Genomic DNA, 71,068 nt, shown 5'->3' with positions numbered 1-71,068 from the left:
TTAAGGTTTCTAACGACAAGCTCCTTATCCATATTCATTACTGACTTATCTTCCAGAATTCTTACTCGCTATCCATTCCCTATCAACCATCTTCCATTTCTCAAAAGAAAATCCCTACCATGAACAATATTTTTCCACATCCATGATGCTGCACTTCCTGTCTTAGCATCTTTAAAATCATCGTTTGGAAAGTAAATAGCTTTTAGTACCTGAACCTAAATTGCATTAGGATTTTCCAAAATTTTCCACGCTTGTTTTGCCAAATGTGCTATATTCTGACTAAATCCTTGAACCCAATACATCCATCCTTTTTACTGGCACATATCTTATCCCAACTCTTCCAATGAATATCTCTTTCCTTTCCTGAAGACGCCCACCAAAATTTGGCAATTTTCTTACTAACACGTTCACAAAAACCTTTAGGAAAAAGAACCACATTCATAGTATAGGAAGGTAACGCTTGAACTATTGATTTGAATTTTGATGAGAACCTCTTTTCCATATTGATTAAGGAGTTTTTGTTTCCAACCCCCTAGCTTATTCACCATTCTGTCTTCAATCCAACTGAGAGCACTATTCTTTGATCTTCTCCAGTGAGCCAGAAGCCCAAGATACTTACCTGGTTTATCCCAAGCTGACAAACCCAAAATCTTTTCTATCTCTACTCTATTCCTAATTGGAATCAGGTTTCCAAACTTGATCCCAGATTTGTCCAAGTTGATTCACTGTCCTGAGGCTTTAGTGTACATGTTCAAAATGGTAATGAACTGATAGATTTTCTCCTCACTATCTTTTGAGAAAATTATATAATCATAAGCAAAAAGGAGGTGTGAAATAGCTAGTGCAGTAGGGGCGATTATAACTCCCGAAATTCTGTCGTCTTCTTTAGCCTTATCCATAACAATGGTGAAAATCTCAGCCGCTATGATAAATAGGTACGGCGATAGGGGATCCCCCTGCCTAAGACCCCTCTGCGGCTCAATGGTCGTCGACAAAATTCCATCAATCTTAATCTTATAACTTACTTGGCTCACACATTTCATCAACATATTTATCCAGTGCATGTTAAACCCAAAGGCCCTTAGAGTTGCTTCTAAGAATGACCACTCCATCCTATCATAAACTTTATTCATATCAATCTTAATAGCTAAGTTCCTGCAGGCATACTATTCAAACCATGGAACATTTCCTGCACTATAACCAAGTTATCTTGAATCAGGTGTCCTCCCACAAAAGCACTCTGGATGGGGGATATGATTTTATCAATTATTTTCCTAAGCCTAATAACCAACACTCTATAAATAATCTTATAAATAAACTTGCAGCAGGTGATCGGCCTAAGCTGATTAAGGGTTTCCGGATGATTAGTCTTAGGAACCAAAACTATAAAGGTTTCTCCAACACTACTTGGTAAATTCCCATCGTGAAAAAAACTCTTAACAACATCACAAACCTCTTTACCAACAATTATCCAATACTTTTGATAGAAGAGACCATTTAAAATGTCTGGTCCTGATGCCTTAAGACTTCCCAGACTGAAAGTAGCCTCTTTGATTTCCTGATCTGTAATCTCCTTCATGAGCTCCTCATTCATATCCTCAGTCACTCTAACAGGAATATGGCGAATGCAAGCAGTCATATCTAAATGCTCCGATGCCTTAAAAAGATCCCGAAAGTGACCTGCTGTTAGGTTGAGAATTTTCCTTTTCCCACACACCCAATTTCCTGTAGAGTCCTTTAATCTCTCTATCCTATTTCTATCTCTTCTTTGGATGGTAGAGGCATGGAAGAAGGATGTATTCTTGTCCCCAAATTTTAACCACTTTACCCTCGATCTCTGACCCCAATATTTCTCCTCTTGTCTCCATAATCTGGTGATTTCCAATTTAAGTCTGTTAATCTCCTCCTGCTGAGTCTCTGTATAATCAGCTTCCTAGAATTATTTGAGGCAGAGCTTTAAATTTCCTATTTTAACATATGCCCTCTTAAAACTGACTCTACTCTATTTGACCAATTCCTTCTTATAATTTTGTATCCTTCAATTCAGATTAGTCCAGTGATCAGCCCCAGAGTTGCCAGAACTGCTCCATCCTCTCCTAAGAACAGTGTCGCATTCAGCATGGTCCACCCAAAATGCCTCAAATTTAAAATTTTTACTCCTTCTACCTCTAGGATTAACATTGAGAACTAGAGGAGTATGATCTGAACTAATAGGTGGTAAGGCTGAGAGTGTGGCATGTTGGAACGCTTTTCTCCATTCCCAGTTGACAAGAACCCTATCTAGCCTTTCCTTAGTGACACAACCATTCCTTGGATTACTAAACCACGTGTATTTCATCCCTTGAAGGTCCAAATCCAAGAGAGCATTCTCATGTACAAAATTCCTGAAAGCTACAATCTGATTACTCGGTTTAGGATGCAGACCTACCTTCTCATCTTGTGAAATTACGTCATTAAAGTCCCCGATCAACACTCTTGGCTGTGCCAAATTACTATTCACAACAGTTAATTCCTTCCATAACTCCTTCCTTTTCTTGTAATCTGGATGACCATAAACAAAAGTAGCCTCCCAATCCATATCACTGCCACTGCTAACTTTAGTTTTAATAAAATTATCACACCAAGCATAAACATGAATATTTACATTACTCTTCCAAAAGATACAAAGTCCCCCGGATAGCCTCCGGGACTTTACACAAAACATGTTATCAAAACATAACTTACTCCTAATTCTATCACAACTTGGTTTACTAGTTTTGGTCTCCATAAGGAACAAAATGGACAGCCTGTGATATTTTTAGATACTTTTCAATTCATGTACTGTCGAAGGGGCCGCCATTCCTTGACAGTTCCAGCTGACAACAATCATGGATGATGGTGGGGCATGTCAAGGCCCGCCTCCTCAGCCATGTTTGTTTCAGCATCATTTTTGTACTTCTTACCTGGTTGTTGCATACTAATTTCGTTAGATTCCTTCCTTTCCTCTACATAATCTACATTGATGCTCAAGTCTCTCTTCCTTTTGAGGTTCAGATGCATTCCTAAATTGTAAGCCAGCTCCAAAGCCCACTTGAAATCATTCCTCTGCTGAGACTTTGCAATGCTATCCGCTTCCATTTCTTGCTGATCCTCTGCTAGTTCTACAAAATACCTTTCCCCATTTTCCATCCTCTGAATCATGGTTCTGGTACCTGCAGTGACAATTCTTTTCATTTTTGGTTTTTTCCTGTAGCTCCACAGCTGATCTGCATTCTTACTTATACATTCTGCCCCCTTACTGTTGGTTCCAGCATTTCGTCGTTAAGTTGATGGTTTTGCTGAGTCCCCTTCTTGCCAAAAAGCATGTTCAACTCTTCTCTGATTGTTAAACGCCTGTTATTATCATTGCCTCCTTCCTTTACCTGTAGGTGTCGTGGCTCTTCCTCAGTAACCATCAGCCCAGCTAGGTTGACCTCATTCTTTGTTGTTCTCATGAGAGAAGGTAGAGCCTCATTATTTTCATTGGCTTGTGCAAGGTCTAGACGCCCCGCATCATTGTGCCCGACTTCCGAATTCACTTATCCTGCCACTTGGAGCTTATCCTTCCCTTTCCTCATCCTGTTGATAAGGTTAGCTGGCATCTCACCCAAACTTGAATGTTTCTCTTCAGAAATATCATGCCTGGTTGACAAACTAACTGATTCATCGTTGAGCTGCTTCCTAGAACCCTGGATCTCTCTAAGTAGGATATTTTGTTGCTCCAGGTTACACTAAAAAATTCTCTAAAACCCTCTCCCTGCTCTGTTACCCGTACAGCTTTCATCTACCCAATTCTCCTCCGAAGTCTCCATTTTTCCATGCTCACCTTCACACGCTAGTTTATCATCCACAGATCCCTGTTTTCCTTATCTTGTCGCTGCTCTGCACCTATAACTGAAATGGCCTTAGCTCTATTGACCCCCAATCCCAGAGCATACCTTGGTTTCAATGGGTCCCAACAAGCAGTTGCCATTGGATTTTTGCACTCCTTCTTATTTTGACCAAGGATTCCACAGTTTAGGCAATAGCTATCCTAAATCCTTTCATATTTCAGGTCAACCCACAGATCATGAAGATTTTCTCTTGCTAGCCAAAAACCAGTAGGTAAAGGCTTAGTGACATTCAAAGTTACCTTAACCCTCAAAAAGGTTCTCTGAAGGATGTTGTTCCATCGTAGGTTTTCTGTTTCCATCACAACACCTAGTCTTCTACCAATAATTTTAGCAGTTCTGGTCATTATGTAATGAAGCGGAAGCCCATGTATTTGTACCCATAATTTGATATATTTGTGATCGACATCGTATTCTGACTGTCTGCCATTCCAAAACTGCAGGTTGAGAAGATTTTCTCTGATGCTCCAAGGTCCAGCTTTGCATATCTAAACACCCTTGCTAGCATCCCTGAAATTGATGAGAACTTTGTTTCTGCCGACATTTGAAATCGCTACTCCTTTCGGATTCTCCCAAATTCCCAGAAGTGCTGCTTTGCACGTCCTGAAGCTAACTTTTTTGTCAGGGATAATCTTGCCCACCATATGCAAATTTCCTTCAATGAAGCTATCTTCATATTCTGGATTGAGACGAACCACTTCACCATTGAACGACTGATCTTCTTCTTGAGCCATGTCTAGAGATACAAGGGTAGAAAAAACAAAATTGTCGTACTGAATGAGAGATGAACTAAAGACTCTCATTAACAGAGGAAGATTCTCCTTGAGAGAATTAAGGCGGTCGGAACTGTTTTTGGAGTTGGCGACTTTTTATCAGGGAGTTAGCGGGTTTCGTTTTCTGCTGAGAAAGTTATGGGTTAAGGCTACGGATTAGGTAGCAATGGATCATCACATTACAAAGCCCATCCTAAAAGAGATTCTTATTTTTGTTAATCAATTATTTACTGATGATCCTTAAACATTCCTTGCTAAATGAGAAGTGTTGTATTTCTTGTTAATTAAATAAATTTTAATTTTTTTATTTATTATATTTTATATTAATGACTCAAATTTAAAATTTAGCATTTAGAATTTTGCGTTCATAGTTTAGGATTTAGAGTTTAAAATTTCGATTTTAGGGTTCAAAATTTAAGGTTTAAGATTTAGAATTTAAGTTTTATTTAAAATTCAAAAAATACTACACTCGTTAATTTTTTTTAAAAAGCATTAACATTTGTTACAATTCAAAATATTTACAATCTACACTAGGGCTGGAAGTGAGTCAAGCCAGTTTGAACTCGACTCGTTAATAGCTTGATAAACTGAACTTGTGAGTTGGTGAGCCGAGCTTGAGCTTGGATAAGCTCAGCTCATTAGCTCATGAACTGGCTCGATTATATATAATATTAAAAGTATAGATTAAATGCATATAGGATATGCGTATTAATATATATATATATATATATAATAGTAATATATAATTTTACATATATATTAATATTCTTAATTATTTAAAATTTTATATATAATTTTGATGTAGGACATAAATAAAAAATGTATAATTAATAGATAGACAATATATAAAATTTATCTTTTTTTAATATTTTTTAATATATATAAGTTATAATTTATTGATAGAGAATTATAGATTATATTCCTATTATTTGAGCCAACTCATGAGCTTTCGTTGAGCTTACAAAATAAGCTCGATTGTTAATGAGTCGAATTGTGAGCCAAGCTTAATTTTCATGAGTCGAACTTGAGCTTGGTCTAGCTCAGCTCAACTCGACCCACTTTCAGCCTTAGTCTACACAAAAAACAAAAGAATCACAATATCTCGTGTCTATAAAAAAAAAGGCAAAGATCAAGACCAACAACAAAAAGCTCAAACAAAAATAATATACACACATGGAGAGGAAAAAAAGTGTTTTCCCTTCATATATATCTAAAATTAGGGGTGTACAAAAATTAACCAAAATATGGTTAACCGGTTAAAAAACCATAACCACATTTTGGTTAATCAATTTAATAAAATAATTTTAAAATCATATCCATATTTTTTAAAATTGGTTAACCAAAATCAAATTAAAAAAACCGGTTTTTAACCGGTTAACCAAAACCAAAGCCAAATTAAAAGAAAACCTAATTTCAAAGCCTAATTTCAAAAATCACTTCGCCTCTTCGAACTCACTCTTCGCCGCTTCTCCTATGTACGCCGCCGACTACCGTCAACAATTCTTCACCTCTGCTTCTCGCCGGTGGTTCGTCGGACCTCTGCCTCTTCGAGACTTCACTTTGATTCGCGACTCTGTCTCTCTGCCTCGACCTCCCATTCTTGCCACCGTAGTATCTCTCTTTTTCGGTTCTCTTCTTCTTTCGTCAGTGGCTTGCCGGAACTCAACATTTCAGGTCAGCCTCCTCCTTGCCCTTGGTTCTGAGTTCTGAGTTTTCTCCTGAGTTTGTTATCTGGGTTTTTTCTATTTTGTGGATTCGTTCTGTTTTTACCTTCATTAGTATACTTCTGACTTCTTCATTTCAATGGATTGAAAATGTGCAGATTTTAAAGTCTCTCAATATTGAACTCTTCATCTCAATGGATCCTGCTGTAAGTTTTTTCTTCACTGTGGTTTACTTTTTGATTAATTAGGACTTAATTTATTTATATTATTTGAATTGAGAATTATTGTTCTAATTATCTGTTCTTCTTCACTGTGGTTCACTTTCTAATGAATGAATATAATCTATGATATCTGAACTACATTGTCAATGTCGTGGATCATACACCTAGTGCATTGAATATGTTGAGCTTTGATTGGTTTACCAAAAGAAATAATATGGATTTTTGTTCATCTCCTTTGATTTTGGTCCTGCATTCTTGTTTTACATTGTTCAATTTAATCTATTTGTATTAGTACATTACACCTCAAGTAAACTAATCACTACATGTATAATGCTAACCACTACATGTATAATGCTAACCATTAATTTCTACAAAGAGTTAAGAGGGTTATGGTACTTTTTGCTTTTTCTTTTTTGCTGTAATGTGGGAATATTGTTGTTTCTTGGAGGAATGGGTTGGAGGTGGTAGCCACTTCTTCTTTTGGGTTTAATAGTTTTCACTTTTCACATTTCTGTGTGGTGCTACCATGGCTGATTTGGGTGGAAAGTTGGTTGTGGTGTGGGAGTGTGGTGGTGGGAATGGGAAAGACATGAACATTTGGTGTGCTGAGATTCAAGTTAGCAAGAAGAAAAATCATAATTAGATATATGACTTATAAAAAAGAAAAGGAAATACGGCAAGAAAAAAAATTTTCCGAAACAAATTAAACTTCAGACTTTTCTTACCCCGTGATCGTCCATCCTCATTTTCTTTACTAGATGAATGCATCCTTGACTCTTTTTTTTAATTGTTCACTAAAACAGGCACATCGCCTAGCCCAGAAGCACAAGTGGGTAGGTTTGATGCAGAATATGCCCGGGAAAAAATGATATCAATGTTTGTTTGTGAGGAGCTTCCTTTTTTATTGTAGAAAGTCAAGGTTTTAAATAATATTCAGTGGCTCTACAACCAGGATTCAACACTCTTTCACGTATTACATTGGCACGTGACATCTTGATGCTCTATGAAACAAAGAAGGTTCAACTTCAAAGATACTTTTCCAAATACGGAGGAAGAGTTTATCTTACAACTGATAACTGGAGTTCGTGTCAGAATGTGGCGTATATATGTTTGACTGTTCATTTTATTGATGTGGACTGAAAATTGCAAAAGAAAATACTAAATTTTTGCCAAGTCACCGGCCACACGAGAGAGATTATGGCTCAAAATGTTGAAGCTTGCTTGAATAGCTGGAAGTTGAACAAGATCTTAAGTTTGACAGTTGATAATGCATCGTCTAACAATGTAGGAGTTATGTATTTATAAAGAAGGCTGATTTTTTGAAAGAGTTCAGTTTTGAATGGAGAGTATCTCTATATGCGGTGTTGTGCGCATATTTTAAACCCGATTGTGAAGGATGGATTGAAGAAGATTGATGATTCAGTCACCAAAATTTGGGACGCTATGAAGTATGTTAGATCCTCAAATTCAAGATTAACTAGGTTCAAGGCATGTATTGCACAAGAGAATATTCCACATAAGAGTCTTGTTTGCATAGATGTTGAAACGCGATGGAACTCTACATACTTAATGTTAGTAGCAGCCTTAAAACATCAGAAGGCATTTGAGCTATTAGAGATGCAAGACAAAAAATTTGTTGAAGAATTATACAAGGGACGAGGGGTACCTTCAATTCAAGATTGGGATTATGCTAAGTCTGTCTTACCGTTTTTAGAGATGTTTTACGATGCTACACTTCGCATCTCTTGATCCTCTTATGTCACTAGTAATTTATACATGAAAGAAGTGTTTGCTCTTGGAAGGAGGATTCAACAATATCGTGATGATGATGATTTGAGCATAAGTCTTATGGCAAGTAAGATGAAAGCAAAATACAACAGGTATTGGAAAAATGCAAAAACTATTAACATGTTGTTAATTGCCGTAGTTCTAGATCCTTGCCATAAGTTAGATTATGTTGAGTGGTGCCTAGTTAATTCTTTTGGTGTGAAAGTGGGCGGTGAATTGAAGACAAAGTTGTCTTCTTGTCTTCATTCACTTTATAATTTATATCAAGGTGCAGATGAAGAAAACCAAGATGATACCCTCTCCCAACCGAGTGCAAGTGATAAAGCCAAAGACATTTATGATATGGGGTTATATCGTCGATCAACCGGTTGCAAATCCAATCTTAAATCTGAGCTTGATCGTTATTTGAATGAAGATTGTGAGCCAGATGATAAGCCTTTGGATATTCTAGGATGGTGGAAGGTTAACTCGAATCGGTTTTCCGTCCTAGCAAATATGACACGGGACATATTGGCTATACCAGTTTCAACAGTAGTTTCCGAATCTGCTTTTAGTATGGGGGAAGAATCATCGATCAATATCATAGCTCATTGACTCCTAAGATGGTAGAAGCTAGCCCTTGTATGTACCGAAGATTGGCTTAAAGGAGACTTTTTCTCTTCTCTTGCACCTGAGAATTTCGAAGAGCTTGAAAAGGTCAAGCAAGGTAAATTGAATAAAATTAATTATGTAGATTCAAATGATGAATAAAATTAATTAAATTATTCCGTTAGTCTTTATAATTTTTTTAAATTTATAATTATTTTTTTGTGCAGATTTGATTTTATCAGAGGACATTACTTGTTCAGTGGATCCAGGTTCAATTGCGCTTGAAGATGACTAGAAAGTCTTAATTGTTTATGTTTTTTTTAGTTATGTTCTAAACACTTAGGTGGTAAAGATATTAGAATTGTTTTTCCATATATGATTAGACTTGCTTATGTTTATGTTTATGTTTATGCTTATGTTTATGTTGGTTTGTTTGAAGCACACCTTATAGCAGTTGCAATGTCATTTTTGGATGGGGATATTGGTGTCAACAATTATAGCAGTTGGAATGTCATTTTTTAGCCTCAATGGGATTATATCCACAGTGAATTTCTTGTATAGTTTGGGGATGCTGTTGGAATTTTGCATCGTTTCTTTGGCTCAGGAGAAAATTTCCATCATTGAATAGGTCTTTTGAAGTGCCATTGGAAATGAAGGGTTTGATCCTAATGTGCCTTATACATTCTTTGTTTTTGGTGTATATGATAAATGTTGCCACCTAAAGTTTAGAAAAGTAATTACTATTTATAATAGAAGGGATTTCATTATTTACAAATGTTACCTGTATTATTTAAAAAGAAAAAAATTTATTTTTAGATTAAAAAAATTAATTTAAAAAAAAGTAAAAATTTGGATTTTTGTATGTGAAAAAATTAATTTTTGTGTAAAAAATAATTTTTAAGTTTAAAAATCAATTTTTTGGTATAAAAACCAGTTTTTTGGTGTAAAAACTGATTATTTTTTAAAACCGATTAAAAACTGATTTAAATTTTACTAACCGGTTAATAACCAGTTTTATAATGTAAAATCAATTTGGTTAATAATCAAGACTATATTTTTGATTAATCAAAAAACTGGTTTGATTTTTAGATTAACCAAACCATAAACACCCCTATTTAAAATATAGATAAAATATGCTTTTTATTCTTAACATTTGTGAATTTTTTTTCAAAAATACTTCTAATGTTTAGTTTCATTTATTTTATTTTCTAACATTTTTTATTTATTTATTTAATTTTGTTCTTAATATTTTTAATTTGTGTTAAAAATATTTCTGAATGTTTTTAAATTTTGTTTCTAACCTTTTAGATAGAGTTAACATCCAAAAGTAATTTTGACACAATCAAAAATATCATAGACAAAATTGAATGAAATTAAAAATATTAAAAATATTTTTAAAAAAATACATAAACACTAAATATAAAAAAATATACGTTATCCTTAAAATATGTGTACAATGTCCTTTAAAATTGATGCACCGATAAATAAGATAGAAAATAAAAAGAAAAGTATAGGTAACCAACAACATTATTAAACAATATAAATAATATGATTAAAAGAGTAAATTAATCTTAAATTTAATTAGTGACATTAAATTAGGGACTGTAGTGTCTTTTAGTTAAAATGGGCCAATTTTAAAATCTGTTATTCATGTTGTTCAAATAAATTATTAGTTATCTAGCATTATTCAAATAAAAATTATCCCTCAAAATCATCCTCAAAATTTATCTGTTAGATTTACCCATAATAAACGTTTTTGTAAAATTTAGTAAATATAATTTATATAAACAAATAAACATAGATCTAGAGAAAAAAATTTCTTCATGACTTTTTAAAATGTGAATTTGATGTCTGCTATCATTCAAAATGCAACACAACTCAATATTTCTTATCACAAAATTTTAGAATTTTCTATGATTAAAATTAAAAAAATTTATGTATTATAATTTGATTCCGTTTAACGAGGTGTATCCGTATCAAAAATAAAAAAAAATTAGTTATTATTTATAAAAATATTATTTTATTAGCGAATGGTAAAATAATTTTTTTAGATCACATATTTATCCGGTCTAAATTCAATCGGTACAAATTTTTATTAATATTCATTGCTCAAATAAATTGTACCAAAATATTTTAGAAATATTTTATCGTTGAGATCGTTTATTATACCAAGATCATTAACACTGGTATATAAAAGAACTAATTAAATAAAGTAAAAAGTAAAAACTGATGTTCGAATAATTATCGCTTTTGATAATTATCTCTTAAGAGATATTTTAAGAGCTTAAATCTTAACTCTTTTTAAGAATGGGTCCTGAAGTAAAAGAATGAGAGAAAGATTAAAAATCACAAAAAAAAAAAGTGTTTAAAAGTCTTTATTAAAATATTATCTAAGAGTCAAATTGTAATTTAAGAAAGTTAAAAGAAGTTAAAAGAAAATTTAGCTAACGTGTCCTAAAACTTTATTAGTAAAAGTAAAGAAAAAGAAGGTATAAGAATTAACTAGGCAACAAATGAATATATTAATAGCAAAGAGGACAAAAGTGTAATAAATTACTAAGATAAAAATTGTAAATATAAGGAGTTAAAGGGATAAAAACGTAAATAATTGGAGGTTAGGAGTTAAATATAATTTCATAAAAGTTTCGAGACAAAATATAAATTAAAGAAAATATAGGAATAAATTAGTAACTTAGGGCAAAATAGTTTTATGATAAATTCAAAGATAAAATAGTAATTATGTTAAAAAGATCAGAGATAAAATAGTAATTATGAGAAAGTTTAAAGATAAAAAAATTATATTAAAATTTGAGGACATGAAGACCATTAAGATAAAGATAAACAGTAAAAATGTAATTATGAGATTAAGGAGCAGCAAAATGGTTTTTAAGAAAAAATTTAAGAATAATAAGGTAAATTTCAAGCTTAATGGGTATAAAAGTCATTTAATAAAAGATCAAAGACAAAATGACAATTTTGATGTCCAAAGAATACAAAGGTTATTTTATAAAGGGTAAAGTACTAAATTGGTTCCTAAGTTTGGATGTAATTCTGTTTTTATCCTTAAGGTTTAAAGTGTTCTATTTGAATTCAAAAAAGTTTCATTTAGCATCAATTTAATCCTACATTGAGGTCAAAGTTAAATAATTAACGGAATGTCCTACATAACAACAGTACAAGAATAAAATCGATAATCTGGAGAATAAGTACAAGCTCTAGATCAACCGTTAATGCATCAATACATTTATTTATCATTTTCTTTAGTTCTATAGAAAATTTTTTATTTATATTATAAAAAAAATAATAAATAAATGTATTGATGCATCAACGGTTAATTTTGTGCCTCTGGAGCTTGTACTTGTTCTCCAAATTATCGATTTTGTTCTTGTACTGTTGTTATGTAGGACATTCCGTTAATTATTTAAGTTTGGCCTCACTGTGGGACTAAATTGATGCTAATTAAAACTTTTTTAGATTCAAATAGGACACTTTAAACCTTAAGGACTAAAACAGAATTACGCCCAAACTTAGGGAACCAATTTAGTACTTCCTTTTTATAAAAGGTTGAGAACAAAATGGTAATTGCAAACTCTAAAGAACAGAAGAGTCATTTTTATAAAAGACTAAAGACAAAATGATAATTTAAGATAAAAAATAACTAAATGATTTTTTTTGCCAAGATAAAGATAAAAGGATTCCTTACAAAAAAACAAAAAAACCTAAAGAACTTAAATAAGATATAAACCTTACCAACTTAACGCTCAAATTATAAGGGTAAAATTTTTAAAACTGTTAAATTTTATTTGAGTACACATTGTTTTTCATTGTAAGCATATTATGACATCAAATTCTGTGATAATTGTCAAATATCAGGCTAGAGTTATAATTTTATCCATCTTATTACGCATGCTTAACGGATACAAATGAAAAGTTATATTTAGGCTTGGTCTTAGGTAATGTTGGATTGTAAGTAGTCATTGACACGTGAGTTTATGGTCTGCCTAGGAGGCTAGGACAAACATACATTATATTATTTGTTGCATAATCTTTGTTATTGTGTTGGGTGATTGTATTTTGTTATTTATCTGTGTTTGGCTATTGTGGCTATTTGAATGCTATAGAACTAAGGTTCTAGTCATAGGAGGATTGAGATTGTAGGCCTAGAGTCAAACTAGTATACGCGTGACTGTCCTAACACAAAGGATTATCCTAAAATTGATAGATAAATTAGCCTATTTTTGTTAGTACTTTGCTGAAAACTGTAGATTCTCACATTTTTTCTTTACTTTTCTTAGAGATGATGTCAACGATACGATAATGTACGTTGAGATACTGTAATCGTTTTATTAGTATGACTCGGACTATTGAAATACATTCATCTTAAATAAGATTTGAGTTCGTATATATACATTGAAAACAGGGTCAAACTGATGTACAAATAAGAGGGGTATTTGTCCTCACAAAAATTTTGAAAAAAATACTAAATTATATATAAATCAGATGTATATATTTGTCCATTTATTATATTATGTTTGCTCCTAAAATAAAATTTAAATTATTTTTTTGTATTTTATGTTAAAATTTTTTTTGTTAAATTTAAGATACAATAATAATTATCTTGTTAAATTTAATTTCGTATAAAATTTTAAAATAAATAAATAAATCAACTTATAAAAATAATGATAATTAACTTTATAATACCAGCTACTCAGTAATTAGTTGTGTTGGAATAAATAATTTTATTAACCTAGATCATTCATATTGAATCACCAAAAATATATCATAATGCAGAAGCGTACCTTTATTCATAGAAATCAGAAATTGATGGAAGAATTTGGATCTTGTGGTTCTTTCGATCTTCCTCAACCAAAACCTTCTGTATCCCTAGGCAGCTGAATTGTGACTCTTTTGATGGGGAAAGAGCGACAAATGTGGCTTTGGTATGTTGAGGACCGAAACCCTGAAGACGTTATTTATATTTGAGTATGGCACCCATTAAACCCTAAAGCCCAAATAAAATAGTATCTAGAGTCCAAAAGATAATATATCTAAAATCCAAAAGATAATTATCTAAAGGACAAAAGATAATATTTGGTTTTATACTCATTTAGTTCCAAATTAAAAGTAATTATGACTTATTCAATTTAGCATTTATAATAATAAATGAGATCACCATTATATAAGTCATTTAATTTAAAATAGCATAATTTGTGATTACAATTAATATATGTATTGCCCACAAATAAATTAGGAAATTAAAATAATTTCCTAACAATCTCCCACTTGGGCTATACATATATTCTTTCTTGACATAATCACATCTTATAAACCTTTTGCGCACATCTGAATGTTATTTCTCTCATTACTTTAACAATCTGGTCCGTCTCATATATTAGATATGGAATCACCGCAACTTTTATCACATTAATGTCATGACTAAATCACGACAATCACCATCCTAATATACTTAACGACATAGATCAAATTTGGATGAGTAATATGAAAATTACATGCCAAGTGATCTCATGCATGTCTATTTCTAGCTGGTCCAACTTTAAAACTTTATTGTGATCAAACACAAAACAAATATTGCAAAATGAACATTTCACATAACATGAAATAAACCATCAACTTAATTCTATAGAAAAAATAATTCAATATCTGTCATAGAACATATAGCATAAAATAAATTTTCACTAAACCAAGGCATCACAAATATTGACACCCATTCGAATAGTCTACTCATGAAAGACTTTAGGAATCAATCCCTTGGTTAATGGGTCTGCTAGCATATAATCTGTTCTTATATGTTCTATGAAAATCTGTTTTTCTTAAACATTCTCCTTGACAACTAAGAACTTGATGTCTATATGCTTCGATTTTGTCAAGCTCTTATTATTGTTGGAGTATAGTACTGCTGACTTATTGTCACAAAATATCTTTAATGGCCTTTCAATGTCATCTACTATATGAAGCTCAGTGATAAAGTTTCGTAACCATATGCCATGAAATCGGAATCAGAGTGCCAAATGATCTCTAAATTTTCTGATATCCGATAAGTATGTAATCTTTTATTCTCTTTAGATAATGCATTACGCATTTAACAGCTATCCAATGATCCGTGCCTGGATTGCTCAAGTATCTACCCAACACTCCCACTATAAATGATATATCGGGACGTGTGTAGACTTGAGCATACATTAAGCTCCCTGGTGCTGATGCATAAAGTTTATTATGCATTGCTATCTTCTCAAGATCATTTTAGGGCATTGCTTGAGACTGAACTTGTCTCCTTTAGCTACGGGTGTGTCCATTGGTCTACAACTTTCCATGCCATATCTACTTAAAATCTTTTCGATATAGTTCTTTTGTGATAATCCAAGAATACCTTGATAGCGATCTCTTAGTATCTCAATTCCTAATACAAAAGAGGCATCACCAAAATCTTTCATTTCGAATTTGTTCAATAGAAATTTCTTAGTTTCATGCAACAAGCCTATATCGTTACTGGCAAGTAGAATGTCATCAACATATAAGACCAAAAGGATGTATTTACTCCCACTAAACTTGCGGTATACACACTCATCTATGATATTTACCTCAAAATCATGAGGTAATGACTTGATGAACTTGTGATACCATTGACGGGAAGCTTGTTTGAGACCATAGATAGATTTTCTCCTTTCTTTATTGGGTCTCCTTAATGACATTTCTTGAGGTTGTTGAGCTTGATGACTTGATGTATGGATTGGAATTGAGGAGGATTCTCATTATTTTTCTGTGCTGTAGTAGTATCATGAGCAACAACGATATTCTCATTATTCTCTTGTATTGTAACTGAATCTACAATAGGATTCTCATTGTGCTCTTGTACTATAACTGTGTCTTGAACAATAATAGGTACAAAGACCTGATCATTGTCAGTTACAGAATCCTCATCAAAAGCAACATTTCTAATATTTCCTTCTCCCCCCCAAACTCAACACCCTCAAGAAATCTCGCATTTTCCATTTCAAAAATAGACATTGATGCAGGATTGTAAAACTTGTACCCCCGTGAACGCTCAGCGTAACCAACAAAGTAGCAACTAATTGTCCTTGAGTCCAATTTTCTTTCATGCGGCCTATAAGGTCACTCCTCATCTGGACATCCCCAAACATGCAAATGCTTTATACTGGGCCTTTTCTCAGTCCAAATTTCATATGGGTTTTGTTAACTGCTTTGCTTGACACCCTATTAAGGATGTACACTATGGTTTTTAAGGCTTCTCCCCAAAGTGATTCAGGCAAGGAAGAATGACTAATCATACTTCTCACCATGTCTTTAATAGTTCGGTTCCTTTGCTTTGCAACACCATTTATGCTAGGTTTGCCTAGCATGGTGTATTGCGGAACAATACCACACTCCTCTAGAAAAAGAGCAAAAGGCCCGGACGTTGTTCACCTGAACTGTCAAATCTTCCGTAGTATTTACCATCACGATCAGATTTGACAGCTTTAATTTTCTTTCCAAGTTGAAGTTCAACTTCAGCTTTGAAAGACTTGAAAACATCCAAGGCTTGGAACTTTTCATGAATTAAATATAGATACCCGTAACGAGAGTAATCATCTATGAACGTAATAAAGTACCGTTGTCCATTCCAAGAGACAGTAGGGAATAGGCCACATATATCGGTATGTATTAGTTCTAAGATATTTTTAGGTCTTTCGGCACCTAATTTCCTTTCGTTTGTCCTTTTCCCCTTTATGCACTCAATGCAGATTTCAAAGTCCGCCAAATTTAGGGGTCCAAGTATTCCATCTGACACGAGCCTCTGAATTCTCTGTTTAGAGATGTGACCTAGGCATTTGTGCCATAATGATGCCGAATTCTCATTTAGTTTTTATTTTATACCTGTTTGCAGTATTTCATTATTATATGAATTTAAGTCAAGTCTATATAGATTATCCACCAAATGACCAGAGCAAATATTATTCGAATTATAAAAGAAACTGACTTTATTGTCTCCAAACCAACAAAAATAACCTGATTTGTCCAAATGAGAAACAAAAACCAAATTTCGTCTAAATGACGGTACATAAAATGTCTCTAATAAATCCAAGTAAAATCCACTCGTGGAACATAATCTAAAGGTTCTTATAACTTCGACTGCAACTATATTTCCGTCTGCTACATAGATGTATCTTTCAGCATCATTTGGCGGTCGGCTCCACAGGCAACCCTGCATAGTAACACTTACATGAGTAGTAGCAGTAGAATCTACCCACCAAGTATCAACAGGTGTATAACTTAAACTAGTCTCAGAACAAACAAAAGTAAGAATTATATCCTTCTTTATACGCCAAGTGGCATATTTGGTACAATCCTTCTTCATGTGTCCCACCTTCTTACAGAAGAAACAGGTTGAAACTTGATCCTGTTTCTTAGCCTTTTTTCTGTTGAGAAGGCATATCCGCAGTAGTATCACGCTTTCTTTTATACTGAGAAGATGAAGCCATGTGAGCACTTTCAGTCTTATCTTGATGTAGCCTCTCTTCTTCTTGCACACAGTGAGATATAAGCTCATTTAATGACCAAGTGTCCTTCAGAGTGTTATAACTCACTTTGAATTGCCCAAAGTGTGTAGGAAAGGAGATCAAAATGAAATGCACGAGTAAGTCTTCAGACAACTCTAACTTTAGTGCTTTCGATTTTGAAGCAAGATGAGATATTTCCATAATGTACTCCCTTATGTTCCCTTTACCTTTATACCTTATGGAGACAAGTTTTCTCAAAAGGCTACTTGCCTCCGCTTTTTCATTCTTAGCAAAAAAATTTTCAACATCTTTCAGGAACTATTTGGCATCTTTATCCTCAGTAATTGAGCCCCGAAACGCCTCAGGAATTGAGCGTTTCATGATTATAATGCTCATTCGATTGGATCTCTTCCACTTCTTTATTTTAACCTCATTGAGATTTTCCGGAGTAGAAGTGGGTTTCTCCTCTCGAAGAGCTATATCCAGATCCATACAATCAAGGACAATCTCCACGGTATCCTTCCAAACTTTAAAGTTTGAACCATTCAGCATAGGAATACTGCTTATTTGTGCAGAAATATTGGTAGCTGAAGCCATAGTTTCTAGATTAGAACAAAAGAACATCCAGTATTTAAACATCGGATCGTCTTCTCAAGGAACTGCAGGGAGGTGTTCTTATTATTGGTTATGAGTTTTGTAAATTGGGGGTTTGGGAAGTAATGAATAAGTAATTTAAATGGCAAGTAAAATAAATAAATAACTATAAAATAAACTCTTGGCAAGACATGAGAGTTTGGAAGTCCTATCCTAGTTATCCTGATCAATGGTGATGAGAATTGAGTTTTAATCCCACTTAGTTAGCCTTTACTAAAGCAAAGGAAGGTCAAGTGGACCAATTAGTTTGATCTCAGGTCTTAGTCAATTCCTAAGAAAGGACTGGAGTTATTGAAGTTCAATTCAATTAGCAAAGACAACAATTATCAATCACGTTGAGTTTGATAACTCATGAGTTACCAATTACTTAACCAAGGCCAAAAGGGGAAAGGTAAACTTACTCGCATAAAAATGTCTTCAGATTGGAAGCAACAGTAATATAAATGAAAGAAAGCAATCATAAACTGAAATACCTCAAATAACATTAATTAAGAGAATCATATGTAACATGGAAGAGTTCATAAATTAAATTGAGAAAATAATTAAAAAGGAACATTGAACTTGATAAAGAGTTGGAATACTAAACTGAAATAATAAGAAATCCTAATCCTAAAACCTAAGAGAGATGAGAGAACCTCTCTCTCTCTCTAAAAACTACATCTAAACTAAGAAAAGTGAATAATTCGAGAGCTCTCTTTGAATGGATGCATTCCCCCACTTTATAACCTCTAATCTGTGCCTTCTGGACTTGGATCTGGGCCAAAAAGGGTTTCAGAAATCGCTGGGAGCGTTTTCTGTAATTTCTGGTGCGTGGCGTCTGTCACGCGTCCGCGTGGGTCACGCGGTCGCGTCATCTGGAGTTTTCCTTGTCACGCGTTCACTTCGGTCATGCGTACGCGTCATCTGTGTTCTGCTCATGGCGCGCGTCCGCGTCAGTCACGCGTTCGCGTTGCTGCCTTTTCGCACTGGGCATGCGACCGCGTCGTCCATGCGTTCGCGTCGATGCCAGTTTCTTCAAAAACTCCATTTTGTGCTTTCCTTCCACTTTTGTATGTTTCCTTACCATCCTTTAAGTCATTCCTGCCTTAGAAGATCTGAAACTTCTCAACACACAAATCACGGCATCGAATGGTAATAAAGGGTGATTAAAATAAATAATTTCAAAGTATAGGAAGCATGTATTTCACATATATCACATAATAATGAAGGGAAAGTAAAACCATGCAATTTACATGAATAAGTGGGTGAAGGATTGAATAAATCTCTTGAATTGAGCACAATATATATCATAAAATATGGGTTTATCAGAGACTCAATAATTTGGTTATGAAATACATGATCGTGTTTTGGCTGGAAATGGAAATACTCTGTGTATTACTCTTAGGTGGACGTGTCAGATGAAAGTCAGATGAAAGCTCAACACGCAACGTGTTACTGAAGCACGTGGGGGCGTGCTTAGTCAGCACGCAGGGGGCGTGCTGACGTGGCAAAGCTTGATTGGCTCGTTGAGACAGCATGTGGGGGGCGTGCTAACATGGCAAAGCGTGATTGGTTCACTGAGGCAGCACCGGGGGTGGGGGGCGTGCTGACATGTGTCAAAGCGTGATTGGCTGAGGCAGGCAGCACGTGAGGGGCGTGTTAAATGCTCCCCTCTATATAAGGCAAAGCTCGATATTATTTTTCATTTTGAATAAGATTTGAGTGTGTTTTGAGTGTTCTTTGAGTGTGTTGTTAGTGTAATGGAGGGCACTTGGTGGTGTATCGCAACAGTGAGATAATACGTAATACTCATGAGGGAGTGAGGTTTGTGTACCAGAATCCGTTTTTATTTGTGGTTCCATGCACCAGGACGTTAATAGAGCTGCAGAACGGCCTTTGTTAAAGCATGGAGAATAGTACGTTAACGAGAGTGAGCAGAATTCTGTACCGGAATTCAGTTGTAGTTTTTGGTGGATACAGTTTGATACCATGTCGATCACTGATGAAGCGAGTATGCAGAATATGTTTCAAATTCACCGGCAGGTTCAGATGCGGCACCCACAGATTGAGCTGTACATTGAGTTTGAAACCCTAGAGGCAGTAGTGATTCAAAATGATTTAGATATAGATGATGATAGAGTTGCAGTGTACGAAGGAATGAATAGTGACAGCGAAGAGGACTTCGAAGCCACTTATGAAGTCGGCGACGAAGACGAGGATGGTGATGTGGACGTTGAGGTAGCAGCGGAGAATGTAGTGGTTCATCCCTCGAGCAGTCAACTGATGTACGTTCCACCTTTTATGCGTGAGTTGGATCTCGACGCCATGCATGCTCCCGAGTTTCTGGAATATGCAAACATAGGTACGTGTTGACTAAATAATAAGTTTTTGTTAATTTATACTATGGATTGATCAATAAACGATGATTTCAGCTTTCTGTAGGTGTTGCTGATTCTGAGGACGGAGAGTTCCGGATTGGAATGGAATATAGTTCTAGAAAGTCGGTCGTCGCAGCAATTAGAAGTTACACTATATCTAGAGGAGTTTACTATGATGTGTATGAGCCTGAGTCACAGACGTTCTATGCAAAATGCAAGATGTACGGGCGGGGGTGCGACTGGTTTATCCGCGCCAGCTTGATACAGAAAAAAGGTTCTTGGGAGATACGCAGATACAACGATAGGTACACGTGCACAATCGAAACGATTTCACAAGATCATTCCAAGTTGAACTCGGATACAGTTGCTGAGGCTATAAGACCATTGGTTGAGACGGACTCGTCCATCAAGGTGAAATCTATAATAGCGGAAGTCCAGTCAAGGTTCAACTATACCATCAGTTACCGAAAGGCTTGGTTGGCAAAGCAGAAGTCCATAGCCAAGGTTTTCGGTGGTTGGGAGGATTCTTACCAAACTTTGCCACGGTGGCTCTCGGTCATGGTACAGAAGATGCCTGGTTCAGTTGTCGAAATAGAAACACGACCACTGTACAACGGGAATGAGGAGGCGCAAGGTGTAAAAATACTTCATTGCGTATTTTGGAGTTTCAATCCATGCATTAGGGCATTCAGGCATTGTAATCCCCTAGTCAGGTTGACGGCACACACCTATACGGAAAATACAAAGGTACACTTCTAGTCGCTGTTGCACAAGATGGGAACCAGAACATTGTGCCTATCGCTTTGTATCATATCGTGATGCACGGCATAGTGCTCTGTAAAGATGTGCGAGACATGCTGACCCCCAACTATAAGTATGGATCCGCTCGAAATCGCGAAGCAATGGTAGATATTTTGCATGGGCGTATGCGGTCGACTTATCCGTGAATAGGGTCGACCCTAACAAACAGAAGATCTGACATCTGACGTATCTCCTAATGTACTCCTCAGTGTCCAATGGCTCTGCATCTCTGATACGTCGAACCCAACCCAGCTTTATATAGGATTTCGAAGACTGACTGACTACTGGTTCACGATCGAATATCGCTATGCTCTGACTCTGAAGGAAGTCGCCACTACTATCTGTCCATCCACTCACAGGCTCTCCATCAATGGGTAGGCCAAATATATGAGCGGCATCTTTCAATGTCACTGTAACCTCACCGACCGGCAATACAAAGGTGTGAGTTTTTGGCCTCCACCTTTCAACCAGAGCAGCTAATAAGGGATGCAATCCTCTTATCACCCAAATCCTAGAGACATGGTAGAATCCCGTGGCATGTAAGTAATTTTCGACCATCGAGTTCTACGTCTGTGGCGGATCCAGTTTACGCACCAACAAATTCCTGTTAGGCTGCATCAACAAAGATATATGTTACATTAATTAAATAATAATCCTTATAATATTTTAATAAATATTCATAACATAGCTTATTTATTTATTTATTAAAATATTTTTTTATTTATCGAATAAAATATTTAATTCTTACAAAAAATATTTAAACGATAACAATATTTAATAATATTTAATAACATTTATCACTTTAAATAAAGTATCTAATAATCTTTATTTATCAAATTATTTAATTTATTATAATATTTATTTATTCATATACGCAACCACATATTTATTTTTAAAAAATCAAAATATTTATTTTTTTATTCATTAGTACATTAAAAATTATAAAAAATTACATATTAACGTTTATATATAATTTACAAATTATAGTTATATTTTTAAAATATTCATAAAATACATAGAATAATATTCCCATGACATATATATTTATACATAAAAAAATTAAAAAAAATTAAATACATAAAAAAATAAACTTTAAATACATAAAAAAAAATTTGCCAACTTATATAAATTGGATGATCAAAACAGTTGATAATATGTTCTTCGGGCGCGGTATAATTACGTACCATTTTTTTTAAATCCCTTTAAACTAAATTTTTTTTCTTTTATACACTACTACTACTCTCTTCACGAAACCCTACACGCTCATACACTCCTTTGTATCTCTCTCAATTCTTTGCTTCAGCAGTTGTATATGCACAATAGAAGGGAAGAAGAGTACATTTATACAGGTTGAAGGGAAGCTCGCTGGTTACCGGAGTGGGGGGATGTCCCCTGCGTGCAAGCAGGCCTGCAACACGCCCCCCGTGTGGTGCTGCTGCAACTTTGGAACTCCGCGAAACTCTGCACCGCGTCAGGGGTGTCAAGGTACCACGCCCCGGTGTGTTGGCAGTGCGTTCCTGGTCGCCACATCAGGACGCCCCTGGCGTGTTGAATGGGTGCCGACACGTCGTTCACCGACTCAGGCACCACGCCCCCGACGTGTTGACTACTGTGACCTCCACACTTCGACAATACCCCTCCTCCACCAATATCCAGCCAATACACCACCCCTCCTTCCATGAGAAAAATAATTTCTGCCAAAAGGAGAGCAACTACGCAAATATATATTGATCCAATGAGATTAAAATTTAATATTTTCAATGATTCAATTATGAATGACTCTAATACCACTTGTTGGAATAAATAATTTTATTAACCCAGATCATTCATATTGAATCACCAAAAATATATCATAATGCGGAAGCGTACCTTTACTCATAGAAATCAGAAATTGATGGAAGAATTTGGATCTTGTGGTTCTTTCGATCTTTCTCAACCAAAGCCTTCTGTATCCCTAGGCGGCTGAATTGTGACTCTTCTGATGGAGAAAGAGCGACAAAGATGGCTTTGGTATGTTGGGGACCGAAACCCTAAATGCACTATTTATATTTGAGTAAGGCACCCATTAAACCCTAAAGTCCAAATAAAATAGTATCTAGAATCCAAAAGATAATATATCTAAAATCCAAAAGATAATTATCTAAAGGACAAAAAATAATATTTGGTTTTATTCTCATTTAATTCCAAATCAAAAGTAATTATGACTTACTCAATTTAGCATTTATAACAATAAATGAGATCACCATTATATAAATTATTTAATTTAAAATAGCATAATTTGTGATTACAATTAATATATATATTACCCACAAACAAATTAGAAAATTAAAATAATTTCCTAACAAGTTGTAGTTGATAATAAATTAAAACTTAATCTTCTAATTAAACACAACTTAAATTATTATTGATTTTTTTTAAAAATATTTAAGATAAAAAATATATTATCTATATATTAATATACTTATATACTGTATTAATATTCTTTTTTAAAATGGTCTTCATTATAGTAATTATTTTAGTTAAAAAAATTATTTATACCATAAATACTATAATAAATGAACTTCACAATTGAATAAGAGATAATAAATAGTTAAATAATTGTTTAAAAATATATAGAAAATAAATTATCTTTTTATTATTTTAAATATTATAATATGTGTGTGAAATTATTTTTTCATTGTTTTAAATACTATAATAAGTAAGTATGTGTGCAGACATCTACATGTGTAATTCTATTTTTTTAAACATATAGACCGTTTTAATTTAAAATTTTTAATATATCTAAACCAATTTGAATTGGCCAAATAATTTGCTCAGTTATCTACTAAAGCAAGTGTTGAGAGTTCGAATTCTGTCTCTTGTATGTAGCAATTTATTGGTTAGTGACAAGCTCTTAGATAGAGTTTAGATCTACGATAAATTAGTTATTGATTTTTTGGGTGCGATGAAAAACAAAAAAAAAAATCTATACCTAAATTTTACTTTACATATTTTTGCCCAATTAATAAGTTTTTATAGGTTCGTCATTGCTCACACGAAAGACTTTTCTCCTTTCTACCCCTTATCCTTTTTTTTTTTTGCCTTGGATTTACAGTATGCGCTTTCTCATGCTGAGTTGCACTCTAAGGTTTTTCAACATCTAATCCCGCCTCAACCAGGGTTTCCACCATGACTTCGACCAAAGTTCTAGTCAATCCCAACCCTATGTTAAAGTTGGTGGACCAGTTCAAGTCTTTGAGAGACAGATCCAATCATATTTGATTAGAGTGACGTAGTAAAAGCAGAAGACGGAAAAAATACTAAACAATCACCTAAAAATAAAGACAAATTAAAGAAGATACATTGAAAACTTGATAGCACCCAATACGATACAGAGTCTTTTCTCCTCTCTCCATTAGTCTTTTATTGAGGGATAAAATTTTACTATCATAATTAGCCTGGATACTAGACTAAGAACTTCTTCATAGATCAGGATTCAAGGTGTCATACGTTCGCACGTGCGCGTGTATCAGGACTCAAGGTGTCATACGTTCGTGTGTGTACGTGCGCATGTGTATGTCATAGACCAGGACTCAATGTGTCATACGTTCATTTGTGTGTGTAACTTTTTTATAGATCAAAACTCAAGGTGTTATACGTTCGTGTGTGTGATTTCTTAGTTTTTCTATCTGTCTTGTGACGCACAACGGTAATCCTTCTCGACTTCTTAAATGTTTTCGTATAGTACGACAAGCTCATATTATATATATCAAACCAAAAATCTAAAACTTATTCACCATATTTGTTCATGATTAGAGGTGAAAATAGGCCAAATGATCTGTCAGAGGCCTACAACGTAATATGTATTTGACCTGATCTTGGCTAATTTATTACAAAATAGTTCAGACTTACTAATTAGTTTTATTGGCCTGCCAGACCTAATTAGACTTGTTAAAACATAAATAAATATATAAATAATTTTTTAAATTTATTATATTTTATTATATATACTTTAAAAATTTAAAATTTTTATAAATATTAAATTTGACATATTATATATAAATTACTTTAATTAAAAAATAGTTTTTAAATTTTTTATTTTTGTTGAAAATTTTTTTGTCAGATCTAATAGGTTTTAGGCCAGATCAAATTTAATGATAGGCCAAATTTAGTATTTAAAAAAAACTTATAACAGGTTGCAAGCCAAACTCAAAGCAATTAACAACATAATATACTTAAATTTGGTTTTGGTAAAACTTTTTAAAAAGATGCTTGTGCTTTTCAAAAGCTCAAGTTTTTCATTTTGTGTTTGCAGCCTTTAAAAGATCGGGATGTTTTTGAAAGCACCTAAAGTGGAGTTTTTCAAATTCGCTAGTACTTTTCAAAATTTAAAAGTCTAGTTAACTAATTTTCAAGTTTGACGCTTATATTTATGTCTATTATAGGGCAACGGATTCCTTGCTCCATATTTTATGTGGGAGTATCATTAACCCACTTAAAAATAATTATAAATTGAACCCCATTTTTTTTTTTGAAAAAACTAAAAATTAGAAATTGACCTCTGTATTTATTAACTTTTACACTTTTCCCTTTTTAATTTTGATCACAGATTCAACGTTGTAAACCATTGCTCTGATAGGTTTTGCCCTCTTTCAATATTGATTGTCATGGTCTCTTCCTCTTCCTCTGCCGTCTCTCTCATCCGCTCATCTTCGCCGTGCAACCCGCTTCTGCAGCCGCTCGCAACCCGCTTCCGCTTCCACGGCCGCCGCGCCACCCGCTTCTCCACGCCGCGCAACCCACTTCCCCGCCGTCGTGCAACCCGCTTCCCGCTGCCGCACAACCCGCTTCCCCCGCTTTCTATCAGGTAACATTTTCACCCTATCTCTTGTATATATATATTTTCCTGCTTCTTTCCGAACTCAGATTCTATTTAGTTTATTTTGTTTTATTGCTTTTTCTATGGTAAGGTTTTTGTGAATTTGAATGAAGTTTAATTTCAATTTGTGTTTGATATATGTTAAAGAAACTTTGTTTCAGTTGTTTATCAGTGATTCTATATTTCTGGTTCATATGTGCTGTTTCTTCTTATTTATTGGTAACAACCATAATTTGATTGATTCTGTATGTGTATATTAAATTTGATTTCTTACTAGCTAGCTAGCTTGCTATAGTGATATGACATTATTATTATGCACAGCTTCGTATTTAGGGCTTAAAGAGTTTTTGCCACCATATTTGGATCCAAATCTCACAAATCAAGAACTCATCTCAGGAGTCAACTTTGCATCTGATGGTTCTGGTTATGACACACTTACACCAACTCTCAGTGTATCTATAACACTACTCTCTTTCTTTATCTACATCTTATTTATCACATGCCTGAAATGGTTATAATTCCTTTTTATTCCTCAAATATATGTTTCATGCCTAGCTTTAATTTGTCAATTTGGTTAAAAATATTTTTGTACAAAATTACTTACCTAAATCCTCTTTATGTATAGATATAGATGGATAGAAGTATTAAGTATACATAGATTGGTTAATTTTTCTGAATTTGTATTGGTCTCTCTATCAATTGCAGAATGTAATTTCAATTCGAAAACAGTTGGAATATTTCAAAGAATACAAAAATAGGTTGGAGAGGATTCTTGGTAAACAGAAAACAGAAGATCATATGAAGAACGCTATATTTTTCAGAAGTGCAGGGACAAATAACTTTGTTATTAATTATTTTACATTGCCAATACGAAGAAAGACAGGGGATAAGTTATTGTTTGGAACGGTGTAGAATTGAAGGAAGTAATTGGTATCCAGAGAAAGAGAAAGAAGAGGACAGAGGATAAGTTATTGTTTTGCAGCATGAAGCAGCAGCTACCTGGCGTTGATGCTAAATTGCAGAAGATTGCAGATTCTACGAGGTTAGTTGTTGTCATCAGATGATTGATGGTTATCTGTTATGTAATGTAACAGTCATACGAGGTGAATTCAAGGGGCATTGAAATATTCTGCAAGAGTTGGCTTCCTGAGGCATCCAAGCCAAAAGCAACAGTGTTTTTCTGTGATGGATATGGAGACATCTGCACTTTTTTCTTTGAAGGCATGTTCCTGGTATTAATAACATGTATCTGCAATTAACTAGAGCAGTAATGCTGTGAATTAGCAACTCGAACGTGTCATGGGATTATTTTCAGGCATAGCTAGGAAGATAGCATTAGCTGGATACAGAGTCTTTGCTATGGATTATCCTGGATTTGGCCTTTCACAAGGCCTCCATGGCTATATCCCTAATTTTGATGGTCTTGTTGATGATGTCATTGAACATTACTCCAAAATCAAAGGTAATTAAATTCTCACCATCTGCTCTGTCTCGAATTTCAGTCGGTGTTAATTTTGCTGTCATAATAAATCTGTTGAGATGCCATTAGTTTTTCCTCAGAAAGTAGATCAAATATGATATCATTGTCTCCTGGTTGGTGGTTTTTGTACTTTAGAGAGAGTAAAGTGATTAGAATGGCATAATATTTACTTCTGTTCTATCATTATAAATTAGCCTGTATGAAGCAATGCTTAATAGTAGAAAGTTCAAAGAGGATATCAGAAGGAATGAGTGTCAACTAGGCAATAGCATAACTAGAATTAAAGCATCAAATGTATGATGTGCATTAGGAAACTATGATGTGCAGAAACCCCAAGGGTAACATTAACATTGCAGAGTTGAGAAAGGCCGCAGAAACTCACAAGGACAACTTATCAGCACTTATGGTAAAATTTGCTTCTTATATATTGATACTTGTATATTCTAGTTATATAAGCAAATTGACATTATTGTCAAACTTTGAGCCTTTTTTATACTAAATTTGGTTATGATTTGATTGTAGGTAACATATCCCTCAACCTATGAATGTACCTACAGGCTTAGATTATTCCTGCGAGGCTGCGACCACTTTGAGCCTTTTCTTACTTTTCATGAGATATACTTTTCTTTGAGTCTTTTCTATTATTCTTACTTTTCTTACTTTTCATGAGATATACTTCAGTTCTATGAATGTACCTACGGGCTAGATTATACTTCAGTTCTGTTTTCTTTTAAAGGAAAATGGATGACTGCAGGCTCAATGTCAACAATGATGAATTCTGTCTTAAATATTACAACCAGAGTGCATATAAGTTGTTATCCAAGTGCTTTGCGAATTCTTGCAGCATAGATCAATATACTATGATATTTGCATGGCAGTGATGCAATATTGGAATATTTCTAAAAAAGTCTTGCCTCTTTCTCCTCCTTCAAGTGAATAATAATTGTGTTACTTTATTTTATGATTGATGTTGTACTTTGTAGCTTTATATGATTATTTGTATGAAGTTATATTGTATTATATAACTTAAGATAGATCAATTATTTGTATGATTATTTTTTATCTCTCTCATTGTGTATCACTTTTATATTATCCTATTAAAAACTTATAATTCTGGATAAAACTAAAAATCATCAGTGTTATTTACCTTATTTTTTTAAATTTTTTTATGATGAACTCATCTTTATTAAAGTAAAAAAATAAACTGTATAATATATATTTTACAACTATAAGTACAAAATTAGTTGAAATTTAGATAATAATGATCTATTCACTAATTACGCTATATCCTTTTGGTAAATGGTTAAAGATCAAAGTAGAATTTTACTCTTAAAATTTTAAATTTATCTTTTAAATTTTAATATTTTTAAAAATAATATATTTACATTTTTGCAATCGAGAAACAATCTTTCTTGATGGGCACCGAATCAAAGAGAGAAGCAAAAATTATTGAAAACCAAAAAAGAAAGAGAGATGAGCTCGTGTTTAGCTCTTATCACGCAGTAACAATAGTACTCACCTAAAAAATATTTTTTAGAAATTCCATACAAAAAGAAAGTTAGGAAAGAGACGTTGAAAATGTGAGTGTAGATGGTTTCAGAAGGAATGCCGGTTTCCTTTTTTAATGGTAAAAAGTAAAAACCAACTCCAAATGACATGAACATGAACATGAAAGATGAATGTTGGTAAGGGCAACTGGGAGAATTAAAAATGTTGGTAAGAATAGTTTTCTTTGACCAAATACTTCATACAGGACCAAAGATATTAGCCTAGTTTAAGATAAATCCAACAAGACACACCAAAGGATATAGCATCAAAAGCAATTGCCCTAAAGATCATGGTTCAATCCATTCTGCGTTATTGCTATTAGTAGACAGTCCTGCATTCCTTGATCTTAAAGCCATCTGAAAACTTAGAATCTGAAAACTCAGAATCTAATTTCACAACACAAACTCATCTTAGATTCATGAAAATTAACCAGAAAGAAAGATGAAAGTGAAAAGGTAGTGGCTTATACATATTTGGAATGTAGTGATATCCTGTTGTTGCAAGGCTATTGCTAATTGCAGATCAGAACTGTCACACAATTACAGGTAAGATCAAAATTAACCATATCGTATTGAATAATTTTAATTGAAATTACAACAGGATTTAAAAAGGAAAGGGGGAAGGGAGAAAATGTTTACAATGAATTCTATGGGAGACAATTTTTGGAACCTAACGTATGGTCTAATGCTCAAGTTAAATCTCGCATGTCACATGGCCTTTGTAAATAAATTTACATGAAATATTCCTAACTAGCATCTTAAACCAGAAATAAAGGATTCCACAACCTTAAACCAAAATACTATACCATATTACAACACTTCATTGCTACTGTACGAAGCATTCTCATCATATACCTACAATATAAACAATATAATATCATTAGTACTAGCTAATAGGCAACAATTAAAACTTTGTCATAACTCATTGGTAAAAATACTTACTAGTGAGTCATCTTCAATGTTCATGTGGTCATCCAAGTCATTATCAAATGACATTCATATCATATCATATGGTTATGGACTTGCAGTAAAGGCAAGAAAAAAGGAATAGCAAAGTGCAAAAAGCCAAGAAGGGGGTTAAAATGGACATGAGGCCATAATTATACAAAGGAAAAATATTATTTTGTATGAAATCACATTCACACATCTGCACAAGAATTTAATTATAACTTTACTGGAAACAAATTTATATAGACATGCAATCATTATTGTTATAAAGGTAAAATTCTTTGATTCAGTCATCTACTTTGCTAGTTGAGGTTTTGACGTTGAAAAGGGAATGGTTCAACGTTCAGATTTGATTGGCCTTTACACTCAATTTTGTTTCGTTTTCATGGCAATAACATTCCTCCTAACTACTGAGTAGCACAGCAATATCATCACTATTATCACCCAAAAAAGAAAAAAACATACGAAATGATGAATTGAAAAGGCATAATGATTAATTAACCTCCAAGCGTTGAGGCAACGTCTTGCGCGGCGGCGGCGGAAGCAGGTTGCGGCGTCATCTGAGGCGTGTTGTGACGGTGAGGATTGGCGAACAAGAGATACAGCAGAGGAAGAGGATGAGAGAATGGTGGTGAATGAAATTGAATGAAAAACCCTAGCAGAAATGCTTCTCTTCTCTTCTTTTTTCTTCTCTTCTCTTCTCTTCTCTTTAATCTTCTGCAATTTAGCATCAACGCCAGGTAGCTGCTGCTTCATGCTGCAAAACAATAACTTATCCTCTGTCCTCTTCTTTCTCTTTCTCTGGATACCAATTACTTCCTTCAATTCTACACCGTTCCAAACAATAACTTATCCCCTGTCTTTCTTCGTATTGGCAATGTAAAATAATTAATAACAAAGTTATTTGTCCCTGCACTTCTGAAAAATATAGCGTTCTTCATATGATCTTCTGTTTTCTGTTTACCAAGAATCCTCTCCAACCTATTTTTGTATTCTTTGAAATATTCCAACTGTTTTCGAATTGAAATTACATTCTGCAATTGATAGAGAGACCAATACAAATTCAGAAAAATTAACCAATCTATGTATACTTAATACTTCTATCCATCTATATCTATACATAAAGAGGATTTAGGTAAGTAATTTTGTACAAAAATATTTTTAACCAAATTGACAAATTAAAGCTAGGCATGAAACATATATTTGAGGAATAAAAAGGAATTATAACCATTTCAGGCATGTGATAAATAAGATGTAGATAAAGAAAGAGAGTAGTGTTATAGATACACTGAGAGTTGGTGTAAGTGTGTCATAACCAGAACCATCAGATGCAAAGTTGACTCCTGAGATGAGTTCTTGATTTGTGAGATTTGGATCCAAATATGGTGGCAAAAACTCTTTAAGCCCTAAATACGAAGCTGTGCATAATAATAATGTCATATCACTATAGCAAGCTAGCTAGCTAGTAAGAAATCAAATTTAATATACACATACAGAATCAATCAAATTATGGTTGTTACCAATAAATAAGAAGAAACAGCACATATGAACCAGAAATATAGAATCACTGATAAACAACTGAAACAAAGTTTCTTTAACATATATCAAACACAAATTGAAATTAAACTTCATTCAAATTCACAAAAACCTTACCATAGAAAAAGCAATAAAACAAAATAAACTAAATAGAATCTGAGTTCGGAAAGAAGCAGGAAAATATATATATACAAGAGATAGGGTGAAAATGTTACCTGATAGAAAGCGGGGGAAGCGGGTTGTGCGGCAGCGGGAAGCGGGTTGCACGACGGCGGGGAAGTGGGTTGCGCGGCGTGGAGAAGCGGGTGGCGCGGCGGTCGTGGAAGCGAAAGCGGGTTGCGAGCGGCTGCAGAAGCGGGTTGCACGGCGAAGATGAGCGGATGAGAGAGACGGCAGAGGAAGAGGAAGAGACCATGACAATCAATATTGAAAGAGGGCAAAACCCTATCAGAGCAATGGTTTACAACGTTGAATCTGTGATCAAAATTAAAAAGGGAAAAGTGTAAAAGTTAATAAATACATAGGTCAATTTCTAATTTTTAGTTTTTTCAAAAAAAAAAAACGGGGTTCAATTTATAATTATTTTTAAGTGGGTTAATGATATTCCCACATAAAATATGGAGCAAGGAATCCGTTGCCCTATTATAGTATTTTTAAAAATTTAAGACCAATTTAATAATAATGCATGAAAATTATGTTTGATTTGCTTGTGTTGAGGGTTGTTCTTATGAAATTGTTGTTGAATTAGTCTTAAATTTTTTGAAAAATTAGCCGTCAGGGATATATTTGATGCAAATAAAAAACTTTTGGAACCAAATTAAAACAAAATAAAATTTAAAAATATTTTAAAAATTTTTGTCAAACTTCAGAAACAAAAAATATACTTTATCCTTAAAACAATATAAGTATTGAACTTTGTTTTTTGTTTATTGGTTAATATTGATGATTTTTTAAATGGCTATCTATTGTTTAAAAAATATACCATACACAAACTTAAATTGAAAAATTTTTAAATTACAAGACCTTATTAGAAGTTTAAAACCTGTTATAAAATTTTTCTATTTTATGTATTATCTTTCTTTAGTAGAGTAATAAACCTTTTTCAGTCAAAATTAATTAATTTTTAAAAATTATTTTATTTATTTTAAATTTACAATTTAAATTATAAACTTTTATTTTAATATTCTAAATTAAAAATTGAGAAGAACGATGCTATATATCTAGCAAATATTATTATTTTTTGTTAACACCTGCCTAGCGATAATTTACACTCATATTTATAGACATTTTACACACAAAAAATATATAATTTATACCTATATTTTTTAGAATTTTTTTACACATGATTCAATACAGTTTTCAACCAAATTAATAAAATTTATTTATTAAAGACAATTTAATGCTTGTGTTGGTCAAATAATGGCAAAATATACTAAAAGTTGATGGCTCCAGAAGTTTTTCAATTGAAATATATTATAGGCCATCAGAAATGATTACTTTTGGCCATTACTTCTATTGATCATCAACTCAATTCTTTTAATCTAATTTTAAAATCTAGTAATCCAACAACATACCTTATCATTAAAGTCTTGAAAAAGTAAAGTTTTTTTTTTCAATTTTTTTATTTTATTTGATTTTTTTAATCTTTTATTAGGCTTGATTTTTGTATCTTTGAGCTATATAAATAAGATCATTAAAGAAAAAATAAAGCTCTAAGTATAATTAAAATATATATTTGTTGAATTTTTTATTTTATTTAGTATGGGAGTACGTACTCTCTAAATTAATATGTATTTATTAAATTTTTTTATTTTTGACATTCATTTTTCCAGAGACAATACTATCTCATTTAATAATTTTGTTATAAAAATAATTTCTTAAATTGACAATAATTATAAAAGTATCGATAATAAAAATTAAAAAATACATAAAAACGTAAAAATATTGATAAGAAAGTTGACTTTTGTTTTAATTTTTTTTAAACTTTAATAGCTATTTATTCATTATTTTATTAAGAAATTATTTGTTAAAAAATATTTACATCAATAAATTTGAATATTAATTAATTGATTTATTTGGTGTAAAACTAATTTTATTGCAATTTTTTATTTTAATTGATATTGTTTATTGTTATATAATGTTATAAAAAATATAAAACCAACTATATATACAAGAAATATCAAAATTTTCTAAAATAATATAATAAAATAGTAATTTATTTTATATTGATACAGTATAAAAATTAATTGTTAATTTAATAAAAAATTAAATAACTAAAATCGTACATTTAATAAAAATATAATTATAGTTATTTTAAAATATTACAAATATATTTTAAAAATAAACCAATCAATACAAAATATTTTTATTATTTTTTATATTTAAAAATAAATATTTTTTTCACAAATTAATCACATTTTTAAAATGTAAAAAATTAAAAATAAAAAATATTTTTACAAATGAATCCGTCCTAATATTTTTGTTTTTTTAATATACAGAGATAAGATTATAAAATTGTAGCACGAGTGTCCCGCTTTGGGTGCGTTTTGCGTGCTTAAGAGTGAATATTGAATATGAATATATAGATTGGATTCCTTCCAGGTGGGCTTATAAGGCAGTGTTTAAAACTATGCCAAATAAAGCAATATTGTATTCACAATCTATAGCTATGGAAAAGGAAAATCATGACCTACGGGCAATTTTTGTTCCTTTCCTCTCAACAAGTCACATCATCCCCCTCGTTGATATGGCCAGGCTCTTCGCCATGCACGGCGTCGACGTCACCATTCTCACCACCTCACACAACGCCACCATCTTCCAGAAATCCATTGACCTTGACTCCGCTCGTGGAAGACCCATTAGAACTCACTCCTTAAAGTTCCCTGCTTCCATGGTGGGCCTCCCCGCCGGCGTTGAAGCCTTCAACGTCGACGCCGGTAAGGACATGCTCCCCAAGATCTTCATGGGCCTCGCCATCCTCCAACCGGAGATGGAGAGCCTCTTCCAGCAACTCAATGCTGATTTCATTGTCACCGACATGTTCTACCCTTGGAGTGTTGATGCCGCCGCAAAGCTTGGGATTCCCAGGATCATGTTTCATGGAGCTAGTTACCTTGCTAGATCTGCACTGCACTCTGTTCAACACTATAAACCCTACCTCAAGGTTGATTCGGACTCTGAAAAGTTTGTGCTACCTGATTTGCCGCATGAATTGGAGATGACGCGTTTGCAGATACCAGAATGGGTTAGAACACCGAATCTCTACACGGAGTTGATGAGGACTATCGCAGAGTCAGAGAAGAGAAGCTATGGCTCCCTCTTCAATAGCTTCTACGAGCTCGAAAGCGATTACTATGTGCATTACAAGAAGGTGATGGGCACCAAGAGTTGGGGGTTAGGCCCTGTTTCATTGTGGGCCAACCAAGATGCTTCGGATAAAGCAGCAAGAGGTCAAACAAAACCAGAATCTCAAGAAGAAGAAGGGTGGCTCAAATGGCTGAACACGAAGCCCGAGAATTCAGTTCTGTACGTGAGTTTTGGGAGCATGAATAAGTTCCCTAACTCTCAGCTCGTTGAGATTGGGCATGCATTAGAAGGTTCGGGGCATAACTTCATCTGGGTGGTTAGAAAGAACGAAGAAGAAGGAGGTGGTAGTTTTCTTGAAGAGTTTGAGAAGAGAGTGAGGAAAAGCGGGAAAGGGTATCTGATATGGGGTTGGGCACCGCAGCTTCTGATATTGGAGAATGCGGCGATCGGAGGGTTGGTGACACACTGCGGGTGGAACACGGTGGTGGAGAGCGTGAACGCGGGGCTGCCGATGGTGACGTGGCCGCTGTTTGCAGAGCATTTCTTCAATGAGAAGCTGGTGGTGGATGTGCTGAGGATTGGGGTTCCGGTGGGTGTGAAAGAGTGGAGGAACTGGAATGAGTTTGGGAGCCAAGTTGTGAGTAGGGAAGACATTGGAAAAGCCATAGCTTCTTTGATGGGTGGCGGAGAAGAAGATGAAGAGATGAGGAGAAGAGCGAAAAAGCTGAGTGTTGAAGCGAAGAAGGCTATTAAGGTTGGTGGTTCTTCACACAACAACATTCTTGAATTGATTCAGGACCTCCACTCTCTCAAACTCTCCAAGGCTCAACAACACAACAACCCTTGATATTGACAAAAAAAAGAGAAGAAAAAAAAAAGGAATATCTCACTACTCATTTTCCTGGTTACAATGTTTTTTTTGGGAAATTTTACAGTGTTTTTTTATCGTTGTCTAATTTATTTTTATAAATAAAATATTTAAAGTAAAAATAAAATATTGGGTAATCTATTATATATCTCTAATTTTAAGGCTAAAATGTGCCACATGTCACTCTCTCATTGTAATTGAAATCAAATCTTTTCCTCCAAAATCAAAGAACTCTCCTCTCTTCTCTCTTCATTTCTCTATCTCTCTCATTTCTTCACTCATTATATCTCTCTTATATATCATTATCAATGACTAATTACGAATTTGACAATCAAAATATACAATATAACATTCTCTAATTGTATTTAAATTAAATTAAAATTAAAATCGAAATACTAAAATTAAAATATAGCTATATTATATATTATATTTATATATCTATTATATATTACTAATTTTAAGGCCAAAATGTGCCACATATCACTCCCTCATTGCAATTGAAATCAAATATTTCTCTTCAAAATTAAAAAACTATCCCCTCTTCTCTCTTCCTTTGTCTATCTCTCTCATTCCTTCACTCACTCTATCTCTCTTATATATCATTATCATTATTAATGACTAATTACGAATTTGACAATAAAAATATACAATATAACATTCTCTAATTGTATTTAAATTAAATTAAAATACTAAAATTGAAATATAGCTATATTTTATATTATATTTATATATTACTAACTAATTTAATAACTAAAATGTGTCATACGACACTCTCTTATTAAAATTTAGAGAAAATATTTTCCTCTAAAATTAGTAAACATCCTTCTTATATTTTCTTACCTACCTCTCTTTTTTTTCTATTTCTCTCTATCCTTCCTACTCTATATATAATTTATAATTCATATTTTATATTAGTAATTTGACAAATCAAAATTTGTCACTAGATATTTTCATTATAATTAAAATAAAAAATTTTCTTAACTTCCAAAATTAACAAACCCCCTCTCTCATTCTTCTTCTTTAGCTTTCTCTCTCTTTTCTCTCATTCTCTATTTTTTTTCTACCTTTATGTTCTACAAAAAATAAAATTAATAACATAATATAATTTAAATAAAAAATATTATTATATACATATATTTTATTTAAATTTAAATTTTTACTGCTTATCTTTTTAATATATATTTTTACTTTTTTCTTTTTAAATATTTATTGCATATAATTTAAAAAAAAATACTAATGTTGTGATTAAAAGTTAGAATCAAGATTCAATTATTTAAAAAAATGAGTTAATTTTATAATTATAAATATAAATTTTTTTATATTAATATCTAATTATATTTTGATATATATAGAAAAATATTATTTTTAAAAAGCAAGTATAAAAATTAATTATTTTTATTTGTGCAACAAACTTAATACCTAATCAAATATAAAAATATATACGTTAAATTCTTTTAAATTTTAGACAACGAATTTTAAAATTAAGTAAAAAAATTAAACTCTTTCATTTGAAAATAATAACTAAAAATTTATTATTTAATTTTGTTTAAGATTATGGTCTTCTTAGCCGACAGAGACTTTTGTCCCTTAATACCATTTTATAAAAGTATATAGTTTAATACTATAAATTTTTCGTGTCATAATCTATAATATCAAGACTTATGTAATTTTAAAAAACTTATATTTCCGTAATAGTATTACGGGTAAAAATACTAGTTTATCGGATAAATGTCATATTAAATTAAATGATTCTACTAAATATTGTTATGATGAGTACGATAAAAATTTGTAATGTACTCTTTTACTAATCTATCATATAATAAAAATGTTTAAATTTCATAAAATGCAATTTTTTTCATAGACTCGTATTATCGAACTAATTGAATTCGATTTAACATTGGTTGGATTACTATGTGTGCAATTCGAATCAACCTATTTCGAATTACTATGGTGTCAAAATGGTGGGCTAGTTTGAATCACCCTGATTCGAACTAGTGTGGATCATGTTTGCATGTAGTTCGAATCAATATAAGAATTACTCCTTGGATCCACTCATGCATAATTCGAATTGAGTCCATTCGAATTACTTTGATAGGGACTAATTTAAGTGATTCGAATTACTCTTGCTTTAGCTAATTCGAACTAATCTCATTCGAATTACATTAAAATATACTTTGGTGATTCATATTATGTTTTTTGTTTTGATAAAATTACGTAATTTTCTTTTCTATTTAGTTTAATATGGCATTTTTTCCTAATTTATCTATATAAATCAAAAAATCATTAAAATTATCTGAATCTTCCAAAATTAAAAACGTTACCTAAATGTTTTTATTTATATTTTTATATAAATCGAATACAATGAATTCGAATTACTTAAAATGCATATGTACTACTAAATCGAATTAAATATTTTATTAATTTTTTTTAATATATAAAATAAAATAATTTTTTTAATTTTTAAATTATTAATTATGTCAAAGAGAATTTTATTTCATGCGAAATAATTTAAGAAAAGTTAAATATAAATATAAATATCCATACATATATTTAAATTTTAAATAAAATACTGTACATAATCAATAATAATTTAACACGTAATTGGGCATGGTCACTTTCCATAACAGAGAACTCTATTATCATTATACACTAGTGAATGATCCGTGCGATGCATGAAGAATGTCTAGTACGGTCAAAAAAATCATTAATCGTATAGAAAATATTCAGTACAGAAATAAAAAAATATATTATGTATGCATATAATATGATGTCAACCATTAATCAAATTAAATTAATATACGTAGATTTTTTTATTAAATAAAAAATTGAAATTATTTCTTACATGTTAATTACTAATATTAAGAAATTTTTTTTATGTCATATTACATAACAAAAAAGAATTTCTCATGTTCATTGTATAGGGAAAAAATTAGGTTTAACAAAAAAAAAACACATGAATAAAAACATCTAAACTCACACATTCTGGGTATGTCTACCTTCAACTCAAATGGATGTGTTAATATAACTTTAAATATACAAACATTCTCAACTTGTTAAATATCTATTAACAACTATTAAGAAAATTTGAATGATCACATGGTTAATATCATATCATAATCATCTGATAAAAGTTGGGTAAAAAAAATACATAATGTAATACATAATATGATCATATAATAAAAGATGAGGTGCATAAATAAAAATAAATTGCATTCATATATATATATATATATATATATATATATATATAGCATATTAAACATTATATATATTTTCTAAAAAATAACCCATGCTACGTTTAGAATGTCTAATACACAATGCTACATTAATATGATTGTATAACAGTTAAAAAATAAAAAAATGGATAGGTTAAAAAGATACTACATAATTTATTTGTATTTGAATAACTTTATGAGTTTAAAAATCATACATATTTAACACCTATAGATAATAATAGAAAAAAACACTTATACAAACTACAAACATTAAAAACACCAAAATTGGCAATTTTGATCGCTTACATCTCATTTTTTTCAAAATGCTATAAATATTTTATAATTACATGATATTAAATTTAATGTTATTTTATATAATTACATTTTACATTTATGTGTTCTAAGTGCATTGTCCGTGCGAATCACGGGAAATACTTAATATATCTTACTTAATCTTACATCTATATAAACACTTGAAACATAGAAAGCATTCAAATGTATCTAGTAAAAATGAAAAATCTTATAACACTTTTCATCAAAATAAAAATAACTAACTGTCGAGATCAAGCGCCAATTTAGAGTCGTCTATATTGTTGCATCTTGCATGTACTTGATAAATCAAGTAGTAGTAGCATAATATAAAGCAAAGAATTTAACAATTTATTAGAATAGTATCTTTTGTTTTCTGCTAATGGTGTCAAATAAACAATATGTATGGAAAGGAGAAGAAATCGAAAATAAAAAAGTAACCATAAAGACTCACTAATAGTTTATAATAAAAATTAAGAACATAATATCCATGAACACGTAACATATAATATATTACATAACTTGTATGCACCATGCATGATGCTCAGTGAATGCATCAAGTTCCTTAAGAAGATTGAATGAGAAAGCCATTGGTTCAGTAATTCAATCAGTATGAGATAATGACTTTATGAATGGTTTGGTGAAAAGATAACTAAACAATAACTCAAGGATGTATAATATTATTATTTGGAGATGGAATCAGTAATATTTACAGAAACTGATTACAGGTAATAACATAAGAGAACCTATTATTAAACATAAGAACAAATAGAAAAATAAAAAAATATGGCAAGCAGATAAGATTACCTTTAAATTAGAAAAAAGGAAGACCCTCAGAGATGATATGAGGAATAAATAAAGAAGCAATGTACATAAAAACAAAACATTATAGTTATTATTTGTTGAAATTATAGATAACTAATGAGTTTAGCATATAGTCTAATAAGCAAGCACATTAGTTTATTATTTGTAAAAATATGAATACAAAAGCAAGACGACAAATCTTATCAGCTACACTACAACTGTTATAGCAGAAATTGAAGGATGAAAGGTCCAGATCGTAGTAGAACAAAGGGTAAAATTACATTTGAGTAAGTTTTGCATGCAATGAGAACAGAGCAGTATTGTATAATTATGCAAAAATAACAAAAAAAATATATATTAAATACATATCATAATCATATGATAAAAATTAGGTGACTAAAATGTACATAAAAAATACATGATATAATACATAATATAAACAGGTAATGAAAGGTGAGATACCTAAATAAAACTAAATTGTATTCATATTACAAATAAAAGAATATCAATAGATGATACATATATATACCGTTAGTGTTGCATGTTATAAATAGTAAATACAAATAAATATCCAGAATATATATGTATCATCTATTGAATGGGAGACTACAAATAAATTAATGGTATAGAAAATAGTAAATACTATAAAATATCCAATTCTCAAGTTCTCTTTATCAAAATACTTTAAATCACTACCCGGAATGGATAAGGTTTACTGTTTTAGAGTCTCGTAATTGAACATCTCACTGAAAGTGTAGAATTTGATGAATAAAAAAAAAACGATTTAAAAAATAAAAAAATTCAAAAAATAGTAGATCTGAACAAAAATTTGAAAAACATCAAACGAAAAATCTTGAAATTGAAAATTTCTGAAAATCGAAAGTGATAAAACCTTGTTTTCAAAGAGCTTGTTGGACAGTTCATTGCAAAATATCCAGAATCCCCATAGTTGTAGCAGATTTGCATCTACCATCACTGCCATACATGCCTCCTTGGTTACAATTCCAAGTCATGTGACCCATCCCATTGCAGTTGTAGCAATCGCAACTATCACCATGCTCTCCATCACCACCACTGTGATCACAATGACAGATTGAAAAATAAAAAATGGGCAAAGCAACCAGAAGAATATAGTAAATAATAGAAGAAGGGGTTATAAATATGCTTGTTTTTTCAATTCAAAATTTAAATTTGAAATTTTTCGTTCTTCTTACCTGATATTAAGGAAGGAGTTGAAGAGGAAGGGTTGCCAGAGAGAAATAAATGTATGTAGCAAAGAATGAATAAAAAAACAGATGGACATTAAAAGGAGAAGTTGAAGGGAGAATTTTTAGAAGACATTAAAGATGTTGAAACTAATATTACTTCATACATAACCCAAATATTGATGCAGAAGAAATGAAGGAATGTGAGATCATAGATGATACACCGCATAAAGAGCACCATAATCAATCCAACTCTCAAGCTCTTTCCTGTAAGATTCGTCAGATTTCCACCACCTCACAACCCTATATTAATAGTTTAGTATTAGATTAATTATTAGTTCATATCAGTATTATCACTTTTTAATTTGGCATCAACTACTAATTTCGTATCCAACAAATTCAACCGCTAACAAAAATATGATTAAAATATGTTATTGAATAAATAATTTTTAAATAATTTAAAAATATGATAAAATTAATCAATAATGATTATATTTTTATATGTAACCAAAAAAATTTATATTTAACAAATGATTTATTTGTTTAATTTAAATTTTTGTGCTAATATTTAAATAAATATTTAAAAGATATATAAAAAATTATTATATCTATTATATATTACTAATTTTACAATTAAAATGTGTCACATATTACTTTTTTATTGCAATTAAAATCAAACTTTTTTCTCCAAAATTGAAAAATTCTCCCTTCTTCCTTACTAATTTTACAATCAAAATATGCCACATGTCATTTCCTCATTGCAATTGAAATCAAATATTTTTCTCCAAAATTAAAAAGTTCTTTCTTCCTTTCTCTCTCTTTATCTATCCTTCTCATTTTTTTAACCACTCTATCTTTTTTATATATCATTATCAATAACTAATTACAAATTTGACAATCAAAGTATGAAATATGACATTCTTTAATTGTATTAAAATTTAAATTAAAATATTAAAATTGAAATATACCTATATTATGTATCATATATTACTATCTAATTTAATAACCAAATGTGTCACATGATACTCTCTTATTAAAATTGAGAGAAAATATTTTCTTCCAAAATTAATAAACTATTTTCCTAAATTCTCTCATCTACCTCTCCATTTTTCTATTTATCTCTACCATTTTCACTCTATATATAATTTATATTTTATATTAGTAATTTGACAAATCAAAATATGTCATCCGATATTTTTTATTACATTTAAAATAAAATTTTTTCTTCTAAAATTAACAAACTCTCATTCTCATTCTTCATTTTTATCTTTCTCTCTCTTTTCTCTTCTCTATTTTTTCTACTTTTCTGTTCTACAGAAAATAAAATTAACAAAATAATATAATTTAAATAAAAAATATTATTATGTACATATTTTTTAGTTTTTTATTTAGTTTTAAATTTTCACTGCTGTTTCTAATCTATATCTTCTTTTTTCTTCTTTCAAATATTTATTACATATAATTTGGAGAAAATACTAATATTATAATTAAAAGTTAGAATAAAGATTCAATTATTTTAAAAAAAATTAATTTTGAGTTAATTTTATAACTATCAATATAACTTTTTTTATACTAATATCTAATATATTTTTATATACATAAAGAGAAAAAATATTATTTTTAAATAGTAAGTATAAAAATTAACTATTTCAAATTTTAGATAACGAATCTTAAAATTAAATATTAATAAAAAATTAGACTTTTTAATATAAAAAGTAATAACTAAAAATATTATTATTTAATTTTTTATCTACAAAGACTTTAGTCTTTTTAGTTGGTGACTTTTGTCAATCTATAACTTCTTTTTATAAAAGTAGTTTGATTCTATAAATCTTTTGTGCCATGTATAATCTATACTGTCAGGATAAAGTGGACCGTAATTTTAAAAAATTTATATTCCTATAATGTTATTACGGATAAAAATACTAGTTTAGAACAAAATTTAATCTCAAATTTAAAAAAAAAATCACTTAAAATTTACTAAAATTTAAGAATAAAAAGATCTTACCTATTTAATAATGATTACAAAATTTTTTTATCAAAATCTGATTTCTAAATTTTTTTTAAAAATATATATTTAATATCTAATTTTTTAATCGTATTTTTTGATATTTCAAGAATTTATTTGTCGTTAAAAAGTTTTAGAATTTTTTTGTTAGTGTTATTTTAATAATTTATTTTTTAATTTATATATGATTTTGAATTTGATTATTTCTAAAAAAATGGTATAATATCATTATTTACTGAGATATAGTGTTTAAAATTTGTCTTTGGCTTATTATATTTCTAAAATATTAAAAATATTAGAAAAAAACATCAGTCATCAGTGTTGTTTCTTTTTTTTTCCCTCATTTTCTATGTCATACTTACTCTCATTTAAAAATTAAAAAAACTATTTTATTTCATGCATTAAAAAAAATAAACTAACAAAATATTTAATTAAGAGACTTTTTTAAAATTTATAAATTAGTTATTAAATTAAAAATAACATAAAATAACATATTTTAATATTTTTAAAAGTACTTTTAATATTATTATTATTTACTTTGTCCAAAAAAATCAACAATTCATACATGATAATAAGATTATAGACAATCACATGTAAATTAAATTTATTAGATTCGAATTATTAAAGTGAACCGTTAGCTAATAAATCGAAGCTATTGCATTCTATTTATATAAGTCTTAAATCGAAACCCTTTGAGTCAATTTACTACAGTCAAAATTCAAATTTTTGTGGGTCCATTGTAAATCGAATTCATCCATATTGATTTACTATGCAAGAGGTCAAATCGAGCCTCTTTAATTCGATTTAGTAGTACATATGCATTTCAAGTAATTCGAATCTTGTAGATTCGATTTACTACTTAAATACCTATTTGAATTCAATTTATATAGAAATATAAATAGAGACATCTAGATAACGTTTTTAACTTTGAAAAATTCAGATAATTTTAGCAATCCTTTGGCTTTTATAGGTGAATTACCCTAAAATATTTTAAATTTATTAAAATATTATCTATTTATTTTTTTTTAGTAAGTTAATCATAATGTTATAGGCACCATAACATTTATCTTTTTCTAATTATAAAAGTATAAAATTACATTATATAATCAATATAAAAAAATAAAAAATATTTGATAACAAAAAAAAAAATTAACCAAAAATAACTATAATTTTAATATTTATTAATTATTATGACAATTAATAAATATTAAATAAAATAAATTTTAATATTTTTTATTTTTTTTCTAGTATTACCGAATATAATAATGCACATGGATCTAGACACGCTAAGCATTTGTATAAGATTTCTAAAAAGCAATTTTCTGGTAGCATAAGGGATGCCTTAATTAAGATGCAATAAACAAAGCCAATACTGCACGTGATTTACTAGACTCGAATTATGAATTTGTAATCTTAGGAATCAGGATCCAACTACAAATGTTGCATCGTTTGACCAGTTATATTAAAGAGAAAAGACAAATTGAGTTGGGATGAGATGCTACTTCTTTGCCTTGTTTCAGAGATTTGTAAATCTAGAATTGAATTCAATTATTTGCTTGAAACTCCAACTGCAAATTCCATTCTTTACTCTTAAATATACATGTTAAAGGGTGAAGTTGTAATAGTAATAGGTTAATTATTAAATGTTGTTGTTTTTTTATTTATATTTATGATTTTACTTAGAAATAATAAGTTTGTGTATTTTGTTTTTTTGTTTTTCCTGTTTTTTAGATCTATTTTTTATTTTTAAATATGTTACTTTTTTATTTTTTTAAATTTGTTTTCAGATTCGCATGGTGTTTCTTATAAAACGACAAGAAAAAGTGAGACTTACAAAGTGGTACTATTTGTATTATAAAAAAAAAATCAAGAATATTTACTTTAAGTTATGATCTAATATATATATTTTTTAGATTTATACATACTAAGATTGTGTAAAAATTTGTCAACGAATTATACTTTAAGTAATATGGTCTTTTCATCCTCACTTAAAAGTTTTAAATTTGAATCTTACTCCTAATTTTAGAAAAAAAAATTATGTGTATAATTATCTGTCTAAAATAATATTTACCTATTGCAGGTAATTGAAGATAAAGCAAATGACATCACAAAATAGTAGTCTAATTTTTATAATTCTTCACTAATAGAATGCACAACTAACACTAAAAATAAACCTCACTTAAAATTCTATTTTTTTTTATCACTTATGCATTTTGAAAATATACGTTTTTCAGTTCAACACAAAAGACACTACAGTTATTTATTCATAATAATATAATGTTATGATATTTTTAACTTTAAATTTATTTGTAGCATAGACAATATTTTACTTTTTTATTTCAGTTTAAATATAAGGGTAATGCTACCATGAGGAAGCAATTTTTTTTCCTCACCTATTAAAACTTACGTGGGCAAACGATAAATGTACGCGTGTAGTGTGGGTCTTGATGGAGGAGGACAAGATCTGCAAACTATCAAATCTGTGTTGCGTATTGATAGAAAATAATTAATTAAATGAAACCGATTAATGGTTAATGTTATTTATTAAGATTGTGGGCTTTTTTTTATTAGACCTTGAATGTTTTTGTTATCTAGTTGGTCTCCAACTGATTTAGGCTTAGAAAAAAAAAAATAACTGAATGTAAATTAAAAATATAGATTTAGTGTGATAAAAAAAAATTCACACAGAACAATGTAAAAAATGTTATTGAAATTAAAAATTAAATAGATTGAATTTAAATTAATAATTTAATGGGATTCAATTTGATAAAAATAAATGTACTGATAATTTGATATTATTTTTGTCGTATAATTAATTATGTATGTTCATTCGTAAATAATTATTTTTTTTGTTTTGAAAATAATTATTTTTTGTAATATACATAAGAAAAAGAATCAAATCTTCTATCTTTATGGTAATATAAATACAAATAGGGAGTTTTTATTATGTTAACATGACGCTCATACATTAAGTTTAAAAATTATTTGCTAGCTGTTGTCACTCAAAATCTTTAAAATTTTATTTATAAATTATAAATTATTATTTTTTTTAGATTGTCACTTTTTGAATTTTTAAATACGCTTTATTAGGTTATTATATATTTGGTTTTTAATATTATTAAACTAATTTAAAAAAATTATTTATAAATTATTTATTTTTTAAATTTTTAAATTATAGTTACATTTTATTCTTATTATATAATTATTACTCTTTTATTTAAAGAAAAAACAAATAAATTATAACTTTTGAAAAAATTAAGTTCACATAATAACTAATATGGATTTGAACCAACGTATCGATATGCACAGACTTCCAGAATCGTCAGGGATCTTATAATATGGATTTAGTTTTGTGAGTTTTGACATTCTCAATACTCCTAGATTTGATTACACCTAATTGGTTGGTAAGTTTATTGTTTTAGAAAAAATAAATTCATTGATAAATTTATTTATTTCATCGATTTTTTCTTAGCAAACTTATTGACAACAAACTCTTTTTATTATTTTAAGTTATTTGCTTAGGTTGTTACTTTTTAAATTATAAGTTATTTGCATTTTATTATTTTAAATTATTATTTATTATTTATTTAGGTTGTTATTTTTAATTTTAAGTTATTTACTTAGGTTGTTTTATTTAGGTTGTTATTTTTTAAAGGTTTAATTACTTTGTTGGTCCCTATAGTTTCACCAAATTGTTAATTAAGTCCCTATACTTTTTTTTTTCTTTCAATTGAATCTCTACACTACTTTAATTTTGTAATTAAGTCCTTCCAAGTATAATTAAGTCCTTCCAAGAGTTAAAAAATATTAAGTCCTTATTGCAGATCTTGTCTCCTCCATCAAGACACACACCACACGCATTCATTTATTGTTTACCCACGTACGTACGTTTAACAGGTGAGAAAAAAAAATTGCTTCCTCAACGTAGCATTGGCCTAAATATAATACTTAAAGAAACTGTTTATCCGTCAAAAGTCAAAACAAGAATATCTTTTTTATTTCAATTTAAAAATATAATACTAAAAAAATTATTATTATATCGTGTACCTCGTGGCACAATTTTGTCAATTTTATTTTAATTTTAATGTGGAAAAAGGAAAATAAAGATAATAAACATTTATAGTATAATATAAAGACATTGGAGTTCAGTTTAGCAGCAGAGTAGTGTGTCTCTGAAAATCTATTTTTGTAGAAGTTAACTTTAATTTATTATCGGTTCCCATGGAATCTGCAAAAGAAGAAGTTGATACTAAGATAAAAGTTATGTTCTTACCATTCGCATCAACAAGCCACATCATACCAATGGTAGACATAGCCAGACTCTTCGCTATGCACGGAGTCCATGTTACCATAATAGCCACCCCAGTAGCAGCCTCATTGTTCCAGAGCTCCGTCGGCCGCGACTCCTCGCTCGGCCGTTCAATCAGAACTCACGTCGTTAAGTTCCCGGCCGCAGAAGTCGGTCTTCCCGTTGGTGTAGAAACATTCAACGCCGATACGGCACCGGACATGCTTCCCAAAATCGCAAAGGGACTGAATCTGCTGGAAAAGGAGATTGAGAAGTTGTTTGAGGAACTGGAGGCAGATTGCATTGTCACTGACATGTTCTACCCTTGGACTGTAGATGCTGCAGCCAGGTTGGGGATTCCTAGGTTGATCTTTCTTGCTGGAAGCTGCTTTGCTCATTCGGCACAACACTCAGTTAAGAAATTGCGAATTTGATTACTAAGAAAAGGAAAAGTATAGGTAACCAACAATATTTTTGAATAATGGGTAAACAATGTGAATTAATAGGGTTAAAAAAATAAATTTAATTAGTAGTATTAAATTATAGTATAGTGTATTTTCATTTGATTGGTGATCGTTCATGTTGTTTAAAATTTTCATTATTTACCTAGCACTCTCCGAAAAGAAAATACTAATGTCAAAATAACATCTATTATAAAGAGAGTAGACATAGCAACATTGATAATCCACTATCAAAAATCGTAGATTGATAAGCCAAAGAATATATCAATTGAAAAAGTAGCATTTGACTAATTTGAAATATAAATTGATAAATTTATAGAATTTTAAAATTATATATTACAAGGAGAGTTAATTTTCTATTGTAATAAGTTCCATTTTTACTGTATTGAGTTCTTTCCTTCAAAAAAAAAGAAAAAAAGAGATTACAATGAGAGTTAAAAAAGAGAGAGAAAATCTGACTTTAATGCAAACTAGATGAGATGGGGATGAAATCTTGAACATTTTTTCTATGTATATATCCACTTATTGAAATCTTTATAAGACTAAAAAAATTGTTAATGCAATTCATTTACTATTTTGCTTCGAAATGAACATTTTCTCTTGCTTGATGATGAAAATTATTTTGCATAACAAACATTGCACTCTTAAAGTTGTAGAGTTGGAGACCAATAAAACTTTCATTAATGTTTGCGAAACATATATAGGTCAAGACTTATGCTCCTCATAAAGACATAAAATCCGACAGCACTGATGACAAGTTTTCATTGCCTGGTTTGCCGCACCGCCTGGAGATGACGCCTTTGCAGCTGCCGGATTGGCTTAGAGAACCCAACGGCTACACCCATTTGATGGAGATGATTAGGGACTCAGAGAGAAGAAGCCTCGGATCCGTGTTTGATAGCTTCTACGAGCTCGAAGGTGAGTACCTGGATCATTACAAGAAAGCCATGGGAACCAAGAGTTGGAGCTTGGGACCTGTTTCCATGTGGGCGAACCAAGATGCTGCTGATAAAGCCGGAAGAGGACAAGCCAAACTTGAACAAAAAGGAAAAGAAGAAGAAGAAGAAGATTCTGGGTGTCTTAAATGGCTTCATTCCAAGCCTGAGAATTCTGTTCTGTATGTGAGCTTTGGGAGTATGAGCAAGTTCCCTTCTTCGCAGCTTGTTGAGATAGCTCAAGCTCTTGAAGATTCTGGGCACGATTTCATGTGGGTTGTTAAGAAAAAAGATGGTGAAGATGGGAGTTTTCTTGAGGAATTTGAGAAGAGAGTGAAGGCAAGCAACAAAGGTTACTTGATATGGGGTTGGGCACCACAGTTGCTGATACTGGAGAATGCAGCCATTGGAGGAATTGTAACTCACTGTGGCTGGAACACGGTGATGGAAAGCGTGAACGCGGGTTTGGCCATGGCCACATGGCCTATGTTTGCTGAACAGTTTTTCAATGAGAAGCTTTTGGTTGATGTGTTGAAGATTGGGGTGGCGGTTGGAGTGAAAGAATGGAGAAAGTGGCAGGAGTTTGGAGAAGAGGTTGTGAAGAAGGGTAAGATTGCAAAGGCCATAGCTTTGTTGATGGGTAATGGAGAGGAGAGTGTTGAAATGAGGAGAAGAGCAAGAGAGCTTAGTGATGCTGCTAAAAGAGCAATACAGGTTGGTGGCTCTTCTCACACCAATCTTCTTCAATTAATTCAGGAACTCAAGTCTTTGAAACTTGATAGGGCTAATGGAAAGTGAAATGGCAGTGTCATGAATCACTCAAATAACAGTCTCTTTTAGTTTTATTTTACTTTTGGAGTTTACCAAACTAAAGTTTTGATATCATATATCATAAGACCACTTATTTCAAAGGTTTAAACCGATAAGAGTAGTCACAAAAAAAAAAAAAATTGATAAGAGAAGATAACATTAATAATTATATCTCTAATAGATAGTCTCTTTTGAATTAGTTACCGATTTTTAATAAGAACCCTTTTAAATGCATGTTTCAGGGGTTTTATTTATTGAATTTAGATCCTCTAAATTTTGAATTTTTATTTTAGAAGGTAAAACGTGATCTCTCACCCTTAAATGGTTTCTCTCTCATATTTTCTCTTGATTCCACCTATGAAATAAATGGTGAAAGATCACACTTTACACTCTAAATTAAAATTCAAAATTTAAGAGAATCCAAATTTTTATTTTTCGAAAGAAGTGATCAAATGAGTTATTTCGAATAAAAGATCGAGCGGTTATGTAAGTAGAGAAGTTGAAGACATTCACCATATGGGGAATTTATGAGTAAGCGTTTAATTAGCCAATGGGCGGGAACGGTTACCAAGAAGTGCGCATTCAAGGTTGTGTTTCTGTAATTAATTGTCAGTTACAAAAGTTGATTATAAATACCAGAAAGTTTTAGGGAATAAAGATTGGAACTTTAACTCAGAAAATACTCAAGCACACTCACATCCCCAGAGAATTTCTGAGTCTGCGATCGAGTTACTTTTCTGTAGGGTTCATTCCATGTTTTTACTCTTTTAATTTATTTTCTTGTAAACTTTATTTTTCAAGCAAGTTTATTTTCCAAGTATCATTTAATTTCAACGTCCAATTTACATTTCTGCACTTTTAACTTTCATGTCAAAGCCCTTTGACTCGGTTGAAGGCATTTTACTGTTTTCTTTTAATTTCAACGCAGTTTTTTCCGATTTCAGCACATTTTCTTTTCGAAAGCTTTATTCATTCGCTTCTTTTACCATTTTATAAATTTTAATTTATCTTTTATCCCATTACCCGTCTAATCGAAGACACTTTGATGCGCTTTTATAAAATTGGTACCTGCAAAGAGGAGTAGGTTTCGCTCCCAGAACACTAGATATCGAACCACCATCGATTTGCTAAAAATCGACAAAAAAAATTGGCACGCCCAGTGGGACAGTTTTAAAATTGAAGTGTGTCAAAAAGTTTTTATATCATTTGATGTATGCGATTGAGAAGTGGAAAAATCATTCACATGGCTGATGAAGTGTCAAATGTGAATGGTGGTTCCTCCACCAATGATAGTCTACCAGTAATTGTGCAACAAGCAGACGTGACTTCACATTCGGAAAGTGCAATTGGAAGTGAAAGTGTAGCGGTTACAACCGCGCAAACTGGGAATGTTGGACGCAATATTCGTCCACATGGTACTCTATTACCAACCCAGCCTCCATTAACCACTGGTTGACCTCCTTATGGTCTTCCTCCTGGCTATGTTCCACCAGTGGGTAATTTTGTGCCTCCCGTATGATTTGGGAGTATAAATGGAGGAAATAATTCTCAAAATCCACAACAACATTCCGAGTACTCTCGTGACTATAATGTGGGCTCTACTTCGAATGCTGCTAATTCGATGGCAGTATATCGACAGCAAGTAAAAGAAAATCATCATGACTTGGTCAATTTGCTGACTCAACAGATGACCACAATTCTGAATCCAATGATGGCTTATCACGAATCGAAATTCGAACGTCTTGCTAGACAAGTCGAATGAATTGCTCGAATCGTAGATTATGAGGAAGGTGAACGACATGATGCCAGGGAAAATAATGAAGGATTCGAAAATGCTTTTCAAAATGAAAATAATGTTTTGAATAGAGAAAATCCTCATGTAGTTCTCCGAGGTCAAAATGCTGATGACTTTTTAGCCATATTACGTGCTAATTATGGCGGTGAACTTTATCAAGTTACCAGGGAAAATAATGAAGGATTCGAAAATGCTTTTCAAAATGAAAATAATGTTTTGAATAGAGAAAATCCTCATGTAGTTCTCCGAGGTCAAAATGCTGATGACTTTTTAGCCATATTACGTGCTAATTATGGCGGTGAACTTTATCAAGTTACCAGAACTGTGGAAGAAGTACTCAATCGAGTTGGTCTGCATGTTGATTTTATGAATCGACCTCATTTTGTGTTTGCTTTTCCCCAAGTTGTTCAAATGGCTGAAGTTCCAAGAGGGGTGAAAAATAAAAAAATAGTCACAAAGTTTGCTGGAGAAGTTGGAGAATCAACTACTGAACATGTCGCTCAATATTTGGTTGAGATTGGAAACTTAGCCAATGATAAAAATTTGAAAATGAAGTTTTTTCCTTCTTCGTTAACAAAGAATGCATTTACTTGGTTTTCGAATCTTAGACCAAATTCGATAACGACATGGAATCAGTTAGAAACTGCTTTTCATGCTCAGTTCTATCGAGGGAAAATGAATGTGGCAGTTACTGATCTAGTGGCTCTGAAATGTGAAGATGGTGAAACCATCGACGATTATATGATACGTTTCAAGAACGCTAGGAGTAGGTGCTATGTTTCATTGCCTGAGAGTGAAGTGGTGAAAATAGCAACTATGGGGCTAGGATTTTATATGCGCAGAAAGTTGCTTAATGTACATATCCCTGATTTAGCCTATTTGGCCGAAAAGGTTCTTCAGACTGAACTTATGAAGAAAGAGAAAGAGAAATATAGGAGTGAGCAACGATCAAAGAGCAAACCTTTTACTCGAAAAGAAAAAGTTGCTTATGTGACTGTGGAGTCCTCAGAAAAGGAACTCGATTTCGAGACAGATGTCGATTTGGCCGAACTTAAGAAGGGCCCCATATGTCTATTCTTTACTTAAAAAGCTTCCTAGTAATGAAAAGTCGAATGATTCAAAACTAAAAAGTGGAAAGAAATACAGTTTTGATATTTCGAAATCTAATCAGATTTTCGATGTGTTGCTTAAAGGTAAACAGTTAATTCTGCATGAGGGTAGAACTTTATTTTCGGTGAAAGATTTGAAAGAAAAACCTTATTGTAAATTTCACCAAGCAACAAGTCATTCGACTAACAATTGTGTTCGTTTCAGGGACTTAATTCAGGAAGCAATAATGGAGGGACGATTGAAATTCGATGATGGAAAGAAGGAAATGAAGGTTGATGTCGATCCCTTCAATGTCGATGCTAGCTTTGTTGAGCCATGTTTCGGAGTAAACATGGTTGGCATGTCCTATGACTTTGACGTGGCTCTTGATGATTTTGAGTCACAAGTTAGATCGGTGTATCCCAGAGCGGGAGATGGTTTGTTGGACCTTTTGGTTCAGCAAAAGATTAAAGACCGGGACGTATCTTTGTGTCCACGGTGTAATGCTGTTTTTGATGCCGAAGCAGCGGCAATTTTCGAAAAGGAGAGAATAAAGAAAGAATTGGCTCATAGAGAAGAGCAGGCGCGTCAGAGACAGCCGATTTGGCGCATAGAGGGTCAGAGTTCTAAGGCTCCTCAACAAAGTATGACTACACCTTTAAGTCGATCTCAGGCTATAGGTGTCCAGTGGGTTCGAAACTGTCAGGAGTTCCAGAAGCGGGATGCTCTATATCGACGTAACCCACAGTGGGGTCATCAGGGACCTCCTCGAAATCGATATCCCTACTATCGTGGTCGAGCCAAAGGGTATCCGAGAGGCAGAGGAGGCAGGAGAAACTTCAATCAAAATAAAAAGCCTCAGGCGGAAGTAAGCAAGGGGGCAACCCCTTCTGTGCATTCCCAAATTGCCTTTCCTTCTGATGGAGAGACTTGTCCAAAGGGAATTTTATCTCCTGCAAAGGTGGAAAAAGGCAAAGATGTAGCTCAATCCTCAGGGGTTGATAAAAGTAAATAAGTTGATGTTGATGAAGAATATTTCGAAGAAGGGGATGATGACATGATCGGAACGATTTCGATCATTCCGACCGAGTATCTGGGAGAATATGAGGGTGACCCAGATGAAGACTATGATATGGAGGATGAGCCGGGGTATTTTCTTCGACCCACTGAAAAACAAATGTCTCATCTCCGCCCACTTCATATAATCACCACCTTGAGTGGAATTAACGTAAACAAAGTCTTGATCGATGGTGGGACAGCAATCAGTCTTTTGCCTGAAAGGATGTTAATGAAGGTGGAAAAACATCCTGATGATTTGGTCCCCACAAATATTGTTGTGACGGACTTTAGTGGGGCTTCATCTCCGGCAAAGGGGCTGGTCACTTTGACTGTAAAGGTTGGCTCATCTGAGCGAAACACAGTGTTTGTGGTGGTTCCATCAAAGGCAAGTTATAATGCTTTGCTGGGGCGAGACTGGATCCATGGTGTGGGAGCCGTACCTTTTACTATACACCAAAGTGTTCTTCTTTGGACGAAGGATGGCAAGCCTAAAGTCATTAAGGCAGATTTGAACCTCTATGTCGAACAACTGCATATTGATTTCAGGATGTATAGTCCTAAGTTGAAGCATTTGAATGTTGATAGGACACTAAACTCTTATAATTGTGAAGGTTGCTAGTTGTCCTTGGAAGGTTTATCCGTGAAGCTGCGTTATCCAGAGTTGGATTTTACTCCAACTGGTTGGGATTGTCTTCCTTGAAGGTCTTCAGAAGGGTCGCTCTATGGACCAGGTGGAAGAAGTTTCCGATTACCTGAAAACTCTGCATAATTATTTAAATGATTGTCTTTCTGTAGGAAATAAAGATGATTCTTTTGATGAAGTAGAATCACATAGGTTCAAAGTTCTTTTAATGATAATTGTATCAACTCGATATCTTCAATCGAGTTTAGTCATAGTTTACTTGTTCCTTCTTTATGTAATGGAAGTAATGTTGCTGGCCAAACTGCTGATTTAGTGGCAGAGGCGCATTGTATTGAAAATCGAAGTAATTTTAATTCAATAAATGATCAAGTTCATCCTACTCCCAATGAGTCTATTGATTTTTCTTTTGATTGCATCTATGACCTAGAACCTTTGGGTTTTGAAAGGTATTCAGTAAAAGATGATGACCATTTCAAAGAGTTTGAATCTCAAGATCCCTTGGAAGAAATTAATTTAGGGACTCCTGATGATGTTCGAATTACATATATTTGTAAAGATCTTGTTGATCCATTTTGAACTGAACTTTTTCATCTTTTATATGAGTTTAAAGATTGTTTTGTTTGGGATTATCATGAGATGCCTGGTCTCGATCGTTCTCTTGTAGAACATCGATTAGAATTGAAACCAAATGCTCGACATGTGAAGCAAACTCGACGCCGTTTTGCTCTAGAAATTAATCAAAAGATTAAAGAAAAAATTGAACGCTTGATTAAAGTGAAATTTATTCGAACCGCGCGATATGTGGAATGGGTTTCGAATATTGTTCTTGTGATGAAGAAGAATGGGAAGTTAAGAGTATGCATTGATTTTCGCGATTTGAATAATGCTATTCCAAAGGATGAATACTTTATGCCTATTGCAGATATGTTGATCGATTCTACAGCAGGAAACGAAATTTTAAGTTTTATGGACGGTTATTCAGGATATAACCAAATCTTCATTGCAGAAGATGATATGTCTAAAACTGCTTTTCGTTGTCCTGGGGCGTTAGGCACTTATGAATGGGTAGCTATGCCTTTTTGTTTGAAAAATGCTGGTGCTACTTATCAGTGAGCGAAGAATGCTATATTCCATGAATATATTGGAAATTTATGGAAGTTTACATTAATGACGTCATGGTCAAGTCGATTTTGGTAAATCAACATATTGATCACCTAAGACAAGCATTTGTCACCATGAGAAAAAAAGGGATTGAAAATGAACGCTTTAAAATGTGCTTTTGGGGTATCGGCTAGAAATTTCCTAGGTTTTGTTGTCCATAAAAAGGGAATTGCAATCGATAAAAATAAGGCAGATGCAATATTGGCGTTATCTACACCTAAATCGAAAAAAAAAACTGCAATCCTTTCTAGGAAAGGTGAATTACCTCAGGAGGTTTATTTCGAATCTCTCTGATCAAACTCGAGTGTTTGCTCCTTTAGTGAAACTAAAGAATGACTCACGGTTTGAATGGACGAATGAGCATCAACTAGCATTCGATTCGATTAAGGCTTATTTATCTAAGGCTCCAATTATGGCGAATGTTCGTCCACATGAGCCTTTGAAGTTGTACATTGCAGCATCTATAAATACAATTGGATGTATGTTGACCCAAGATGATGAGAATGGGCATGAACAGGCAGTTTATTACCTTAGTCGCGTTTTAACTGATATCAAGACAAGGTATTCCCCGATAGAAAAATTATGTCTATCTTTATACTATGCCTGTATGAAATTGAAATGTTATATGGTGGCTAAATCGGTGAAGGTTATAGCACAAACTGATCTCATCAAATATATGTTAAGTTTCCCAATGTTACGAGGACGTTTAGAAAAACGGATGCTAGCCTTAACAGAGTTTGATTTGCAGTATGTCCCAGCCAAAGCTGTGAAAGGACAGGTCATTGCAAATTTTCTGGTAGATAATTCGAAAGATCTGAATGACTAGGGGAAAATATAATCGATGTTAGAGTCGATTATTGGAAGTTATATTTTGATGGATCGAAGCATAAAGATGGTGCAGGAGTTGGAATCCTTATTATTTCGCCAGAAGAGATTCCATCAGAATTTCTATTCGAATTAAAATATCATTGCTCGAATAATGTGGCAGAATACGAAGCCTTGATTCTGGGTCTCGAAATATTAATCAATAAAGGGGCTTTGGAAGTCCAGATATTAGGGGATTCCCAGTTGGTTTTGAAGCAGTTATCGAAGGAGTTTAAATGCAATAATGAGAAGTTGCAAAAGTATTTAACAACTACTTGGGAGTTGTTAACCTCCTTTCGAAAAGTTTCTTTGGTTCATATTCCAAGGATTCATAATGAAATTGCTAATGAATTAGCCCAAATCATTTCGAGATATAGAATTGGTCTAGAAACTCTTAAGAAGTTGGCTAGTATCCGTCAAATATTAGTGCTTGCAAGTGAAAGAGAAGTTTTGTGCATTGATGAATGGAAAGATACTGATTGGAGGAAGCCTATTGCTCAGTATTTAAAGGATCCCAATATTCCAGTTGTTAAAAAAATGAAAAATGAAATTGCAAGCAATAAATTTTGTCTTGATGGCTAATGAGTTGTATAAGAAAGGGATCGACGGAAGTTTGTCGAGATATTTAGGCCAAGATGATCAAAATATTGCTTTGGGCGAAGTCCATAATGGGATATGCGGTGCCCATCAGGCTGGAAAGAAAATGAAATGGGTGTTATATCGTAATCATGTGTACTGGCCATCTATGATAAAAGATTGTATTGATTATGCAAAGGCGTGTCAAGAATGCCAGAAACATGGTTCAATATAGCAGATTCCAGCATCTGAGTTGCATTCGATAATAAAACCATAGCCGTTTAGAGGTTGGGCTTTGGATTTGATTGGGTTGATCCACCCTCCTTCATCAAAACAACACAAGTTTATCTTGGTAGCAATTGATTACTTTACAAAGTGGGTTGAAGTAATTCCCCTAATAGAAGTTGGTCAAAGTGAAATAATAGACTTTGTTGAGGAACATATTATCCATCGATTTGGAATTCCTCAAACATTAAGTACTGATCAAGGAACTATGTTTACTGGTCAGCGAATTAAAAATTTCACAGTCTCGAGGAATATCAATATGATTACCTCAACTCCTTATTATGCTCATGCTAATGGACAAGTTGAGGCATCAAATAAAATCCTGATAAGTTTGATAAAGAAGCATATCGGGAATAAACCTCGAACGTGGCATGAGACTTTAAGCCAAGTACTATGGGCTTATCGAAATTCACCAAGAGGGTCAACAAATACTTCACCCTATAAATTAGTTTACGGGCATGATGCAGTGCTACTATTAGAAATTAATTTGAATACTTTGAGAGTATCAAAACAGAATGATTTGCCAGTTGATGATTATTGGAATGCAATGTTTGATGAGTTGAATGAATTAGACTCATAGCGAATATTGTCACTTGAAAATATGGTTTGACAAAAAGAGAACATTGCTCGAAGTTATAATCGTCGAATAAGAGAGAAATATTTTAATATAGGCGAGTTGGTTTTAAAAGTTATTTTGCCAATAAAAAAAAATCAAAATTTCTTGGCAAATGGTCCCATACTTGGGAAGGCCCTTTTCAAGTGATAGGGTTATATTCTGGAAATGCATATCAAATCAAGGATATCGAGTCAGGAAAAATAATTAACTCGATTAATAGAAAGTATTTGAAGCAATATTATTGTTGGCTAAATTAAAGTCAAACATGCATAAGTCCAGAAAAGATAAAAAAACCATTACAAAAAGTAAAGCTTGAAGTAGAAAATTTCAAGGTGCCAAAAGTCTTGCCAAGTCTAAGCGTAGCTTTGCCCTGTTGTTGTCCAAAGTTGAAATTGCCTCAGCATGCTTGAACTTGTCAAATTGGACCTTGTCAAGTTGTTTCTTATATTCTTCTTGCTTGGTCTCAATAGAAACAATTTCTTGAATGATTTGTTGTTGTTCTTGCTGGGCAGTGGTCAGAGGTACGGCTATTTCAGCCCGTCTCTCGCGTACTTGGCAAGCTTTTCATTGATTTGGGCTAACTCTGTTTCGAGCTTTATCTCTTCCTTATCATAAAAGGCTTCAATAGAGATAGCGTGAGAGATTCTCAGATCGAACTCTTCCCGAGAAGCTTTCTTCGGTTGAAGAGCAGAGGCACAATTATCTACTTCAGTTGTGATCTTAGCCTCTTCGTTTTCGATCTCTTGGAGTTTATTCTGAAAAGCTACGCTATTGTTGGAAAGTTGCTTGAATTGTTGGATTATGGCAGAATACGGAGTAGAAGCCGGAAATTCAAAGGGAGAATTCAAAAGATCAGATAAAAGCTGGTTGAGGAGGGTGTCCTTGATCCATGCAGTAGGTGGGTGATCCAAGAGTTTGAGAAGTGATCGAAGCCGTTCTCGAGTGTCAACATCCAACTCGAATAGAGGACTGGATGAAGATGGTCTAGGAAGTGTTGGAACGGAAACGAATACTTCGTCCTCTTGGATAACTCGATTTAAGACAGAGATCAGGTTATCCAATGTAGCACTTGTAGGTGTGGTAGAAGTACCCAAGTGTCCAGATTCTTGACCAGGAGGAGTTTGAAACTCAGCCTATTGAGGGGGACTGGAGAATCTTTGAGGAATTTCTAAGACTCTGGATTGAGGCGAGTCTGAATTAGCAGTTTCAGCGACTCGAGAAACAGAATCAGAATCTGGGGCTACTTGGTTTTCAGTAGAAAGTGGAGCTTGGTTGTTTTGAAGAAATTGGATCAAGGATTTGTGTTGGTGTTGGAGAATATTGTGAAGGGTCTTTTGTTGAATCAATCACTGGTGTTCCGGTGGGAGGTGGAAAAGCAGCCTGTAGTGGTTCGACAGATCCCGTAAATTGAATCGAATCATGAGATGTGGAATGGCCCAAATCCAGGTGTTGTTGCAGAAGTGGTTGATCAGGTGCCATAGAAGATGTGATTGAGTGAGCAGCAGTGGTAGGCTGATATAAAAGGTACACAGTTATAAGTTAAGATTTATTCTAACTTAAATGAAATATGTAGAAATGATAATGTTACCAGAGTGTGTCTTGGCCTTCGAATTAGCTGAGGACCAGGGTCTGAATCAGCTGTATCCTCTGATTGAGAGGAAGCAGCAAGGATGTTCCGGATGGTTTGATCACTTCCATTAGAGCTTTCACTTGATGGTTGCAATTGTAACTGATAAAGAAAGTCAAAATTAAGAATTGACAAGTAAATATGATTTTCGAAATGTTCTAATTCGAAGTGCATGGGTGTGTGTAAGGAAGCAATTACCCTTCTAGAAGTCCTGGTGGGAGTCCTTCGACTTTTATGTTGAGGTTGTCGAGAGGAGGCTGCAGTATCAGCTTTTCTTTTGTAAGATTTTTTGGGAGAACCTTCAGCAGCAGGGGCTGTTCGAATGGCGGATTGCTGGATTTCCTCCAAAGTGCGATTATACCTAGAGTAGTAAGCAGTCCACCATTCGAAACATGACTTAGTGATGTATGAGCTGCGATCATAAACAAGGAAATTGAAACGTTCCCTGTGTTGTTGTTTTGTTGCGAGGAGGAAATTGAGGTCATTCTGAGAAGTCAGAGTGATGTGGCAAAGTGGCTTGCTGTTTCGAGGAAAATGGGTTGGAATGGCTTGTGAAAATCCTAGTTGCCTAGCTATAAGGTGAGGTGCGTACATGGTCACATTGAATTTTTCTTTTTTGTGCTGGGGTAGCCCCGTAGGAATTACTTGAACAGCTAGCAAGTTTGCCCAGTTTCGATTAGCCAGTTCATTTTCCTCAGTATCATGTGGAAAGAGCAAGCGATCGAGCCACGCAGGACCACAATTTTGACGCAAAAAGGGGGCGAAATTGAGGTTTTCATTATCAAAATATTTGCAAGTATGGAAGAGAGAAAAAACTGCCCAAAATCGGTCTTCATCCGATTGTGTATTTAGAAAGTTTGGCTTGTAGTCAGCCAGTCGGAAGCCCTCGATGTGTTGCTTGTCAATAGCGCCACCTCCAAACTTTGTCATATACTTTTCAAAAATGGCATTAAGCCATAGTTGAAGAAGTCCGAGGGGACCACCAGTACTGGTCAGATTATTGTTTCGAAGACAATGCACAAATTGACCAAGCTCTTCAAAAACATACCCTAGAAGAAGCTTGGCCAGATTAACAGTATTACCTTCGTGAAGCAGAGCAGCCAGAGGCAGGAAAAATTTTGACATCTGGACACTTCGAGAACAGAAAATGATGGAGGTAATCTTCAAAGTAATCCTTGAAGTTACCATCGAGCCTCATAGTGATCCCTGAAGTTAAAAATTACTCATATTCATCCTTGAAGTTGCACTCCGGGACTCAGACTCGTCCTTCTGGCCAATTTCGTCCAGCTGGCGCAACCAGAAAGCTGAGTTGGACTCGTTGGTGACACGCTGTCAGCACAACGGCTAGCTGACGTGGCGACATAAACTGTTTTGATTCAATTTGGTCCCTAAATTGAGATTAAAAACCCTAATCCCCAATTGAGTCTCTTCTCCTCTCTTTTCCATCGCACCAAACGTGACTCTCTTTTGTTGCTTCTCCTACAGTGTCTTCTCCATCTTCAAAAACCACACGGTTCCTGGCAAAAGCTCTAATGAACACTTATCCCAGTCTGACAAAATGGTTCCTGGCATGCCATGAAGCTTGACAATGTTAATGAAAAACAACTCAATAGTCAACATAGCATTGTAATCACCTTTAAGCAGTAGAACGTGTGCATATTTGAAGAGTTGATCAATTACTACTAGCACAGTAGCACCGCTGTGAAACCATGTGAATTTGGCAATCCTGTGATAAACTCCAGGCTTACATCTTTGCAAACATTTTTTCAGGAATCAGTAGTGGTTGTAATAATATGGAATTCACATGGGCACCTTACTTTTAAGTATTTTATACTAATCTTATCTAATAAAATTGTGTAGAGTATGATATAAATTCTTATATTCTTACAGTCTTACTTTGGGTGCATCAAACGATTTATTACTATTAATATTTTTGCAGATATCTTATGTCTGGAGATATATCTGCTAAGGCACCTCACATGCAATTATTTTCTAAGTTATTTCAAACTATAGGGTGTTTTGGTTATTTCCCCATTACTTTTGTGAGTTGTGTTATCATGAATTGTAACTAATATCTTACTTTCTTTCCCTTCTTTTATTGGAAACTTGAAGTAATTTATACCTCATGGCTATCAGGTTTCAGATTTCTTGGCAAGGCAAATGAAGTGCATAGGTACTTGTTTTTTGAGCTTATAATCATGGAAACTTCTGCAATGGCTTTATTATCTTATAAATTTTTATTTCCTTTGTGATGGCTGTTTTTTTTGGTGGTTTGGACTATTGATTTACAAGATATGTGATAGTTTGTATAAGTAATTTATATCCTTCATTTTCATTTTTAGGTAGCAGATGTAAATTCAACAACAGGCGCAATAATGTCATTATGAAAATTCATCAAACACCTTTGGTCATGCTGCCAATCCCTGTCCAACACATTCTCCTTCTCCACTCTTTCCACCCAAACTCCAAAAAGCCACCACCACCGTGTCGAACAATTAGGAATAATTTTGCTGGATACTTGTGGTTTTTGAAGGGCGATTTGAGTGAGATTCTTGATACTATGGATCAGAATGTGGTCAAAAAGTGTGTCTTGAAAAAGGTACAAAGGATAGGAAAATATTAGATTTGATAAAATTTGCACTTAAAGAGCATCCTTTGAAGTGTGTGTCTAGGAATGATGAGGAGAAGGAAGAGTTGAGGAATGTTAAGAAGAGGAGGGCTACTAAGAAGAGGATTCTCAATGAGAATGAGCCAAAGTCGGACCCATATTGGTTGAAGACTTTCTTCGATTTCACGCCAGAGGAGGCTGCTAAGGTACCTGATTATGGTTATTGTGGGATTTTAAGTCTATTGATTGCTAATGTCTGCCTTAATAAATTGGATCACATGATGGAATGGATGATTGTTGAGTTTTTTAGGCCTTGTAAGTTTGATTCAATATGGCGGTATTCAATTAATGATGGTTGTCAAAGCCCTGCGTGGTCGGAGTTTGTTCCAGCCAGTGGAAAGGAGAAGACTAGGAAGATGGATTACATAAGATATGGGGGTCACTTCTTAATTGGAATTAGAGGGCCTAGGGAGAATGCAGTGGAAGTTAGGAAGAAAATTATTGAGTTTTGTGTGAGTACTTTTGGATTAAGGTTGGATAATTCGAAGCTAGAGATTGAGCATATTTCAAGGGGGATCCAGTTCTTGGATCATATAATATGCCGGAGGGTGATATACCCAACATTGCGTTACACTGGTTCTGGAGGTAACATTGTGAGTGAAAAGGGTGTTGGAACCTTGCTTTCGGTTACTGCTAGCTTGCTGCAATGCATTCGTCAATTTAGGCATCTAAAACTGGTGAAGGGTGACAAGGACTCGAAGCCACTTCCTTGTACTCCTATGTCGTAGTTTTTGAAGATGGAGAAGACATGGTAGGAGAAGCAACAGAAGAGAGTCACCTCTAGTGCGATAGAAAAGAGAGGAGAAGAGACTCAATTGGGGATTAGCATTTTTAACCTCAATTTAGAGACCAAATTGAATCAAAACAGTTTATGTCGGCACGTCAGCTAGCCGTTGTGCTGACAGCGTGTCACCAACGAGTCTAACTCAGCTTTCCGGTTGCGCCAGCTGGACGAAATTGGCCGGAAGGACGAGTCTGAGTCCCGGAGTGCAACTTCAGGGATGGATATGAGTAATTTTTAATTTCAGGGATCACTATGAGGCTCGATGGTAACTTCAGGGACCACTTTGAGGCTTAGGCATTTAACCAATAGAATAAAAATGCTACATGTTCGTCGTCTGTGACGGGAGTGCCCTCTTTGCCCATGTGGTGAGCAATGAAATCACTGTAAGAGCTAGTAGGGGCAATGTTGTAGTGGCGTCTTGGTTGCATGTCAGGTGTGCAGTCCGGAGGATTTATGAGAAGCCATGTAATAGCGGCCACATCCAAGAGAGACATTCCAACCATTCCACAAGGAAGGTGGAAATTGTTGGTTGTCCTGTTCCAGAAACATGTCATAGCTCCAATCATCCAAGGGAGCGTTGAGGGTGCGAAGTGAGAAAGCCTTAGGAGTTCCTGAATCCCCCAAAGCCCCCAAGCAGCACTTTTTGAAGGAGTAAGGCGTTGAAGCCAAGCTGTAAAATCGGCTCCTCGAGGGTTGATTTTTGGATTGTTCCTGAAGGGTTTTTGATTGATGAAAAAGGAGATGTCCAAGGCTTGTTTAATCAATAAGTCTTCCCCTTGAGCACTGGGGAAGAAAGGGAGCTTTTGTTCGTCCTCTCCAGGGTTTCGACAGGCCCAAGGAAGCAATGTACATCTCCGCCCACTGTAAAAGGATTAAAATTCTGTTATCATCAACCTGAAGTTGGGGATCACCAATAACTTCATCGTTGACTTGGTTCAGTATATGAAGTGCTGGTGGAGCTGGTGGTGCTTCCATGGTACCTTTACCCTTGTCTTGGGCAGCGGTGTGAGAAGAGGAAGAAGCCATTGCAGAACGGAAAAAAAGGAAGTTTGAGATGTTAAGGGTTACGTAAGAAAGACTGGTGCAAAAGGAATTCAAAGAGCAAGGGTTCAAGAAAAATTGAACATGAGCGACAATGTCGAATTTAAAGGATGTGTTGCTGTGCCGTTATTGCAGAATGAATGCAAAAACAGGTAACTTCTCGAAGAAGGTGAAGAGTTAGAGAGAAAAAGCGTATGTTTCGAAAAACGTGTCGAGTGGATCAGTATTAATGAGAAGTTAAATGGTAATTATTACTGATTTAAGAGATTGAAATTTGAATTTGGATTAAGCGTTTTATCTTCCAATAATGTTGTTGTTAAAGGCAAACACATTAATCCAAGGGGGCAATTTGTTGATCGAAAAATATTTTCGATTAAGGAACGTTGGTTCGAAGTAGTAAAGAGGTCAAAGATAAAAGTAGTTCCCGAAAAAATGCACGTGCAAGCATTGGCTGGAGGTACTCGATGTGGATTCAATTTTGAAATATTTTATCGAATCGAATAGGTCAAACCAGTCAGGTATTCGAAAGAAGTGATCGAATGAGTTATTTCGAAGAGAAGATCGAGCGGTTATGTGAGTAGAGAAGTTGAAGACATTCACCATGTGGGAAATTTATGAGTAAGCGTTTAATTAGCCAAGGGGCGGGAACGATTACCAAGGAGTGCGCATTCAAGGTTGTGTTTCTGTAATTAATTGTCAGTTACAAAAGTGGATTATAAATACTAGAAAGTTTTAGGGAATAAGGGTTGGAACTTTAACTCAGAAAATATTTAAGCACACTCACATCCCCAGAGAATTCCTGAGTCTACGATCGAGTTACTTTTCTGTAGGGTTCCTTCCATGTTTTTACTCTTATAATTTATTTTCTTATAAACTTTATTTTTCAAGCAAGTTTATTTTCCGAATATCATTTAATTTCAACGTCCAATTTACATTTCTGCACTTTTAATTTTCATGTCAAAGCCCTTTGACTCAGTTGAAGGCATTTTACTGTTTTCTTTTAATTTCAACGCAATTTTTTCCGATTTTAGCACATTTTCTTTTCGAAAGCTTTATTTATTCGCTTCTTTTACCCTTTTATAAATTTTAATTTATCTTTTATCCCATTACCCGTCTAATCGAAGACACTTTAATGCGCTTTTAGAAAACTAGTATCTACAAAGAGGAGTAGGTTTCGCTCCCAGACCACTAGATATCGAACCACAATCGATTTGCTAAAAATCGACAAAACAGGTTAGTCGAGTGATCATTTCACTCATCTGCTTAAACAAGTGTCACGAGTTTAAATACTACTTTGTACATACAATTCATTGGTCAGTTAGTCTTTATCTTATCAGACTGAATATCATGACAAAAAAAAAATCAATTAAATTATATATACACTAAAAATTAACTATTTATATATCGAAGATATATTATAAAATGAAATGTGAAACAATATATATATATTGACTAACTTGTTATATCCATAAAATATTTGTTATTTTTAAATTTGTTATTTTTTATTTCTTTAAATTTATTTTTAGATTTACACGGTGTTTCTTATAAGTCGACAGAAAAAAAACTGAGACTTATAAAATAGTACTCTCTGTATTCTCAAAAAAAAAAAAAACAAGAGAAATATTTATTTTAAACTATAATCTAATATATATATATTTTTAGATTTATACGTACTAATGTTGTGTAAAAACTTTATAATTATCTATCGAAAGTAATGTTTACCTGTTGCAGGTAATTAGAGATAAAGCAGATGACATTACAAAATAATAGTCTATTTTTTTATAATTTTTCACCAATAAAATGCACAACTAACATTAAAAATAAGTCTCACTTAGGATTCTAATTTTTTATTATTTATGTATTTTGAAAATATAGGTTTTCCAGTTCAAGATAAAAAACACTAAAGTTATTTATTCATAATAATATAATGTTATGATCTTCTCAATTTTAAATTTATTTGTGGCACAGAAAATATTTTATTTTTTATTTCAATTTAAATATAATACTCAAACAAATTGTATATCTATCAAAACAAAAATGTCTTGAGCAAGTTATAAGATAAGATGTATGAAAGAAATTAAATTATATAAGATAATAAAGTACTAAATTGGTTCCCTAGGTTTGGGTATAATTCTGTTTTGGTCCTTAAGGTTTAAAGTGTTCTATTTGAATCCAAAAAAGTTTCATTTAGCATCAATTTAGTCCCACAGTGAGGTCAAAATTAAATAATTAACAAAATATCCTACATAACAACAGTTCAAGAACAAAATCGATAATTTGGAGAACAAGTACAAGCTCCAGAGGCACAAAATCAACCATTGATGCATCAATACATTTATTTATCATTTTCTTTAGTTTTATAGAAAATATTTTATTTATATTATAAAAAATAATAAATAAATGTATTGATGTATCAATGGTTGATTTTATGCCTCTGGAGCTTATACTTGTTCTTCAGATTATAGATTTTGTTCTTGTATTGTTGTTATGTAGGACATCTTATTAATTATTTAATTTTGACCTCACTGTGGGACTAAATTGATGCTAAATGAAACTTTTTTGGATTCAAATAGAACATTTTAAACCTTAAGGACTAAAACAGAATTACGCCCAAACCTAGGGGACCAATTTAGTACTTTACCCTAACAAATATTTATATACTAAGATGAGATGCATGATAGACAGTGGTGGAGCTTAGTTCATGGCCCCAAACTTTTATAAAAAACTTAGTATGTAGTACTTTTTCAAAAGATAAAAAATAGTTCAATTGACTTAAATACTTTACTATAACTTAAAGTATCTAATAAGTTCAATAAATAACACTCTCTCTATCTTTAAGTTCAAATATAAAAAATTAGATATTTTTTATTTATTTAATTTAATATTATTTTATATTTTACTATTTATTTAATTTAATTTTTTATATGATAAAAAATAATAGAATATTCAATAAGTATTAATATTATTGTATTTGTATAAATTGATAAAAAAATTCAATAATTATAAATTTTAATATTTGTCCTTCTAACTTCTTTACATATTTTACAGGATATATATTTAAATTTTTATATAAAATAATAATGAAAATCAAAGAATTGATACATTTTTTAAGAGGAAGGCTAATATTTAAGAATGAGAACATATAACTTTTACAATATCAATACATGTAGATAATTCTTCTACTTTAATGAATAACGAAGAAAGTGAGATATAACCTTCAAAAGTTTAAAAAGTTACATCTGATAACTTTAACCTTAACTTTTTGGAACGAGTTCTTGAAAAACGGCTTTAAATTTGGCAATATCACCCAAACCAGAGAGATGATATTAGACGAGCTTATCTTAAATGGGTCCATATCAAAAACATGTTGACAATTATTTTCTATCTGGCCCCCCAAAATTTTGCTTCAAGTTCCGTCACTGTGATAGAGTTGGGTGTCTTAGTCCATTATTTAAAATTTTAAATACAAAAAAGGTGTTCATATGGGTATTTGTATTTTGATATTGTGGCTTAAAGTTTCACAGACAATTATTATTCTTAAATCGTGCAGCTCGTGGTACAACTTTGTTAATTTTATATTTTTATTTGAAGTTTAATGTGGGAAAATAAAGAGAGTAAACATGTTTAGTATAATTATAATATAAAGACATTGGAGTTCAGTTTAGCAGCAGAGTAGTGTGTCTCTTAAAATCTATTTTTGTAGAAGTTAACTTTAATTTATTACCGGTTCCCATGGAATCTGCAAAAGAAGAAGTTGATACTAAGATAAAAGTTATGTTCTTACCATTCGCATCAACAAGCCACATCATACCAATGGTAGACATAGCCAGACTCTTCGCTATGCACGGGGTCGATGTTACCATAATAGCCACCCCAGTAGCCGCCTCATTGTTCCAGAGCTCCGTCGGCCGCGACTCCTCGCTCGGCCGTTCAATCAGAACTCACGTCGTTAAATTCCCGGCTGCAGAAGTCGGTCTTCCCGTTGGTGTAGAAACATTCAACGCAGATACGGCGCCGGACATGCTTCTCAAAATTTCAAAGGGACTGAATCTGCTGGAAAAGGAGATTGAGAAGTTGTTTGAGGAACTGGAGGCAGATTGCATTGTCACTGACATGTTCTACCCTTGGACTGTAGATGCTGCAGCCAGGTTGGGGATTCCTAGGTTGATCTTACTTGTTGGAAGCTGCTTCGCTCATTCGGCACTACACTCAGTTAAGAAATTGAGTATTTGATTATTATGAAAATACTAATGTCAAAATAACATCTATTATAAGGAGTTAAAAAATTATTTATAGACTCAAGAAATTATTGTTAAACCGATTCATTTACTGTTTGCTTCGAAATGAACATTTTCTCTTGCTTGTTGATGAAATGAAACTTGTAGAGTGTGAGACCAATAAAACTTTCATTAATGTTTGCGAAACATATATAGGTCAAGACTTATGCTCCTCATAAGGACATAAAATCCGACAGCACTGATGACAAGTTTTCATTGCCTGGTTTGCCGCACCGCCTGGAGATGACGCCTTTGCAGCTGCCGGATTGGCTTAGAGAACCCAACGGCTACACCCATTTGATGGAGATGATTAGGGACTCAGAGAGAAGAAGCCTCGGATCCGTGTTTGATAGCTTCTACGAGCTCGAAGGTGAGTACCTGGATCATTACAAGAAAGCCATGGGAACCAAGAGTTGGAGCTTGGGACCTGTTTCCATGTGGGCGAACCAAGATGCTGCTGATAAAGCCGGAAGAGGACAAGCCAAACTTGAACAAAAAGGAAAAGAAGAAGAAGAAGAAGATTCTGGGTGTCTTAAATGGCTTCATTCCAAGCCTGAGAATTCTGTTCTGTATGTGAGCTTTGGGAGTATGAGCAAGTTCCCTTCTTCGCAGCTTGTTGAGATAGCTCAAGCTCTTGAAGATTCTGGGCACGATTTCATGTGGGTTGTTAAGAAAAAAGATGGTGAAGATGGGAGTTTTCTTGAGGAATTTGAGAAGAGAGTGAAGGCAAGCAACAAAGGTTACTTGATATGGGGTTGGGCACCACAGTTGCTGATACTGGAGAATGCAGCCATTGGAGGAATTGTAACTCACTGTGGCTGGAACACGGTGATGGAAAGCGTGAACGCGGGTTTGGCCATGGCCACATGGCCTATGTTTGCTGAACAGTTTTTCAATGAGAAGCTTTTGGTTGATGTGTTGAAGATTGGGGTGGCGGTTGGAGTGAAAGAATGGAGAAAGTGGCAGGAGTTTGGAGAAGAGGTTGTGAAGAAGGGTAAGATTGCAAAGGCCATAGCTTTGTTGATGGGTAATGGAGAGGAGAGTGTTGAAATGAGGAGAAGAGCGAGAGAGCTTAGTGATGCTGCTAAAAGAGCAATAAAGTTTGGTGGCTCTTCTCACACCAATCTTCTTCAATTAATTCAGGAACTCAAGTCTTTGAAACTTGATAGGATTAATGGAAAGTGAGATGGCAGTGTCATGAACCACTCAAACAAGAGCCTCTTTTAGGTTTATCAAGAATCGAACTAGAATTTTGATATCATGTCATAAAACCACTTATTCCAAATGCTTAAGCTGATTAAAAAAAAAGCAATATTAATAGTTATATCTCTAAATAGACAGTCTCTTTTAAATTAGTTACCAATTTTTAATAAGAACCCTTTTAAATGCATGTTTCAGGGGGTTCTATTTATTGCTTAGAACTTCTGGCACAACAACTGTTCTGTCTGTAATCTGGATTTATGCCTTTGATTCAACTTGCAGAATAAAATGCAGTTATTTCCCTCAACCCTTAGGAAACTGTATTTTCTTTGAGCTTTTTAATTCAAAAACAATGGAAATGCACGCTATGCAAGAGAGAACCTTAAAGTATCAAACATACACATGAAATTTTTAAGTCTTTGATAACATACGCTCTAAAAAGTAAAAACAGATTTTAAAAGTATTATTAAAAAAACATTTTGTTAGTTTTTATATATATATATATATATATTTCAATATATTAATTTATTAAAAATTTAGAATTTTTTATTATTAAAATGTACCCTTAAACTAAGAATTTTAACCAACCCTCCATCGGGAGAAATAGCAAGAATCCTAAAAAGGGAGGAGACGGCAGCACGGCGGAGCAAAAGAAGACAGGAAGATTCGCCTCAGCACCTCAATCAGGGAGAAGAAGTGCGGAGACACGGTATCACAGCAGAGCAAAAGCGGCCGTGGACCACAGCGACAGCGAACGGCGAGGCGTTCCGGCGGACTCTGGTCAGCAAATCGGCGATGAAAGGGGTAATAATCTGCGATGGCAAGAGAAATCAATGCAGCCGGCAGCAGAGATGCTTCGAGGAACACAAGCACAACGAGGAGAAACCAGCAAGCAGCGACGACGATCCTCGGAAGCGGAGGAGCAAAGCAGCGAGCTTGAAGGCGCGGTATCAATGCAACCTTTGGTGGAGGCCGGAGGTGGCAACGGATACCAGGCTGATGGAGGGGACGACGTGTCTGCTGAGGTAGACGGCGCTGCTCGGAGGACAGATTAGCAAACGGAGCTGCTAAAAAAAAGAAGCATCTGACCGTAAATGGGGCGGCTCAGGCTCGGTGGAAGGAGACTTCCGGAATCGTGCTCCCGCCGACGGAGAATGGCAAGGACAAGCTCCATCAGCAAGGACCTCCAGGGGAGAAGAACGCGCAGGTTCACTGTCAATGGAAACCAGAAGCACCGGACATGCAGCGGTTTATCAGAGTCCTCGGCGGAGTGATATGGCAGAAGTGGCGAGCCTTACTGAATAGGGGATGACTGTCTTTCTCAGCAAATGAGTGGGAAACAATTCTGTTGGCTTCGTCGGGTTAGGAATTGGGTAGGGTGGGTGTGTCTGGGCATTAATTTGGGCCTGGAAGCCCATGACAAAAAATATCGATAAAAAGAAATCTATAGTCACATAGTCACATAGCATATAAAAATCAATGAAATTAATTTACTTGGATTGATTGGGTGATAAGTTAACTCATCTATTAAAATA

At 33.1% G+C, this 71,068-nt stretch overlaps 8 protein-coding genes, 1 long non-coding RNA gene and 1 pseudogene across 11 annotated transcripts; 7 read left to right on the top strand and 3 right to left on the bottom strand.

The window, feature by feature from the left end:
* Positions 1 to 2,038: 2,038 nt before the first annotated feature.
* On the bottom strand, positions 2,039 to 2,578 carry LOC148563303 (uncharacterized). Its single transcript, XM_088486725.1, has one exon. The coding sequence runs from the start codon at positions 2,576 to 2,578 to the stop codon at positions 2,039 to 2,041; it is 540 nt and encodes a 179-aa protein (XP_088342851.1).
* Positions 2,579 to 6,154: 3,576 nt separating this feature from the next.
* Positions 6,155 to 7,435, top strand: LOC107641668 (uncharacterized). Its single transcript, XM_016345143.3, has 3 exons — positions 6,155 to 6,355; positions 6,504 to 6,551; positions 7,370 to 7,435. Exons 1-3 carry the CDS (start codon positions 6,155 to 6,157, stop codon positions 7,433 to 7,435), a joined length of 315 nt encoding a protein of 104 aa, XP_016200629.1.
* A 21,767-nt stretch (positions 7,436 to 29,202) lies between these two features.
* On the bottom strand, positions 29,203 to 32,127 carry LOC148563302 (uncharacterized). Of its 3 annotated transcripts, XM_088486158.1 has the most exons (6): positions 31,855 to 32,127; positions 31,391 to 31,521; positions 30,606 to 31,137; positions 29,962 to 30,010; positions 29,626 to 29,684; positions 29,203 to 29,542 (listed from the first exon to the last, which is right to left on the bottom strand). In XM_088486158.1, exons 3-5 carry the CDS (start codon positions 30,857 to 30,859, stop codon positions 29,679 to 29,681), a joined length of 309 nt encoding a protein of 102 aa, XP_088342284.1. In that variant the 5' UTR covers positions 30,860 to 31,137; positions 31,391 to 31,521; positions 31,855 to 32,127; the 3' UTR covers positions 29,203 to 29,542; positions 29,626 to 29,678. The 3 variants fall into 3 exon arrangements, 2 of the variants coding, with proteins under 2 accessions (XP_088342284.1, XP_088342285.1); XM_088486159.1 differs by lacking the exon at positions 31,391 to 31,521 and having other exon boundaries at positions 31,855 to 32,121; XR_015883161.1 differs by lacking the exons at positions 29,203 to 29,542; positions 29,626 to 29,684 and having other exon boundaries at positions 29,703 to 30,010; positions 30,098 to 31,137.
* Positions 32,128 to 34,219: 2,092 nt separating this feature from the next.
* Positions 34,220 to 44,851, top strand: LOC107642749 (soyasapogenol B glucuronide galactosyltransferase). Its single transcript, XM_016346214.3, has 2 exons — positions 34,220 to 35,928; positions 44,603 to 44,851. Exon 1 carries the CDS (start codon positions 34,269 to 34,271, stop codon positions 35,790 to 35,792), a length of 1,524 nt encoding a protein of 507 aa, XP_016201700.1. The 5' UTR covers positions 34,220 to 34,268; the 3' UTR covers positions 35,793 to 35,928; positions 44,603 to 44,851.
* Positions 44,852 to 47,512: 2,661 nt separating this feature from the next.
* On the top strand, positions 47,513 to 49,949 carry LOC107642748 (soyasapogenol B glucuronide galactosyltransferase-like). Its single transcript, XM_021122945.2, has 2 exons — positions 47,513 to 48,055; positions 48,808 to 49,949. The coding sequence occupies exons 1-2, from the start codon at positions 47,576 to 47,578 to the stop codon at positions 49,834 to 49,836; spliced, it is 1,509 nt and encodes a 502-aa protein (XP_020978604.1). The 5' UTR covers positions 47,513 to 47,575; the 3' UTR covers positions 49,837 to 49,949.
* A 3,840-nt stretch (positions 49,950 to 53,789) lies between these two features.
* On the top strand, positions 53,790 to 55,547 carry LOC148563301 (uncharacterized). Its single transcript, XM_088486724.1, has 4 exons — positions 53,790 to 54,402; positions 54,494 to 54,626; positions 54,719 to 54,777; positions 55,045 to 55,547. Exons 1-4 carry the CDS (start codon positions 53,790 to 53,792, stop codon positions 55,545 to 55,547), a joined length of 1,308 nt encoding a protein of 435 aa, XP_088342850.1.
* Positions 55,548 to 56,007: 460 nt separating this feature from the next.
* On the top strand, positions 56,008 to 57,041 carry LOC148563300 (uncharacterized). The gene is made up of 2 exons (XM_088486723.1): positions 56,008 to 56,391; positions 56,481 to 57,041. Exons 1-2 carry the CDS (start codon positions 56,008 to 56,010, stop codon positions 57,039 to 57,041), a joined length of 945 nt encoding a protein of 314 aa, XP_088342849.1.
* Positions 57,042 to 61,723: 4,682 nt separating this feature from the next.
* On the top strand, positions 61,724 to 62,959 carry LOC107640055 (nuclear intron maturase 1, mitochondrial pseudogene; annotated as a pseudogene).
* Positions 62,960 to 67,666: 4,707 nt separating this feature from the next.
* LOC148563299 (uncharacterized) lies at positions 67,667 to 70,867 on the bottom strand. The gene is made up of 2 exons (XR_015883297.1): positions 70,212 to 70,867; positions 67,667 to 68,259 (listed from the first exon to the last, which is right to left on the bottom strand). It is a non-coding gene; the product is annotated as an uncharacterized LOC148563299 (long non-coding RNA).
* On the top strand, positions 67,789 to 69,840 carry LOC107642747 (soyasapogenol B glucuronide galactosyltransferase). The gene is made up of 2 exons (XM_016346211.3): positions 67,789 to 68,268; positions 68,490 to 69,840. Exons 1-2 carry the CDS (start codon positions 67,789 to 67,791, stop codon positions 69,516 to 69,518), a joined length of 1,509 nt encoding a protein of 502 aa, XP_016201697.1. The 3' UTR covers positions 69,519 to 69,840.
* Positions 70,868 to 71,068: the final 201 nt, after the last annotated feature.

The sequence above is a fragment of the Arachis ipaensis genome, chromosome B5 (genome assembly GCF_059453495.1).
Source record: "Arachis ipaensis isolate K30076 ecotype BB chromosome B5, ASM5945349v1, whole genome shotgun sequence".
NCBI classification, from domain to species: Eukaryota; Viridiplantae; Streptophyta; class Magnoliopsida; order Fabales; family Fabaceae; genus Arachis; species Arachis ipaensis.
This window is presented reverse-complemented; position numbering and strand designations above follow the sequence as displayed.

What these genes read in the sequence shown, in the direction of transcription:
- LOC148563303 (XM_088486725.1), bottom strand. Translation starts at nt 2,578, where the DNA reads ATGGATTGGGAGGCTACTTTTGTTTATGGTCATCCAGATTACAAGAAA.
- LOC107641668 (XM_016345143.3), top strand. Translation starts at nt 6,155, where the DNA reads ATGTACGCCGCCGACTACCGTCAACAATTCTTCACCTCTGCTTCTCGC. An exon ending in GCCGGAACTCAACATTTCAG is followed by an intron (nt 6,356 to 6,503) that starts GTCAGCCTCCTC and finishes GAAAATGTGCAG; the next exon opens with ATTTTAAAGTCTCTCAATAT. An exon ending in TCATCTCAATGGATCCTGCT is followed by an intron (nt 6,552 to 7,369) that starts GTAAGTTTTTTC and finishes TCACTAAAACAG; the next exon opens with GCACATCGCCTAGCCCAGAA.
- LOC148563302 (XM_088486158.1), bottom strand. Translation starts at nt 30,859, where the DNA reads ATGAAGCAGCAGCTACCTGGCGTTGATGCTAAATTGCAGAAGATTAAA. An exon ending in CGTTGCCTCAACGCTTGGAG is followed by an intron (nt 30,011 to 30,605) that starts GTTAATTAATCA and finishes TTTATATTGTAG; the next exon opens with GTATATGATGAGAATGCTTC.
- LOC107642749 (XM_016346214.3), top strand. Translation starts at nt 34,269, where the DNA reads ATGCCAAATAAAGCAATATTGTATTCACAATCTATAGCTATGGAAAAG.
- LOC107642748 (XM_021122945.2), top strand. Translation starts at nt 47,576, where the DNA reads ATGGAATCTGCAAAAGAAGAAGTTGATACTAAGATAAAAGTTATGTTC. An exon ending in CTCATTCGGCACAACACTCA is followed by an intron (nt 48,056 to 48,807) that starts GTTAAGAAATTG and finishes AAACATATATAG; the next exon opens with GTCAAGACTTATGCTCCTCA.
- LOC148563301 (XM_088486724.1), top strand. Translation starts at nt 53,790, where the DNA reads ATGATCGGAACGATTTCGATCATTCCGACCGAGTATCTGGGAGAATAT. An exon ending in AAACTCTTATAATTGTGAAG is followed by an intron (nt 54,403 to 54,493) that starts GTTGCTAGTTGT and finishes TCTTCCTTGAAG; the next exon opens with GTCTTCAGAAGGGTCGCTCT. An exon ending in GATGAAGTAGAATCACATAG is followed by an intron (nt 54,627 to 54,718) that starts GTTCAAAGTTCT and finishes ATGTAATGGAAG; the next exon opens with TAATGTTGCTGGCCAAACTG.
- LOC148563300 (XM_088486723.1), top strand. Translation starts at nt 56,008, where the DNA reads ATGGCGAATGTTCGTCCACATGAGCCTTTGAAGTTGTACATTGCAGCA. An exon ending in AGGTCATTGCAAATTTTCTG is followed by an intron (nt 56,392 to 56,480) that starts GTAGATAATTCG and finishes GATGGATCGAAG; the next exon opens with CATAAAGATGGTGCAGGAGT.
- LOC107642747 (XM_016346211.3), top strand. Translation starts at nt 67,789, where the DNA reads ATGGAATCTGCAAAAGAAGAAGTTGATACTAAGATAAAAGTTATGTTC. An exon ending in CTCATTCGGCACTACACTCA is followed by an intron (nt 68,269 to 68,489) that starts GTTAAGAAATTG and finishes AAACATATATAG; the next exon opens with GTCAAGACTTATGCTCCTCA.